The following is a 72,089-nucleotide window of genomic DNA, read 5'->3' as shown; positions in this document are numbered from 1 at the left end:
ATTTGTTGTTATGTGGCCTTTCTTCAGATGCTTAAATCTTCCCCAATTGTCCTTACCTTCCCGGTGTCACAGGATTTCTCATATTCCGAGGTTGGTCTCCCCACAGAAGTTCCAATCTCATCTAGGAAGACTCAATCTAACACAGGGGAAATGAAAGAGAAAAATAATCTTTTATTGCACCATCATTTCTAGTGAGGGCTCTGGCAAAGCGGCACCTTCTGTTGCACACCAAATATTGGACAGCTCGGGGGGGTGTGTGTGTGTGTGTGTGTGTGTGTGTAATCACAAGTGGAACTAAATCCAAAGGAAAATTAAAACTATCAGGATGTCCCTATCCACCTGTTTAAAATAATGGGCACTATTAAAATGTGCCATGTTTTCAAAGGAAGATTCCCCTTCACATCTGCTTTTAAAAATATTTCTATTAGGAAGGCCTATATTTTGTACCCTTGGGGGAGAGGAGAGCTATATGACAAAAACCTCTAAAACCTCAAATCCTGTGAACCTGTAATAGGTTCACAGCAGAGTGTCATTATACAAAACCTCACTCTTATGGTGATTCATAAAATGAATTAATTTTGATAAGAAAATAAAAAATTCTCACTTTAAGTTTAGGCCCTCCTATATCTTCTTTAATCTCCTTGCTTCATGCACTAAAACTGTTGGAGGTTTACTGTTAACTCATGTTCCTTTTAGACACAGAGAGGTAATCTAGTGCTGGCACATTCTGCTGCTTGTTAAACCCAATTCAACAAGCTAGGATCAGGGGATTGAGGATGAGCTTCAAGGAATCCACTGGCTATGCTACTGAGCTGGTCACTGTTCCTTGTGTGATTAAAAAGCTACACTAAGGAAAACAGGTATAATTTAAAGATAACTTACAACTTTCATAGTTAAAGGGCTAATGCCCTGCTTCAGCAAAGCTATTTGGGCACATAAATAATTCCACGTAAGTCAATCAAACTACTCAGGTACTTAAAGTTAAGCATGTGCTTAAGTGATATGTTGAATCAGGGCCTAAACACATAACCAAGACTAAACTCAACCATGTAGTGTTTTTTATAGCATTCTCTACAACAGCACTGATCTCTGATTTGAGCAGAATAATTGTCTCACTTTTCCCTTGCGCTTGCTCTGTCCATTTGATTTGTTGTCTATTTGTTATACTTAGACTTCAGGGCAGGGACTGTTTATGTGTTTGTATGGTGCCTATCACAATGGGACTGGGATCTCCAGGTATTACCCTTATATAAAGACTGATACTTCTTAAAACTCTAGACTGAGGAATCTTGGCTGAACAAGGAATATGGTTTGTGAGAATCATGTTCCTAGAGGAATTATTGTTGTGACATGGCAGTCTATATGATTTTATAAAAATATCCTAATGAATGAATATAATGTAACTGGAATATGCTTCATGCAAAAGGTCTCTTGTAAGTTATCATTACAAACCTTATAACCTACTAAGTGTGTTCATCCTATTTCTATAAATGTATCACTCTTGTATCTAAAACTAGAAATATGAAATATAACTCTGAGGGCCTATTGTAATTATGCAAAGTGTGGGCTATTAATAGTGGTTTGGAATCTTGATGGCTCCCATCAACCAGGATAATTGACTATGGATGGCTCTGTTTGCAAGCAAGCCTTCCTGTGAGTCAGGCTGGGAGGAATGAAGGCCTGGGGTCTTACAGTGATGTGATCATGTCACCTGAACTGGAATCCATCTTTAACCTGGTGCTTTTCCAGTGAGGAGGGGTGGGAACCCAGAGGGACAAAGGATTCCCACCTTATGCAAAAGATATATAAGTGGATGGAACAGAACAAAGGGGCAGCCCTCATGAGGAATCCCCTAGCTACCACCTGCGCTGGAACAAGAGCTATACCAGGGGAAAGGACTGTGCCCAGACTAGGAAGGTGTCCAGTCTGAGAAAAAAAATTACTGAAACATCTCTAAGGGTTAGATTTTACCTGTATTCAGTTGTAATACTGTATTAGGTTTAGATTTGTGTGTTTTATTTTATTTTACTTGGTAATTCACTTTGTTCTGTCTGTCACTACTTGGAACCACTTAAATCCTACTTTCTGTATTTAATAAAATCACTTTTTACTTATTAATTAACACAGAGTATGTATTAATACCGGGAGAGGGGGGCGGCGCAAACAGCTGTCCCTATCTCTCTATCAGTGTTATAGAGGGCGAACAATTTATGAGTTTACCCTGTATAAGCTTTAGACAGGATAAAACAGATTTATTTGGGTTTAGATCCCACTGGGAGTTGGGCATCCGAGTGTTAAAAACAAGAACACTTCTGCAAGCTGCTTTCAGCTAAGTCTGCAGCTTTGGGGTGAGTAATTCAGACCCTGGGTCTGTGTTGGAGCAGATGGGCGTGTCTGGCTCAGCAAGACAGGGTGCTGGGATCCCGAGCTGGCAGGGAAAGTAGGGGCAGAGGTAGTTTTGACACATCAGGTGGCAGCTCCCAAGGGGGATTCTGTGATCCAACCCGTCACAATTGTACTCTCAGTTTCTGCAAGCAGATGCTGCTGAAATCAAATGGATCCCATCCCTGTGAGTTCAGAAGTCGGAATGGGGAATGCAGCACTATTCTCTTCCTCCCCACAGCTTCCTGGAATCGTGCTGTGGGAGTTACATGACAACTAGAATCTACAAACTTCACATGTTCTCCCATTGGAAGAAACAAGAGTTCAGCCTCCCAAACCCACAGATTCAATAATCTCTGCAGAAGAATGGGCTAACTGTATGCAATCTCTGTACCTCTTCTTGGGCTCCTGGTCCTTCTGTACTCCCTCTAAGCCCCCTGTCAGCACAGCTCCGACAGGAATCCATCAGCCACTGCACTCAGTGAATCTCAAAGGGGGATCATAATGCAGAGGGGAAATGTGAACAAGGAAATGCTGATTAGGGGCTATAACCAAACAAATCAATGGCAAAGCTCCCAGTGACTTCAATGGGGCAAGATCAGTCATCAGTGGCCAGTTTGTCTTGTTATGGCATAATGCAGCCATGGCTAGTCCCACCTCATTCCTCCTAACCTTTGCCAAGTTATCTAGACAAAATATTTGTACCAAACAGTTACTTCCTTTTGAGCCCAATAAAAATATCCTGGACACAGTCATTCCTTTATTGGTGCTTCAGCTACAGCAACTACAGTGGGCTGTCTTACTAAAAGAAATAAAGAGCGAGGTGAGAGCAGTGAGCCAATGTGCAGTACATGCCATTCACTGACCTCTACAGCTGATCTTATTACAGGGTGGGCTATGAGAGAGAGAATGCCACAGTGCTTCCCAGCTGAACCTCTTCATCATGCACAAATCTTTGTGCCTAGAGACAGAGTCATTTTCATTATTTATTGCATATGTGTAGTGGCAAGTGGTCCCAACTGGGAATTGGGACCCCAAGGTGCTGGGCACTCTGCACACGTCTGACAAAAAGATGGCCCTTGCTCCAAAGAGTATTGGGACACCTTCCCGAGCCAAGAACGCTGACTTCCCAAATTCATTCTCCTGTGTATAGTTACAGGGGGTAAACTTCACATTCAGTAAAATGCCTTTTATAGCATTTGAATTGTGAACATACCCTCCATTGCTAGAGTCCATTCTGGTTAGCAGTCCTACTGCCTCCTGTCCTGTGCATCAGGGAAAAGTTCCTTTCCTCCCTGTTTATAGATGCTCAAGGAAAGTCACTAGCCAGGGGAAGGCATTACAAGAGACTTACTCCCGCTGTATGTAGAAACAGCACACTGATGTAGTAAAACTATTTTAACTCCTAAACATGCCTGTGAAGGCTAAAAGGAGTAGGTTGGGAATGGGTTGTCAGCCAAACTGTGCAATCACCCATAGTAATGGCCTTGACTGAAAGCAATGCTATTAATGTAAGTTCATTCTGTTACAGAATATAAATAGATATGTGCATATGCTAACACAGCTAAAGCGTTTAGCAACTTGGTGGAGGGAGGAACATAAGATTTCTTCATTTTTTATGTTCTTAGAGTTCTCAAACCAATGGTTAGAAGTTTCAGTTGCAGTTACTTGGTTTTCCTAAACACCAGTATTAGAGATTATTTAAAAAGCCATTCATTTTAAACAAGAAGACTCCCACTGCAGCTGTGACACAAAGGAAAATATGCCTCTGAAAAGCTTATTGTGTAAATACTTGCAGTTCTGGCCAATGATTGCAATAAGAACATACTGTATTGTCCATAATTACATCCATATTAGGAGAAAAAAATTAGCCATGCTTTTCTGTTTCTTGCCAAAACTACTTCCTGAGGAATATTTATTTTGACTAATGCTAGGGTAAAAAATTTAACAAATCTGGCCTCATTTAAAGCTTCTGATTTTTCTTTTATGTTTGCGGGAAAGTAACAAAGCAAAACCAAAGAATGATATAAAGCCATTGCCAGGTTTTAGGGGGAGTTTTAAGTTCCTCCCCCTTGGCATAGACCAAGAATTCATAAACGCAGAAGGAGGTAAGCTTACAGTTTTAAGAGGTTTGCTTTTTTTCCCCCCTTCTACTGCAGCACTGTTCTGTGGTTTGACACAATGCCAGCATCCTATCTCCTCAATTACCAACTGCTGTTTAGCTCTGGGTATTTGGAAATACGTTCTTGTTGCTACAGCAATCTCAATATAAAAATCTGTTTTCTTATCCTCCCTCCCTTTTTGTTCTCTCTTTTTAATGCAGCCTAAAATGAAAAACAAATTACTTTTACCTGAAAAGGAAACAAGTCATAACTAGACATCCTTATGACAGAGGCACATGTCTACTAACAAACTGTGGTGGTTGATTGCATCCCGAATTGCTGCAATGTCTTAAAATCTTTGTCATCAAGTTTCACTATGCATTAGAGTGAGAGGCTTATACTGAGCTATGAGTGTTTGTAAGAATCACCATGTTGGCAGATTACGGTTCAGGCTTAGTTCTAGCAGTCACCTTCACTGGACACTTAGCTCTGCCTGAAGCTTTCCTTCCTGAAATATGATCTTGGAAAAAAACAACAACTCACAAACCCTTATTCTGTCAAATGTGAAATCAGGGATCTAAAATGTTTGTATTGGTTTTTACCAGTCATATGTCTGCATAATTGTAGTAGTGTTTGTAATCTGGCCTGTAACTGCAGAGTGGTAGAATAGTTTGGGATTATAGTTTGGTAAAATGATGAGGGAGAATTAATCAAAACTTGGGAGTTGAGTTTGTACAAGAAACAGGCCCATTACATCACAGTACAGGAAGCAGGTGTTCAAATGCCCACACTTAGATGAGTTATTTTCTATTTTCTGATAATGAAGTCCACCCTCACTACAACATACCTCATTATATGTATCACTTCCTTCATCTAAATGCAGTAGTGTTATGATTCTCTCCCTCTCTTTATCCCCCTCTGGCAAAGAATTTGAACAGCTCGTGGTTAGGGTGACATTCAGAAAAAGATGTAGGTTAGAGAAAAGTATTCAAACTGCTTTTTTTTTAATAGCGTGATTTAACTGTTTCTTTGGGGGAATGAAACTGCCTTTCACTCAGGTCAGAGCATTCAAAGTAAGGCAGAGCCAACTGGTTGGGTTAAAATACAAACCACCTCCTTCCTCAATATTTGTCCCAATACCTATCAACTAGTTCAGAAGTCTTGAAAACATGTGTTTATGGGTGCCCCTCCTCACTCTCAGAAAGAAGATATTGAGCCATCAGATGCCTCATGGAATTATAGGGCTGGGAGGGACCTTGAGAGGTCATCAAATCCAGCCTCCTCTGCTGAGGCAGGGCCAAGTAAACCTAGACCATCCCTGACAGGTGTTTGTCTGATCTGTTCTGAAAAACCTCCAGTGGTGGGGATTCCACAACCTCCCTTGGAAGCCTTTTCTAGAGCTTAACTGCCACTTTGGTCACAATTTTCCCCCTTAATATCTAACCTAAATCTCCCTTAGACTCATAGACTTTAAGGTCAGAAGGGACCATTGTGATCATCTAGTCTGACCGCCTGCACTTTACAGGCTACAGAACCTCACCCACTCACTGCTGTAATACTCCTCTAACCTCTGGCTGAGTTATTGAGGTTCTCAAAATCTGATTTAAAGGATTCAACTTATAGAGAATCCACCATTTACACTAGTTTAAATCTGTAAGTGACTCATGCCCCATGCTGCAGACGAAGGTGAACACCACTGATAACTACTCTTTGAGTATGGTCTTTCAATCAGTTGTGAACCCACCTTGTAGTAGATTCTTTTAGACTGTATTTCTCTAGTCTGCTTGTGAGAATGTCATGTGAGACTATGTCAAAATCAAGCTATACACATGAACTGCTCTGGAGAATAAATTCTTGAGTGCCTTTTAATTCTGAAGTGGCAGAGGAGCTGAACCCAACATGGGATTACTAGATTCTGCTGTGCCTGCTCCCCTGGCCCAGTGCAGAAGAAAAGGCTAGTCGGCCTGCTGAAGATGAAGATTTCTCAGCTATCCATGTGGAGCGCAAATATTGTCATTCCAAAGGGTAAGAGGCTGCCCACATCCTCAGATGAAAACAGAATAAACAGAGTGAAAATCATTCTGCTGCGGAAGTGGAGGCTATGTGAGGGTCAAAGAGGGTTTCAGGGCCTGATGGCAGAATGGTGAGAGGAGAGGAGCTCTCAATGTTCTGGATAATTTGGATAAGCTTCAGGTAGATATGGAAACCTTGCCTGAATCAAACCCAGACTTAGCTCTCTGACATTGGCCCATCACTAACTGTTGAGTCTTAAACCTGACTGGGGGAGAGGAGCTTTGTGTTCCGTTGGGGGTTGAGTTTTACTGGCTGGCAAGGTGTAATCTTCTATTTCATTTTATTTTTGCTCTTGTAATTTACAGCAGAGGCACATAAATCCAAATAAAGAAAGACATACGTGTTAGAATGCACAAGCTCTGATCAGAAGGACCGGTTATATTATTGTCTGCAGCCATTTTCAGCTCAGGCAAAAGCCTCTAACGTGGATTCACTGCCTTCTTCCTCATGCTGCGTGGGCTCAACCAGAATCTTACCACTCTTGGCCAATGTTCCTTGCTTGGCAAGGTTGTGACACTATTTTCCAAGTTTACAACACTTTATTGGTTTTACCACCTGTGAAGGAGCCTGGTCTGTTTGGAATGAAAATATTGTCTCTAGATTACACCAATTTTCAGAAAAGATTATTTGCTTTAGGGACATGCAAACATAAACACATACCCCCTAACAAATAAACACAAGCTCAACAGTACAGGATGATCCATAGCCTGACCAGTATTGATACTAACCTTATAACAGCAACACCTGAAATCTCCAGAAGAATTAACTCTCCAAATGATTGATCTTTTGATTAAAACAGTGGACTGGAACTCAGGAGATCTGAGGTCAGTTTCTAGTTCTTCCACAGGCTTCCTGCGTGACCTTCAGCAAGTTGTTTACTGTGTCCTAATTCTCCATCTGTAAAATGGGTATAATACTTCCCTACCTCACTGGGGTGTTGGAAGGATAAATGCATCAATATTGCAGTATTTAGACACTACAGTGATGGGGGATGTATGCGTAGACAGACAGACCCTTCTTGCAACACCTCTTACTCTTATAACACAAATTAATACAGGATTTCCAATTTTCTGTCAACCTACTCCTCCCAAGATGAAATGAAACAATGTGTTAATTAACTCATTGGACTGTTTTTTCCTCTTAATTCACCTCTTTTGCTTGGATGAGTTCCCTCTTCCTTCTCAATTTTTTTCTTCAATATCTGTCTGCCACTACCATTTATTTCTCTCTATTTCCTTATTGTCTCTCTCTGCTTCTTATTCCCCTCCTGTCTTTTCTCCTTCCTAAATATAAATGCTAGGTGGGTGTCACTTTCTTTCTCAACCAACCTAGCATGAAGGAACCAGAGATCTTTCTTTTTGTCTGGTGTCAGTTGGCTCCACCTGCAATAAACAGAAATGATGTTGGCATGCTTGGGTTCACTGTACTACAATAATAGCCAGTCTGCTGAGGCAACAGGGCAGTGATGTCATTCAGCATGGCTGTACATATGTTCTCTGAATATTCCAAATACCAGACCTAAACTTGGGCCACACTGCAGCAGCTTCTTTGGAAGTTCTGTATCTAAGAGTCAGAAAATATGTTTGGCTTTGAACGCCACCAAACTAAAATGTGTTGGAAAAGCTCAGTTAGAAGACGATAAAAGGCAGCTGGTATATTGCTCTCTTCTGGTTTCATACCTTTGGTAAGTGTAACCCAATATGGGGACTTTTGGCCATGGCATCGCATTTTATTTACATATTTATTTATTATAAATGTCTTCATTTGAATGCCCGTGATTTCTTAAGCAAGGATAAAAATTACCTCAAGCCACTTCAGCTGTTCTTTTCCTGCTTACCATATCTTACAAGAGACACCAATATAGCAAAGTCTGCCCAGATGGAATTCCACCCTCTCAATAACTGTTCAAACCCATTGCTGACTCTTCAGTGCTGATCCAAGGATGATGGTATGTGTGGAAAGTGGGGGATGGGGAGAAACCACATGTCTGCTCATCTATGTTCCAAGACTGAGTGGAATTTTGTAGAGAGCATGTAAACAGTCATTTCATCGTTAATGAGCTGCCATGATGCTTGCCTCAAGAGCTTCATTCATCCTAGTTGCTTGCCAAATAAATAAATGCCAAATAAAATGCATGCAAGGATACTTTAACTAGCATTTGATGGACTATCGGGGTTGAAAATGACCCCCCTCCAACACACTTGAAGATCACAGAGAACATCATTGCTACATTTTGAGATCCCAAATTCCAAGGCAACATGCTTCACTTTGGAGGGAATAAGGTGAGAGTCACTTAGAACACAGGCAGAATCTGTTAGATTAGGTTGCCAATTGTATGTCAGAAAAGATTGATGGGAAAAATATTCCCACCTACTCCTATTAAGGAGCATCAGAGGAGTGTGCACTTCTTAGTCGTTGTTTTCCTCTCAATTTTTCTTTGTTACAAATTCTAATTCTTTCAAAGAATTCCTTCGCAGACACCATGTTCTTCTGACCCTCTATAACTGCAGCTTTGCACTCGTCCCCAGATTTTTGTCTGATAAGGATTGGAGTGACAGAGAACGGGCAATTCCTACATCTTGATGGCAAAGTGATACCCTTCCTGCTTATATGTGTGACCCGATGGCTGGTATTCAACACACCTAATATGAATTATTTTAGTTTCCCATTTTCCAGTATTAATGTTGAGTGTTTTGGGTAGACACTGGTCCAATCTCCCCACCCCCGATCCAAACATCTTCACATTTTAATCATTCAACCCCCAAATTTGCAAATAAATGATTTCTTTTTGTAGTAGCTTGAATAAAATTCCTGAATCCAAACACCTGGACATGTCAGGGTGTTCAAAATCTGGACCCATCTCCATGTTCAGACTTTGACTTGGCCCATCTCTCATTTTTAGTGCTGCCAAGTACAAGTGTGTAAGCTGTTTGACTCATGCTGTAAATTTACTCCAAATTAACTTGTGTCCTTAAACCAGCAGTGGTTTCCTTAAGCATTCTCTCTGTCTGCAGTGTCCACAGATGCTTTGTGGGAGCTTTTTCTGCCCTGTCTCTGTATCTGTGAATTTTATTAGCCTTCTGTTTATCATTTGGAACCCTGGTACACTGGAGAATGTCACGGGGGCAACTCACATGGTATGTTTCCTGTGCCCCTGCTTGGCACAGCCAATTCTATGTAATCAGGAGAGACAACAGCAGGAACAGTTTTCACTTGGTTTCTCAGACACACAATGATTTAGTTGAACTTTCTGATCCGGCTGGAAAGAGAAAAAATACAAACAAGTACTTCTTCTACCCCCTGCATTAGGCTTTGGCAGATAGTGGCCAAGAGCATAATTACCTTCTCTAATGCTCAAAGATGGCCTGTGGGGCTCACCAAGCCAATACCCAGAGAGCTCCAGATTTGTGCAGTGTCCATTAAGTAGCAGAATAATCAGAGGTATTTTTGTTGTGGAGGCAGTGTGGTACAATGGTAGGGTACTAGACTGGGAATTAGGAGAGCTGCATACATTTTCCTGGCTCTGACTCTGCCCTGCTGTGTGACCTTGGACAAGTCACTTAGCATCTCTGTGCCTTTGTTTCTGATGCTACCTTTGGTCTGGCTTGGCTACTTAGATTACAAATCCTTTGGGATCGGGAATATTTCCTACTACATGTCTGTACAGTGCCTAGCACAAGTGGCAGAGTTGGCATCTACGTACTCCTGTAATACAACTAATAAAACAGTGATTGCGTTACATTTTGAAGAGTAGGTTTGCAAGTGTATTGATGTGATATTTACATAAACAAAGAAACCAGCAATTGTTCAGTCCCCCATTTTGCTGCTCAGGTCTGGCTGTTGAGGCCTGTGATATCTGTGGCTATAGGTCACCACGTTTTGTTGCCCATCCTCTGACCAGACACATTTCTGACTGTCCCTAGGGAGATAACCAGGCTGGAAAATAAAGCTGTGCAGAGGAGTGCTTTTGGCTACTAATTTGACTCCTCTTGGATTGAGATGTCAGCATGGTTTGCTCATTTGCAGTAAGTCGGGTTGACCTTATCCCTCACAACCTCAGTAGTAGTGGAAGCAGCTGCTCTGAGGGTTGATGGAAAGAGGATGCATCATGGGAGTAGGAGGAACTCCAATTCTCAACAGCTGCAAACCCTCAGAGTGAGGTGAGGGAGAACAGGAGCCTCTAGTCTCACTCAAAAGTGGCAGCTCCATTCAGAAATGAGAAGGAAATTAGATTCTTTGGAAAGAGAAGGGAAGCTACAGTACAAAGAAAAAGGAGGCACTTTGAGGGAAATTGAAGGAGAAAGGTGGAAGTAAAAGAGGAAAACCAAGAGTTTCAGGCAAAAAGAAATGGCATCTTCAGGAAAGAGAGAAGCAAAGACTCCAAAGGGATGCGGAATACCGAGAAAGTGATGAAGGGAGGTCTGAGCAGAGAAATTACTAAATGCAGGGAAGCATAAAGAGGGCATAGTGATGAATGAGGATACCAGGAGCAAAGAGAAGGGAGAAAGAAATAACAGTTATGGGAGTGATTGAAGGGAACTTAGCATCAGAGAGAGCAAGTGGGATGGAATATCATGGTTACGTGGGAATGAGTTCTGTGCGTTACTGAGCATGCCTATTGTGTGTTGTGTGCATTTACTTGACTGTGAATATTTAATAACTTGCTTTTATAAAGCACCAGCTTCCAGTACTTGGTATTATTTGTTTTAGAGTTATATATGCTGTAACTAGAGAGTAACCCTTTCCTGATCTTTGCCTGATTTATTTATGATTTATTTGATATCATTTAAAAACTCTTGGCATTGAATGTGAAAGCACAGCTGTCCAGGCCAGTGCAACAGGCTGAAGAAGCAATAGGCAGTGTTTTCGTAGCTCTACTTGTAAGTACAACGCTGATTTTCAAAGCAGCTGTGTCCATGAGAACCACGAGAGCCTTTACAAATGATGCAAACACAGAGGAAGGCTAGCTCAAAAAAAAATGCAGGCACACTGTTCAAAAATCTATGCAGGTAGGGCTAACATTGTACCATCTAAGCAGTCATGACCTAGCTATAATAACCAAGAAACACTGGATTAAATCTTCAACAAGCATAAAACGGACCTATGTCATTTGACCCAGCTGATTCTCTGGTCTATTGTGTGTAGCATTCCATGCTAACATTCCCCACTCCCACTCTGGGAAGCAGTTCTTCCTAGAATAGCATGTGAGTATGGTAACATCCCTATGTTTCCTTTGGGCACTGCTTGACAGCAGGTATTTTCCAATTCAGTTCTAAAAATGCCAAATGCCCCTGTACCGTTTCTAACAATGTGTGAGTGTATTGTGTCAAAATATAGTGAATACAGAGATTTACAACTTGCCCATTCTGCTGGTAACCTTTTATTATAATGGCACATCATTACTAAATTACAATGGAATTTCTGTAGCAGTACATAGGACGTTCACATTAATATCAAATGAATTCATTATGATCGATATTGTTATGAATACTAAACGATTTCATAAGGCTAAGATACTCTTAATGATATGTTTAATTAATGCTGTTATAATGGAAGTCTCATGAGATTGTATATGACAGCCACATGGATATCAAATAAATTAATAATGATTAGTGCAATGACAATGAATACAAAATAATTCATAGTGATCAAGCACCTAAAGAGTTACCAGCAATAAATTGCAAGTCATTATTACTTTGTTGCAGCAACATTTATCATAGTGGGTTGTTTTTTTTAATGCAGAATTAATAGGAATTATACTTGGCACAATTTAATGTTTCTTTAGGAAACTGTTGCTGACTCGCCCACGTGATCACCCCGTGGTAAGAAAATAAGACAAAGATATATACCAGTGGAAGTGGTCAAAAGCAATCCCTCCCATCTCTATCATTGTTCTGACGAAGTGAACTGGAACATCATCAAAGAACAACAGCACAATGTCCAATTGCAATCATCCGCAACCCAATCCTGCAAAGCACTTAAGTATGTTTCACTTTAAGCACCTGCTTAAGATCCATTGATTTCAATGGGCACTGAAGCTCATGCTGGATCCTGAGTACTTTCTAGACCCAGTGATGTCAATTGGAGTAATGGGTGGGGTCAGCTGCCCTCGGGACAGGATTCAAGAATAGCAGCACTTCAATGGGACAGCACTGATGAACTTCTTCTGTGGGCAATAGTCCCAGGTAGCCAGGATGGTCAGTCCATTACAGACAATCATTCGTCTGGTGCAAGCCAGAGGACAAGTCTGTGGTTATCCTGTAATCTGATACCCCTTTCAAAGGGAGGTTGGGTCAGTGACAGTATATTCAAAACAAGTCTGAAGGCATAAGCGAGGTGGGATTGGCTTCCTTTAACATGATCTCTAGCCAAGAAATCTCAAGGTTACTTGCTTCTTTTTAGGCCCCTGTACATAGGAGCCTGTCAAGTCAATGAAGCAGTTGTACGCTTACCACATGATTTATTTGCCTTTCGGCTTCCTCTCCTATGTTTGCCATTGTAATGTTCAATAAAATCGATGTGTAATATATTCACCACATCTCAAGTGCATATGCAGGGCTTTAGGGCAAACAGCATAAGACTTTCACTCTAAAGTTGATTGAAGTCATTCAGGTGGGTCTAGCAAAAAAATCACTCATGATGATCTTTAATGGATACTGGAAGAAATGTGATCTAAGATCTTAATTGAAATGCCAGGAATAGTTGAGCATAGGCGATCTTCAAATCCACTGACCTGCCAGCTAAACAATAATAAATTATGTTTATAGTAAAAATATTATTCTAGTGACATAAACAAACCATGTAAAATTAAAGTTGAAAGCATCACTTTAAAGGATTTACATGATTTATTGTAGTGAACATTTACTACAACGATTATTTAAGACAGCTTCATAGATATGCTTTGTGCTTTAGATGAATAGCATGAAAGACTAGAAATCAGATTCTGATCTCTGTTATGTAATATAAATTTGGAATAACTGATTTGACTTGCTGTGCACCAGTGTAACTAACTCCATGGATTCTGGATATATAGCCAAGTGAAGGTTGTAAATCTCCTAACTTGCATGCTTCAATTTACAACCTTAATGCAGACATTTGTATTGGACATAAATATTGCTCTACAAGTACGTGGACCACAGCTGGGTGAGGGATCCTTTTTTAAACAGCTGCCCCACACAAGAGGCAGCTGCATTGTGGCAGTGGGTGAAGCCAGCCCATGTGCATACAGATAGGATCTATAGGCAGGAATGCAGTCCTGCACATCATTTCTCAGAGGGGCAAGCTCTCCAGGATGGGGATGAGACAAAAGAGCCAGTCAGACTGATCCCATCCTGCCCCAAGAGCTGTGCCGACACACTTTTTTCCTGGATGCTGCCCTGTTACAAACACAGCACAGGACCCAAAACAAGCTCAGAAATACTTGGGCCCCTGACACTTCAGCCTATCCTCTCCCCACTCACTCACTCCCTCTGCAGCGCCTTATGTTCCTAAAGGTAATTTCTTCATTACATGAAAATCTCCCACTCCACATCCTCTTGAATGGTATCTGGGGGAGAAGTCCACCCAATCTCCTCCTCTTCCTCTCTTGGCTGGTCCACTTGGGTATGGAGTGACCAGATGACCCACTTCCTGTACCATGAGAGCAGTAGATGGGTAGTGGAACCCCAAACCACATTTGTCAAAGAATAATAAACTCAAGATGAAAAGTACCTGTACTGGGCCATCTAATCTGTTCTGTTACAGCACCTACCATCCTTTCCTGGCTCTCTGAGGGAAGCTGAGCTCAGTCTTACTTATGACGTAACAGCCATCTCTCAGCCTCACTAATGAGCTGGTAACATATGGGCTAATTAGTGACCTCAGATGGATATGTGGTTGTGAAGCAGTGAAAGCTGGGAGAGGGAATTTGGGGAGTTTCCCTCTGGGAGCAGGCTGAGGAAGTTAGGTTAAGGCACTTGCTGGAAATGGGGTAGGCTACTGTAGGAGAGCTTAGAGTTACAGCCTGTAACAGGAGAAGGAGACTCCCCACCTCCACCCCGCAAGGCCGCAGAGTAGGGGAGGGGAATCCTGAAAGAGTACCTCCAAAAATCAGGGAGATTCCTAAGGAAAGCTGCTGGACTCCATAGGGAATGGCAGCAATAGGGGAATTCTTCTGAAGAAGAGGCAAGACAGCAAAGCTCTGCACGGACCAGGAGAAGGGGCTGAGAAGCAGATGAATTTAGTGGTGCCTGAGAGGGGCTGCTAGTTTGGACTTTCAGTTGGACCTTTTGTTACCCTGGAAGGGGACTGAACTGATGTGACTTGGCCAGAGGATTGAGCCATGGAAAACCCGGTAAGAGGCAGACGGCCCGCTGGGATATGGGACCACTTGCAGTATCAAACCTTGACACAAGGGGGTATTAAGGGAGGCTTCTACACTACCTTATACAGTAACTGCTCACTTAACATTGTAGTTATGTTCCCGAGAAATGCAACTTTAAGTGAAACAATGTTAAACAAATCCAATTTTCCCATAAGATTTAATGTAAATGTGGGGGGTTAGGTTCCAAGGACATTTTGGGGGAGCAGACAAAAGGCATTATATATTGCACAGTACTGTACAGTGGTGGGGAGGTGCCCCGGCTTACCCCACACAGGCACAGCCCGCTGCAGGCAATGAGGCAGGCAAGGACGCTAGGAAGCACCTTGCGCAGCAGCAGCTTCCTCCCAGAAGAACAGGTGCTGACTTTGCCGGGGGATGCTCCAGGCCCGCCTCTTCCCATCCCCATTCCACCTCCTCCCTGGAGCATGCCGCATCCCTGCTCCTCTCCCTCCCACCAGTGGTGGATTTAGAGTTAGTGGGGCCCTGTGCTCAGCTTCAGTTTTGGCTCCCCCCCCCATGAGAGGAGCATTTTCTCATATCTTCCCCCCTCTCCTGTTTTTCATTCTTTTTTTCTCCATTCTCCTCCTGGGGATCAGGGCTGGGGGTGCAGGTTAAGGTGCGGATGGGGTGCGGGGTCTTGGAGGGAATTTGGGTGTGGGAGGGCGCTCAGGGTGGGGGTGCGGAGTCTGGGAGGAAGTTAGGGTGCGAGAGGGTGCTTGAGGGAGTGTGGGGTCTGGGATGGAGTTAGGGTGTGGGAGGGCACTCAGGGTGGGGGTGCGAGGTCTGGGAGGGAGTTAGTGTGCGGGAGGGCACTCAGGGTGGGGTTGCGAGGTCTGGGGAGTTAGGGTGCGGGAGGGAGCTTGGGGAGGGAGTTAGGGTGTGGGAGGGCACTCAGGGTCGGGGTGCAGGAGGAGGCTCAGGGCTGGGGCAGGCAGGAGGTGCAGATCACTTACCTGAGGAAGCTCCTGTTTGGTGCAGGAGGTGTGCAGGTGGCACTGTGCAGTCCAGCACCGCCCCCGTGGCCACGATTCTGAGAGCTGCCCCCCCAGGCAGGGTCACCCAGAACACAGGGGCTGCAGGGGCTGCAGGGCCCTGGACTAAGGGGGCCCTGGGGTCCTGGCCTGCAGCTCTAAAGCCCCTTTCGGAATGCGGCCCTGCAAGCACGGGCCGGAGGACTCAGAAGGAGCAGGGACAGCTGCACAGCCAATGGCCGGAGAGAAGTGACACTTTCCCCTTCAATGCCGGCTAGGCCACATTCTGAAAGGAGCTTTAGAGCTGCAAGCCAGGGCCCCAAAGCCCCTGTGTTCCGGGTGGCCCTGCTGGGGTGGGGAGGCTTCCCCGCTCGCTCCCTCTCTCCCTCCCTCCCAGAAAGTCCTAAGCGCCACCAAATAGCTGTTTGGTGGTGGGGGAAGTGCTGGGAGGGAGAGAGGGGGACGAGGCGGAGAAGAGGACCTTGTGTAATGCTCCCTTGTAAAGTCAGCCAAATGACTTTTATAAGGGAGCATTGCACAACTTTAAATGAGTGTGTTCCCTAATAGAGCAGTGATGTAACTTTGAAACATTAAGCGGGGGGACATAAAGTGAGGAGTTACTGTACTTACTTGTACTCTGGAGTGCCCATGCTTTAAAAATGTCAGGAGTGTTTAGAGTTTCAAAAGCACTTTGCATCTAATTACAAATACTAGGGAAGTCCAGGGTGAACAGAGCTGCAGGAAAGGGTTTACCCTGGTCACTTGCCATTGGAGGATCTGTCTCGAGAGGGAGGAAAAGTGAATTGGTCACTCATTCCCTCAAAGACTTTTTGTACTGACTTAATCTGATGCTAGGAGGAGGTCGTGAGGATTTACCAATCCTCTCCTCTAAATAGTGAGTTCAGAGTGAGGAATGAAGATTCAGCATGGTCCCTATATCTCTTAGGTAATAAAAAAGGTAATAATTGGAGATATACCAATCTCCTAAAACTAGAAGGGACCTTGAAAGGTCATTGAGTCCAGCCCCCTCCTTCTTCAGGAGGATTTTTGCCCCAGATCCCCCCCCCCCTCTCCCTCAATTCAACAACTCACCTGTTTTTTTGCAGGCCAATGCTCAAACCACTGAGCTATCCCTCCCCCTCTTGAAAACCAGTTCACCCATCCCTGGGTAGTGACTCATTAATGCTGCGTGGAATGGAGCCTAAGAATGAGACCTAGTGTTAGGATTTTTGAATTCACCCAAGGCAATGAGCATTAGTTGTGTTTTTCATCCATAGGTTTTGACGTGCTTTCCACAGGAAGATTCTGTAGGCATAACTAGCTCCTTTTTATAGGGAAGGACACAGTTAAGTGACTTGCCCAAGGACCCATAGTGAATTAATGGCATGAGATGTGGGTTCTAATTCCATCTCCATCTAATTGAATATGAAGAAGTGAGGTTTTTTACCCACAAAATCTTATGCCCAAATAAATCTGTTAGTCTTTAAGGTGCCACCGGACTCCTTGTTGTTTTTGTGGATACAGACTAACACGGCTACCCCCTGATACTTGAGAGTAGTTACTCTTGCACCCAATGAAAAGAGCAGTGCTGCATTTGTGGGCCTCAGAAAGACATAAAAACTTGGGATTAGAAATAGAAAATGTCCTTCAAAGAAGTTTTGCCCATTTTCAAGTGCTTTCAGAAGGGAGGTTGCCCATTAACCATAATCAACGGTAAAAGAAAATATCACTAGCAACAATTATACTAGTAGAACCTTATTAACTCTTTTCAGAGTAGCAGCCGTGTTAGTCTGTATCTGCAAAAAGATATTAACTCTCAAACTAGATGGTTTTACCCCATTACTGAGCACAGATTTAATAGCTGAGTGGTGTAGGGAGGACTAAGATTACATTACTTTTACAATAGGTACTACTGTACATTTGCTAGTATAGTATAAAGCATGCATTCATTAAAATAAGTTGCACTTGTTAACATCCCCCTCCCAAAGTATTATAGAGTACTGTGGGCTCACTAAAAGGCTCTCTTCAGGCCTTTTAAATGTTAGCTCTTAGAATAGCTCATTAGTGGATTGCAGACTCTGTGCCAGAGAGTGAGGAATCTCAACAGCATGACAAGCCATAAGATTTTGTACAGATTTTGCCATTATTCTGATTGTGCAAAAATTACTTTTATTTGATTACAATTGTACCAGTTGGGGTGGTCATTTGTCCATTGGGGGGGTATGTACCTCAGACTGGGCCCGAAGGGGATAAACAGAGCCGTTAGGTTCTGTCTCACCCTACTACACCTGGAATAGGTATCAGTCCTAGAGGGAGAACTTAAAAGGGCTGAACCCGGCTCACGGGGGGGCTGACCAGGTAGGAGAGCAGATCTCTAGCACTCTTTCAACAAGAGAAGCCTGGCTGGTGTCAGGCTGCTGAGCTGGATTGCTGGCAGAGGGAACCTCCCTGAAGGAAGATAAGTCTGTGAAAGAGAGCACAAGGCAGTTGGGAATGAAAGCAGCAGGAAATGAGTCCATCCAAAGTTCTGCTCACTGGTGGAGGGGCCTGCCCGGAGCAGTAAGGCTCCTGCTGAGACAGAGACTGGCCTGTGAGGGGACGGTAAAGAGAGCTCGCTTCCCGCAGAACCAGCTGGACAGCAGGAAGTGCTCAGACACTCAGAGGGAGCCTGTGGAAGAAGGTTAAGGGGAGTGGAGTCTGTACACTAGGAGCCCAGGAAGAGGCTGAGGCAAAAGCCCAAGACAAGGCAAGGTAGCAAGTGGTCCAGAGAGGTAGCAAGGGGTCTGTGTAGTCAGGTCTTGACTGCCTAGTTGGGGTCCCTGGATCGGAACCGAGTGGAGAGGGAAGGCGTGGGTTCCCCTACAGCCCACAGAGGAAGGTGGTGTGGAACCCCTTGCCAAGGAGTAAGGACTAGTGAGCCTGGAGTCAGACTGAGGGTCCAATGTGAAATTGATGGACTATAACTTGTTGAACTCTTGGTACCCTGGAAAACGGGAGGACCCTGACCTAGCCAGAGGGCTGAGTTGCAAGAAGAAGCAGACCCTTGCAGGGACAGAATGGCTATCAGCAGGGAGAGCTAAAGGAGGGGAGCCTGTCTGCCATGCCTAGCTACCAGGGAATGTGCCAGCTGGTGAGTTGCGTGCTTAAGTTTCGCTTCTTGAATATTTATGAAGCATGGTTGTACAACACAGAAATTCTTTCTGTGATACAGTAAAAAACCGAGCATAATCATGTGAATTCACTAATTCACAATACTCACTAAAGCCCGTGAGATATTTGTCATTGTGCAAAATAGCAAGATCATACTGTTCGTAGTATTGCAGTAGTATAATAAATGATCAGTTGCATTCAGGGCCTGTTCCTTTACCATTTAAGTCAAAGATGTTTTTTTTCATGACGTCCGTGGCAGTATGATTTGGAGAAGAATAAATGTATTCTTGTTGTTCTGCATGCTAGAACAGCAGTCCATGAAAGACAAGCTTGTAAAGAAGCATGTAGTAAAAATACTTTAACAATCTACTATAAATTAAACATAAGACCTTAATGTAATAGTGAATATTTGTTAGCTGCAAACTTAGGTCTATATATGCCAAGTTGGCTTAGTAATTAACTCGCTCATCTTCTGAATTGCGTCTAAGGAAGATTGCTGGTGATGATCTGTGTCTAGTTAGCCTCTGTGGGCAGACTCCTTGCCTTTATATGTATGGTCATGAAAGAGAAGCAACATGTTCCTGGCCTAAGAAGGTTTTGCCCGTGGACACCCTATCAGTCAGAAATGGCATTTGCTTACTCACTGGATTTGATTTGCTGTCTCCCCCACCCCACCCCATCATATCTGATTATTTTAAGTAACATTAATTAATTCTTACAATTCCTCATTCCAGTTAAAGCTGCAGACATGACAAAGCCATGAATTCTCTATCTCAGGGGTAGGCAACCTATGGCACGCGTGCCGAAGGCGGCACCCGTGCTGATTTTCAGTGGCACACTCACTGCCCGGGTCCAAGGGGCTCTGCATTTTAATTTCATTTTAAATGAAGCTTCTTAAACATTTTAAAAACCTTATTTACTTTACATACAACAATAGTTCAGTTATATATTAAAGACTTACAGAAAGAGACCTTCTAAAAACATTAAAATGTATGACTGGCACACGAAACCTTAAATCAGAGTGAATAAATGAAGACTCGGCACACCACTGCTGAAAGGTTGCCGACCCCTGCTCTATCTGTATTGTCTTCTGGTTCATATAGAAATATGAATTAAGTTCCAATGGCAGAATTTCTATTACTGATGTCAAAGCCTGAAGAACACAATGTGTCTTTCAAATTCCAGATTTAGTTTACAGGGTTAATTATTGAGGTGTGCGTGGGGGGAGAATCCTTGTACTTGGAAGTTTTAAAAGGTGATCTGGAATCACTAAGGCAATCATTCTGGAACCCCACAATATCCTTTAAAGAGTCACTTTTCAGAGTATGCAATGGTTGTCCTAGTCCCTAGATAATGCCTATGCTAAGTCTAAGGACTATAAATTGCATGCTGAGGTTATTTAGTTATCAAACAAAAAACAGGAAACGTTCAGGGTAACTTCTGAAACTGTGTTTTAAGACACTTTCATATACCTCTGGTGGGCATTATCAGTTCTGTCTGGGCAGCAAATGAAAACCTGAATGAGACCATTTTTCATAAAGTATATAAATTCTAGCAGGACTTGTATATTAATAATACATAGTGTGAATACTAGCACATTTTTCAAATACTAAAAAGATTCCACATGAACAGTTAAATGAATTTCTTTGAATGTTATGGTGGAAAAGAATATCTTAGGCGTTGGACAGAAAATGTGGGGCCATCAATATGACTGAAGTCAAATGGCTATAGTATGTGTGTGTGTGTGTGTATATATATATATCTTAATGTATTAAGCAGATTTACGTATAACAAAGAAAATTAGTGTTTTGTAAACTTTGTTATATTTACAAACTTGTGTATTTTTTTTTTAAAAACAATTCACTAGTTTTAGATGCTAAGGGCTTGGATTAGAAGACATCTACACATTGGGGAATGGGATGGGGTGTATAAACCCTTCCTGGGGACAGTTTGTGGCCCTGCCCTATTGCATCTGCAGAGTCTGCTCTAGCTGGAGGAAGGGCTTAAAAGGAAGCCAGACAGCTCAGAATGTGGGCAGACAGGTCTGTCTTCCCATTCTATCCTAAAAATTCCTGAGTAAGGGTACAGAAGGAGACCTGGTTGCAGGGATGAAGTATACAAGTTGCAGCAAGCCCAGGCCCTAGATAAGGTGTCTGGTTTTGGACCGGAACACCCTGTCCAAAAGGCATTGCTGACTGGGCCGTTGAATGACCGGTTCACGCGGCGCCACAGTGGTGCTGGCAGGCTCCCTGGTAGATGTTGTGCCATGGACCGCGCAGCTCCTGGGTTGAGAAGCAGCTGGCATATCTGGCTCCTAGCCTTAAGGGCTGCTGTAGGGGGTGGGGGTCTGAGTGCTGCCCCACCCTCAGGCGCACCTCCCATTGGCTGGGTCAGGGTAGCGGCAGAACTAGCGCCACTCGAGTGCTCGCAGGTGGCTGTTGAGGAGTTGCGTGGTGTGCACCTCTCCCGCTGTTGCCTGGCCCTATTCGCCTTGCATAGCTGGGCTTGAGCTCTGGTGCATGCCCTGCAGCAAACTGTGGTCTGTTGCCCCATCACCGGCACCCAGGAGTTGGAGGTATGTGTATCCCCATCTCCGAGTGCTGGGAATGGGGCTGCACCCCCATCATTGCATCCCTCCCCATCCCACCCCCCCACATCCCCATCATTGCATCCCTCCCCATCCCACCTGCCCTGCACCTCCATCCCCCGCACTACATTCCTCCCCCATCCCATCCTCCCACACCTACCCATCCCAGCCCTGTACCCCTTACAGAGCTTTCCTACCCATCCTCTCAGCCTCCCAGAGCCACCACCCCCATGTCCCTCACCCCCCACAGCCCTGAACCCCATTCACCTCCATACACTACTGCACCCATTGTGTCCCTATACACCCCTGTGCTCCCCACATCCTCATGCACCTGTAGCCTTCTGCATCCCCATCCACCCCACATACCTCCACCCACAATCCCTCCTCTTTCCTTCACTGCCCTCTCTCACGCCCACCCTGCTTTCATCATTGGCCTCTTTCCCTCACCATCCTCTCTCCTCCACTCCCACCCCATCTTTCTCCTCTAGCCCACCCTCCTCCCTTCGTGCTAGGTGATTTAGGCAGCCCCTGGAAAAGTATGTGAAAAAGGGTCTCTGTGTAAGTGTTTGCATGCATTCATTGTATGTGTGTAAGATACTGGGTGTGTTTGTGTAGGGAGGTGCGTGTATTGCCGCATGTGTGTATACCTGTGTGAATACAATTTGCAGCTTAACTTTCGCTTTTATTCCTTTTGCTGGCTTGTGCACAAAAAAATTGATGACCTAAAATGCGTATATTCATTTCATAACAAGTTTTTAAAAGAGAAGGGAACTCTAAAAGAAATGTATTTCTTAAAAAGTGAATGTTGTTGACTAGTAATTGAAGAAGAGCCAATGTATCATACATTTCTTCCCACCTCTGGCTAGCTACATTATAAACTATTTGTTGCAGACTCTTTCTTTTTATGTGTATGTCCAGCACTTACCACTCTGGAGCCCTGATCTTAGTTGGAGTTTCTAAGCACTAAACAACAATTGTAATAATAAATAAGTGGAAGTATATGTGTTAGTGCATGGTAGGTGTATGTATCTGCACGTAGGTGTGGGAGTCAGTTTCTACAGATTTAATTATATGGGTATCTGGACAGGTGTGCATTTCTGTGGCTGTGCTCTATGGATTTGAATTTGGGCTTCAGGAGTGGCCTGTAATGGACCCATTTCAGCTGTGATAATGTGTGATCCTAATTCCACACATAAAATTATAATAACTTAAGTGAACAAAAAACATGGAGATGGTTACGAAAAATGGGAAGAGGGGAGAGAAAGAATCATGAAAACCTTTCTGAAATTTCTTTTTTTTTAAATTACCCATTTTGACTATTTTGCTGCCAACTCTTCCGTCCTGTAACTAATAAAACCTGAACTTAGCATAATACATTTGTCAAAACAATATATATGCCTGTTTGGGCCTTGCAGTGAAAATGAGCATGTGAGCAAGGCTTGGGGAGAGCAAGCGACGGAGGGAGGAGGGGCTGGAATGAGCAGGGGCGGGGCCTTAGGAAGGGGTGGGGCAGTGGGTGGGGCAAGGGTGTTTGGTTTTCTGGAATTAGAAAACTGGCAACCCTAGCCCTGGAGGGGGCACTAGCCTTTCACTAGGCCGGAGGAACCCTATACTCAATATTCTTCAGGATTGTTTGTGAGATTTTGACCATCCCCTGGACTGGGAGGGTAAGTGGTAGGAAGTGGTCCAGGGAGGCAGTCCTGAAGCACTCCTGGGTGCTTGATATCACTGCCTCTTGTAAAACCTTCAGTTGGAAAACAGTGGAGAGGGAGGGCATCCAAGCCCTGTGAAAAGGGCACAACCCTTCCGCCCTGGAGATAAGAGGGATAGAGATATTGTAAACCCTGAGGCAGAGGTGGGCAGAAGACTTTCTTTTGTGAGGACTTAATATATTTTTGGACCATTATTCCAGAACTGGTTGGACTCAGTTGGTGACCTGGATGGAGGGCTAAAGTTCTATCTGCTAGGAGAGGGACTGCCACACTGCTGAAGTGAATGCTGTAGATGCGGGAGGGCTAGAGCCCAGTGACCTAACCACTAGGCATCATTAGTGGTAAGTGGTGCCTTGTCACAGGAGAAGAAGGTAGAAGGAAACAAATGTGACAGATGCTAGTCGTGTTGCTTGATGTTCACTGGAAGGCACTCAAATCCCACAGTGAGGGGCACAATATAAGAATTTGAATAGAGTAGAAGAAAGTATGAGAATCATAAATTAGAGGTGGCAGAAACCTCTGAGATCATCTAGTCAGTTTTCCTATATTTCCTGCAGAATATTTTTTATCTAGTATCAGAGGGGTAGCTGTGTTAGTCTGGTTCTGTAGAAGCAGCAAAGAATCCTGTGGCACCTTATAGACTAACAGACGTTTTGCAGCATGGGTTTTCGTGGGTGAATACCCACTTCTTCAGATGTGCACCCATGAAAGCTCATGCTGCAAAACGTCTGTTAGTCTATAAGGTGCCACAGGACTCTTTGCATTTTTTATCTAGTTGTTTTACACAACTAGGTTTCCTATACTTTGCTAAGGAGACTATTTCATAGCCCAGTAGACCTGGCTGTTGGAAGAATTTTCTTAATTTTTTTTGTTTTACTTCAAATTTTCCCTTTTAAAATTTCATTGCATTGCTTATAGTTATAGTGCCACATACTACACCTCCATTCCTGGGGTCAGATTATCACCTCCCATAGTAAAAACTGCAAGAGGAGTACTGGGGAGAGGAAATGGCCACAAAGATTCCCCACACCTCATCTTGTCAGCGTTTTTAAAAAAACATGATAATCTGTTGCATGCAGTGTTGTAGCTGTGTCATTCCCAGGATATTAGAGAGACAAGGTAGTGAGGTAATATCTTTTACTGGACCAACTTCTGTGGGTGAGCAAGACAAGCTTTCAAGCTACAGAGATCTCTTCCTCAGGTCTAGGAAAGATACTCAGAGAGTAACAGCTAAATACAAGATCGAACAGATAGCTTAGCATAAGTAGTTAGCACATATTCCATCTATTTGACCCTATATTTAGCTGTGAGTACCTTTCCTGGACCTGAGGAAGAGCTCTCTGTAGCTTGAAAGCTTGTCTTGCTCACCCACAGAAGTTGGTCCAATAAAAGATATTACTTCACCCACCATGTCTCTAGGATGACAGCTCTAGGATCTATACATGAGGTCTGCATAGGTATCTGGCTCTAATTCAGCACCTTAAAGTGATATCAGTGCAATAATCAGATACCCAAGGCACACATTCACTGGTACAGTGGCCACTCATATTTAAGTGTGGAATAAAAACCTAGACATAGATCCCTTGAAAAGAAGATGTGACCGACGTACTTTTCAAATTAATTATCTTTTAAAGTAACTGAAAGCAAGTAAGCTATAAACATGTTTCCTTAAACAATCACAGAAGTATCACAGCATATAATAACCATCTTTATTACTGTATATGCATGCATGTTGATTGCATTGTATTTATGCCTTTATATTGCAAAATCAATGAGATGAACACATTCTACAAAAGGAGAACTTTTGTGTGCTTTCATAGAATTTAAAACACTGTGCGTGTAAGAAAGTTATACAAACATTACAGACATGAAAAGAGCTAACCTTTTAAATGGCCAAGTTAAATAAGCTACTCTTAGGGCTAATATACCTTACCTGTTAACACTCCCATGGAATATGTTTGTTTTAAATACGCTAATTTACCCATGTTACATATCAACATCTGTACCTGTAACTTTATGGCAAACCCTATATTATCTGTTAATGCAAACCCTATATTATCTGTTGAAAAGCTATCCTGGAGTTAAAGGGCCTCAAAAGATTCAGTCATATGCAATTTAGTGAGATCATGTCTGCCACAAAAAGTGTGCTTTTAAATGTGCATTTTCTGTGTGGGAAATGGAATCTGAGAGGCAGGTGGAAAGCCTACTTTTGTAGTAATGGAGCTAAAATCTTGCCATATAGATGTTTGGTTCATGTGATTTTTTTCAGAAGCAATTTAAATCCACAAACCAAGGGAAAAATCTAAAACTGGTTTGTTGAATTGATTTCACTTCAAGATTAACTTTAAATGCAATGCATTTTTTCGGGTAGAGTATTCATGTATGTATTTACTTGAAAAAGAAAATTTAGGGAATGGTTCTAAATTTCATTTAGGATTTGTTGGTGTACACTAAAAAACCTGATTGTGAAGGGGCAGCTTTCGGAATGCATTGGAAGAGCTTAAATAGAGGGATGGTGTTTTGTTCTGTTTGCAAACTCAAAGTTTCTGTAAATAAAAGATTTTAAAGACACACTTTATAACCTTCTTGTAGCAGTTGTGCATATTCTAAAGTTAGGCTCGAAACCAAAGTCAGTAATGTAACTTTTCTAAATGTATTTAGGCTTTGGGAAAAAACACCTTCTGGTCCAAACTCTCTCATAGCATACCTCCATTGACTTCAGCAGTGAGGAATTTGGCCTGTTGGTTGTGACCAGTGATGACCAGGCTGTAAATCTGACTTGCATAGTAATGCAGAGCACTAATGACTAGGCTATTTGAACCTCTGATACACCAAAAATTTAAACCCTGATATTTAGAATCCAGCTCAGGTCTCCTACATTGCAGGGGCAGCTCTGGGAACCAGCAAAGCAAGCTCCTGCTTGGGGCAGCCCATTTGCAGGGATCGAGCCTGGGAGCTGAGAACCAACAGGGGGCTCTGGGAGCTGTAGTTCCTTGGTTAGCTCCCTGCCTATAGAGCCAGCCCTGGAGCAGGGAAAGAACTACATTTCCCAGCATTCCCTTGGCCACTACCAACTGGAAAGGAAGGAGGGGGACCTCATGCCGCAGCGTGCTGAGAGTGGAGAGTGGTAGGGAGACCACATTTTAACATTAAAAAAACAGGTCACCATCCACTCCCTCCGACTGCCCCCCCCCGGAAACCCCAACCCATCCAACCCCCGCTGCTCCTTGTCCCCTGATCACCCCCTCCCGGGACCCCTGCCCCTAACTGCCCCCCAGGACCCCACCCCCTACCTAAGCGCCACTGCTCCTTGTCCCTAATTGCCCCCTCCTGGGACCCCTGCCCCTTGGGACCCCAGACCCTATCTAAGCCTCCCTTCTCCTTGTCCCCAATTGCCCCTTCCTGGGACCCCACCAACTTCCCCAGGACCCCACCCCTACCTGTCCCCTGACAAACTCCTGGGACTCTCCTGCCTATCCAACTGCTGCCTGTCCCCTGACTGCCCCCTGAATCCCTGACCCATCTAACCCCCTTCTCCCTGCCCCTGACTGCCCCCCCAACCTCCACCCCATCCAACCCCCCCTGCTCCCTGCCCTCCCAGAACCCTCTACCCCTTCTCCAACCCCCCAGCCCCCTTATCGGGCCACTCAGACCAGCTTGTCTGGCTCCGCGCAGCTCCAGACACGCTGCTGCATACATGCTGCCGTGCTCCCCCGCGGAGCCCACAGCCCCCCATCCCCCCACACACACACCCAGCACCTGCCTTCCAGATTTGAACACCTCAAAATTCAGGAGTGCTCAAGCTCAGTTTGGGCAGCTGTTACTTCATTTCTCCCAAATCAAATATACTGATCCACTGTAACTTGCTGTAGAAAAAGTAGGATAAAATTGAGCAAGAAATGCTTCCCAGTGGTTATTAGGACTGGAATTGCTATTTTCAACAGCCATTGCCTTTTTGTTTGTTTGTTTGTTTGTTTAAAAGGAAGACAGTGATATTGCATTGGCAAATTCCCCATAAAAAGAAAGAGTGGAACAAAAGAATAATAAAGGCACCTCAACTTTTCCTCATTTATGGAGGACAGTCTTATAATATGCATCCAGATATCCTCCAATCACACAAGCTGAAAATTGTTCCACTTTACTGCAGCTCTGTAACCATATTGGAACCAATCCTGTCTGTGTTCTGTACACATCCAAAATTCCTGCTGAATGACCCACCCTGGGAGCGAGTTACCAGTGACCCAGGGCTGCGGCAGAAGGAGGGTGCAGGTGTGGGGGGAGAGCCCAGGGCTGGCGCAGCAGTGGGGTGGGAGGAGGGCACTGGTGGGGGGGAAAAGGGGAAAGCCCAGTGCTGGGGCAGCAGGGGGTGTGGGTGTGTGTGGGGGAGAGTGGAGGGGAGCCCAGGGCTGGGACGGGGGGCAGCCAAAATTTTTTTTGCTTGGGGCGGCAAAAAACCTAGAGTCGTCCCAGCTATATTGTAACAAGCATCAAATGCCAGACTTAAAAACTAACCTTTTACATTTAACATTAGACTAAGTACTTTGGGGCAGGGATTAGTCTTTACATTATGTGAGCACAGTGCCTAGAAAAATGGGATCCTTACTGGGGCCTCTGTGCTATCTCAGGACAAGTAATAAACATAAAGAGCAATTAGGCTGTGGCACAATAACAAAACCCAAAGTCTTCATACTGAAGGTTGACCCTCCACTTTTTATGCATTCTGCATTTGAATTGTGGCAGCACGTGGAAACACCATTGATTTCAATTAAGTCTTCAAAGAAGCTACAGATTTAGAGAGATTATGCCCTGTGCGTTATGGCTACACTTTATATACTCCTGTGCAGCCACGTTAGACGGGCCTCCATAATGGTTCTGGGTACAGGGACATAGGTCAGGAGCAGGGCTGTGCTACAGACATCTTGCTCTTCCAAGCACCAGCAACTAGAGAAAATGCCACTGTTGCCTTTTACACCTGTATGGTTAGAGCTCTGACATGAGATGAGGGAGACCCAGGTTCAAGACCTTACTCTGTCTGATAGAGAGCAGGGATTTGAACTTTGGTTTCCCGTAGAGCTGTGAAAATATCTACTTGAATCTTCCAGATCTCCCATGCACCTTGGAATGGATTCCTAGGGCCACAGATTTCTCCAGGTACTAGCTTGGAGAAACCTCTGCAGAGCACTCCACTGCCACACCAGAGTCTGGCAAACAGGTACCTTCTGCATCCCGTGAGGTTCTCTGGTGTCCAGAGCAATTATACCTTTCAGCTTCATCAGATGGTGCTGTAGAACAACTTTCATTTTGACATGTTGGAAATGTAACCTCAGGTAATAGTTTACAATTGTAATATTTTTCATATTGGTGTATTTGTTAATCTAAAACTGTATCTGTGCCTGTTTAAAAATGAAAAAAAAAAAAGCATTTTACATGCAATGTAAAGGTGGAAAAATACAGCAGCCACCAAAGAAGAGGACTAGAGAGAGTTTGATCAGCCAACCAGAATAATTTGATGAGTACCCTTCATTTACATTCCAAAAGCACAAATATCCATAACTTGGGGCTGAGGGAGAACAAAAAGTGCAAATGAAACAAATTCTTTAGAACCTGGAAGTTGAAACAACATGGCTTGTGCTGTGTTTTGATTTAGCTTCAAAGTGTGGAGTGAGTCCTTTGCTAAAATTTGGAGACTAGAATTAGAAATATGTGCATGTCACAAGCCTGGCCTAAAGCACAGATGGTATATTCCAAGGTAAAGGACTATTTTGACATTTGACTATTTTACCATAATTAAAGTTCAAGGATGAAAACCTGGCTCTGGTTAAGTCGACGGCAAAACTCTCATTGACTTCAGTGGGGCCAGGATTTTACCCCAGTTTTGTAGTGTGGATGACAAGAAGTTAAATTCTAAAGCAAACCATAGAAATAAGTTGCAGGGCCTTTCTTCAGAAAGGCTCCTACAAGTCTTTACAGTCTATAGTCACCTTGAGCGCCGACTCAGATTTGCATGGATCTCCTGGACATTTCCTCATGGATAGAAGTCAGTCACCACAGCAGCGCTGTCCCCCTCCATGGACTTGCCTTCACTGAGGCTGGGGACTCTCAGAGAGTGTGACCTAATGGACAAGATGAGGAGGGATGTGCACTGCTCCACGGACTGTGCATAAAAAAGTCAGTTTGGGAATGGGCAGTTTAGGGTCAACAGCCAGTGGTGGAGGCCTGGGCAGTAAGGTTCCAAAGGGGAAAAGGGGAGGGATTCTGATGCAGGTGGTTACGTGAAGAGCCGGGATAGCCACACCAAATTTTCATCAGCTGATATCCAGAATATTCAGTATGTTTTTAAATATGATTTTGTCAACCTATGATAGCTGCAGTGACTGTTTAATTCCTTTAATTTTATTTAATTACACCATTTTGTGGACAGATGAATTTAAAAAACCAACAACCCTTTTTTTCAAATGGAAACTGGCTTTTGGGGGGCTCTGAAGGTATAAAGAATTCCTAGATATGTAAGTCTCAAATGCCAAATTGTTGCTTTTTTTTTAGGTCAGTGTAAACCAAGTTGAGGCCTTGTATGCCAAGTTGCAATCTGAAGAAAAAGTTTACAACTGAGATATAAACCCTTGAACATAAACAAGATCTATAATTAAAATGACACTCTTAACTCTAGCATTATGATTGTATGGTTCTTAAACACAAACCCTCTGCTTTCCTATTACATAGTCTATTATTGGTTCCTGTTGTATGTCCTAATTAACAACCTATCTTGAGCAGGCCCTTGTCATACTTTCCAAAATATCAGGGTAACTTTGGAGTTCCCATGGGAGGGGCTTGTGAAACAGTAATGGGCAGTCAAATGCTAATTTTCAACATGCTAAAGAGCTGCGGAGGAGTGTTTAAGGAGCTGTATTTCATGCTGCAGTTTGGTAATGTACACATCTTTCCAGTGTGGGAAGTAGTTCATATTCATATACTCCTAATGGATTCCTGTAAAGATTTGTCAGTCTACCAAAACTACCATTTAAATTCATAATTGTAGGAAGACCTGAAACTTGAGAGGCAGAAGTGTGGATGGCTACTGGAGGGGCCTACTATGAGGCCAAATCCATCCCTGGTGTAACTCCACAGCTGAATTTCACCTATATTTGAATTCCACTAAATTCATCTCTGTAAGAAAAAATGGAGAATATTTTTCTTAACTTTAATTATGTACAAGACCCTAGCTAGTCCTATGGAAGGCATGAACCGGATCTTACAAATTGCCGCATGTACTGACCACATGACATGTCATGACTTAGGATTTCACTGGCATGTGAGAACTGAGCTAGGATGCCATGGGCACTGGGGCAGGGGTGGCTGAATAAGAAGAGGCAACAGAGGTTCAGAAAAATGGGAACAGGTAGGAAGGCAACTGGGGATCTGGAGTTAATTGAATGACAGTGGGTCTGAGCCATGGATCATGACAGACACCACCGGGTCAATGGTTTCATGGTACGTAGTTGGAAACTAGCTTTCAGCCCTGGAAATGGTCTCTCCAGGATCTCAGGGCAGTGCACTGGTAAAATACTCCATTACCACTGCCTATCTTGTACCTATCCTCTGGCTCAAGAATGGAGCAATTGCTTCCAATTCAATATATTTCATAAGCACTAATATTTACTTATGTTTTTTAACAGAGGGAGAAAAACTCCACCCATCTTCATATAATGCTACGATTTACAATAACTCATTCTACAAAGTTCATCACTCTCTCTCTAGCTATTTATAATATGTTAGGATACTTGAATAGTATGTGCTTACCACTGTCCATACATCTAGAATCCTTTTCATTTGCTTATCATGAACATTCATGGGAAAGAATTATTTTTTGTTTAGTGTTTGCAAGACTGTGGAATGAGGGAGTGATGCAGACACCTGTGTGTGTATGGATTCTAATGAGTATTTGCACCAGAAATCTCTCAGATGCTCATGAGAATGCATTGGTGTCACAAATGACTTACTCCACTCCTCCTCCCGCTTATTAAAGTTTTGGTTATCCAGTCAGGCAGCAGAAACTGTTATCATGTGACTTAGGAGACTAATGGGAACAGCAAATTATGCATGGTGAATACTCCAGCAATGGTGCAGTGACAGGTTTGAGAGCAACCCACAGTCTGAAATATGTTTGCATAAAGCATTTGCTGAATCACTTTGGTAACAAATGACTTAATAAAACAAACCTGTTCATAGATAACAAGCTAAAAGAAAAAGTACTGAAACAGTAATAAATTATTTGCTGTAAATAGTTTGCCATGTTTTAATGACTCTCCACCCTACAAAAGTCTGGGGAGTTTAAAAATGAGACTGTTATGAATAACCCGTTGATAGATTTGTTTGTCACAGACAGTTCAGAGCAAGGAAAAGGGTCACATTCCAGTAAGAAGTTTTGGTGGAAAGTTTCAGATTTCCCAGATCTGCATTTCTGGCTCTGTGCTGAAAGAGCTTAAAATCAGTTTCACGCTTGTCCAGCAATGTCTCAGGAAAGGCTAATATGAAAATTAGGCTGTTTAGAGCAATGGGTTTACTTGCACACACCCTTTGGAAAATCTTACAGATTTAGCCTCTGTCTCTAATGCCTTAAGGGATACCAAGGGTTCACTAAACAATTAGTCAGTTGTTGTGCCCTGAAGGTGATTCAGTCAATGATTTTATGCTACTTTTTGTGTGTGGTCTCTATCCTTTCCAGTGTTAGACGGAGGCACTTATTTCATTCAAAATAGTATTTGTGCAAAATATGACATTGAATTCTCGCTTATGCTCCTGCCAGCAAACCCAGGGGATTTCAGTCTGCTGGATTCCCAGTTGGTTTTTGTTATTATTATTTTGATGTAGCATTGCTAATGGGTTGTGAAATTTCTTGTGCTAAGTATTCAGCGTCTTTACCGCATTCCTGCATTTGGCAGTTGTGGGAGAGGGTTACTACAGAACTGTGTGGTGGCATCTGGATGGTTTCCTTTTCATTGCCCCTGCAGGGATTATAAATCTTTACTTGTCATTTTCAAAGGCTTAACAAAGGAATTAAGGGGTCCCTTAGCGTTGGAGAAGGAAGGCAGTTCAGCCACTGGGCTTACATACTTAGGACTTTGAGAGGATTTTGTCCCCATGGAGTTGAGACAGCCAAAATTGAAGCTAAAGCAGACTAAAATGAAGTAGGCTATGCAGACAGAGAAAATTACCTTAAGGGGTACACAGGCATTATTAAAAATTGGAATACAGTATGTGATAGTTGCATATAAATGATCTGGAAGGGGGCAGAAAGGAGAGTCTTGGGGAAAACCAATTTAATGTGATGGTCACTGTTATTACCAAGATGTTAATGACACATCCCATAGCTCTGTTCTCTAATCATATTTTGGAATGAATTATGTCTTTGCAATGGAGAGTTACTGGAATCTCGGTTGTATGTTGTAGACTTTTCCCTAATCACAAATTCTAGACTAAAGAGCCATGCCAACTTAAATTATTACACATAAAAAACTATGTTAAAAGGACATTATTAAGCTTGTAAAGTCAAGCAGTCAGAAACTAGGAAATACCAGAATTAAGGTGGCCTGTGCAACCTTGATTCAGTCCCCACATGTGCATGCATTAGGCTATAGCGGATCACATGATCACACCCTTTTTTTTTCTCTGGTGGACCCCTGGCTCCTTCAGTGCACTGAATGGATGGTGCTTGCTTAATGAGCAACTATTCAATATTTTGTTTTCTAATAATTGTTCAGAGTGTGGCTCCATGACTTATTGACTTATACACACTCTGCCCTGAAGACAGAATTATCACTATACTTATGGGCTTTTCTATGATTCTTTTTCTGAGTGCTTCAGAAATATTAATTTATCTTCACAATACCCATGTGAGAAGAATAGATATTAACTTTATTATACAGGTAGGGAGCAGAGGCATAGAGAGATTAGAGTAAAAATTCACAAATTTTGGGTGCCAATTCACATTGGGCCTGATTTTTCAGAGTACTTAGCATTACACTAGCACTTGATGTATTCATATACAGCTCCCATTAACTTCACTTGCAGCTGTGAGTGCTCAGTACTTGTAGAAGTTAAACACCAAGGTCCCAAGTTGGGCACCTGGAAAATGAGGAACACACAATTAGTGACCTGCCTGTGAAATGTCTGGTTTAAGTAATTTGCCTAGCGCTACACAGGAACTCTGTGGCAGAAGCAAGGATGGAATCCAATACTCCAGGGCATCATTCAATTGTCTTAGGTATAGGACTATCCTTTCCTCCCCGTCTTCATTCACTACACATCTTCCAATGGAGCATAATGGCATGCACCTTCCTCCACCACCTCCGAGGACACTAATACAACTAGCCGGTCTTTTATCTCCTCCCAAGAGGTCTCCCCCGAGACCGCTCTGAACTGCCGGTCTTCTACGAGGACTTCCTCAGGACCTGGAAGCTTGTCTCTGCAACCAGGTTTGCAGCAGCCACCAAGGGGAAGGACCTCCTCGCAGAGACCCTGCTACATAACCCTCACCTACGTGTGCAGGTGGTGGAATCTCCCTTGGTGTGCTGGAAGGTGGTCCTGGCTGGGACCACCAGAGTTGGAGACCACCTAGACTACAGCCAGAGGGATTGGGTGGATCCCGTGGTGCTCAGACAGTGTGTGGGATTGTTCACCCATGTGTCCCCCATCGTGTGCTCCAGGGGGTGAGGGCAGCCTTGCCTCCTGTTTCTCTTATTTTCCTTGAGCAGGTCCCGTGCAAGGGTGCTCCCTGCCCACCACTCACACCTGGCCCTCTCGAACTTGATATTGGGCTCATGCCCCGCAAGCCTCCCTGAGCTGCCCCCAACATGCAGCCTAAGTTGGCTGAATGACATCCAGTTGGTCTGTCCCCAAACCATGCCCAGGAAACATCTGTGTGCACTCATGCTTCATGACATCCACTTTCTTACCCTCATGTCCTGTCCCAGCACTGAGGGTGGGAACTGCTGCCACCCAAGGAGGGCAAGGAACCCCCTGGGACAGCCTGTATTCCGCTCTGGTCCTTGCACACTCCATTTGTGGCCCCACAAAGTTGCAGGACCTCCTCATGAACCTCCTCTGGCCACTGGCCAAGACAGCCATCCACCATACCTGGAGGAGGAAGATGGATGTTGTGAGGGCTATATCCGGTCCCTTATCCGATAATACCTGCGGGCAGAGTTCCTCTGGGCAGCGCTGGCTGACTTCTTAGATGCCTTTGAGGAGCAGTGAGCACTTGGGGATTCTCTGCTCGATGTCCCCCTATGGATCCCTGATCTCACTGCTGCTCCTGTGTGTGTGTGTGTGTGTGTGTGTGTGTGTGTTTTTCTTCCCCCTTCATTGTCTCAAGAAGTCAGTTGAAGCCTGGACTTAGCAGCTTCAGTTTTGGGCAGACCTAGACCCACCCTCACTAGTACTATTAATAGTACACATGTTCCAACTTATGCAACAAATGAAGCAGGCATCTTACATGCAAGGTTTCTTCACTACATAACCCCAATTATCATCATAACAGAACTATCCCATACAATAAAGGATGCACAGGTCCTGTGGGAAAAAAAATTGCAATCTTGAAATTAGAAACTGTATCATAATGCATATACACTAGGGTGTGAGGGGGAATTAAGGTTGCAAAAGTCATCTTAATTCTGGCATTTCCTAACTTTTGGGTACTTGACTTTACAACCTTAATGTTCTTTTAACATAGGAAACTAGACACAAAAAATAATTGCATCATGTGGCATCGTACTGATACTCACATGAGCCATCACCAGGGTTGGAACTTTTAGATCCCCTTCACTGACTTGTGCCAGGTGAGCTAATGGAGTAACTGATAGCAGTAGTAGGTTGTCATCCTCTCTGTGGACCATCAGTGGAGGGGATGAAATACATTTTTGCCAGTTTCACATGTATTTGCTGACTGCAGAGGGATGGTGAGATTCAGAACTTGGGTTCCATTCCAGGCTCTGGAGTGGAGTATGCTCTGGTGAATATAAACTCTTGTGCTCATTTTCCCCTCAAGCTTGACCACATTTGCCCTGTTCCCTCCTAGCTGTCTGTCCCAGTCCTCTTTTCCCACCTTGGGTTCCTTGTCCTAGTCCCATTCTCATTCTCCTCATCTAGCCTGTTCCAGTCTCTGATCCTTAGCTTCTAGTCCCAGTCCCAGTCTCCTTGCTCAGCCAGTCCTAGTCTCACCCCTCCAGACTCCCTAGCAGACCATCCCCCAGGCTCCTTGTCACAGTCCCCCTACCTACCCAGTCTAAATCTCCCTCTCTGAATTCTCAGTTCTTCTTCCCCCTCCTCCTGCTAGCCTTCAGTCCCTGTCTTCCAACCCCCACCCTCTGCTCCTTGTCCTTATCTACTCCCCCTGAGCCAGAGCTGTTATTGCAGGGAAAGTCCTGCTCCACCCCATGCTGGAGCATGTCCAATATGGAGGGAATCCTCCTGTCATTCCCAGTTTCTCTCACCGCCCCCACCCCACTTGCACCAGACTCCTTGTCCCAATCTATTCCTTTCCCTCCCTGCCTGCTCCGGCTCTTGTCCCCTTTGCATTGAAGTTAAAGAGTTTCCTCTTCCAAGCTGTCTGAGCGCTAGTGGGGAAGGAAGAGTGTTATTGAGAACATAGCAGAGACAGTTTCCTTTCTCTTATGGTGCCACAGTCAGGAGCAGCCATTACTCGGGGAGTCTGGCTTGGATCCTCTAACCCAGGGCTGGAGCATGCTCAGTTGCTCTGTGTGGATGACTTCATGCATTGTCTGGTCAGCAGTAGGAGCCATGAGAGGCTGGAGCATACTTAGGGCTTGTATTCATGTATAGCACTACAGTAGTGTAGCTGCACCGCTGTACTGCTTTAGATAAGACACTACTACACTGATGGGAGACCTTCTCCTGTTGGCATAGTTAATCCACTTCACCAAGAGGTAATAGCTATATCAGCTGGAGAAGCTCTCCTGTTGACATAGCGCTCTCTACATGGGGCGGTTAGGTTGGTATATCTGTATTTTTCACACCCCTCAGCAAGGTAGTTATACCAATATAGGTCTGTAATGTAGACCTGGCCTCAGTGAGGATAGAATCTTTGAGGATTTTAACTGCTAAACTCTAGGAAATCTCGAAACATGGGCAAACTGATTTTTTTTTCCCCCAGGGGCTACGAACTTGGCCAAATTTGTGTGTCTTTTCATGAGAGGAGGGCAAAAGGGCACCCTGCTTCCCCTACCAATTTTGAAATCCCTTCTCCACAACATGTTGTTGCTAAAGCTTCTCAATGGAAAAAGTCACTGGAATTTTTTAACGTGGGCAAAACAATGCATTTTTGTCCTAATCTTGTCTTCAGTAATGGCTGAACCATTTTGGCTGAAATTTTCCAAAATATAACTCAATCTGAGATAGATACCCACCATGGAAAATTTCATCCCAATGTTTAAATCTCAGCTAAATTGTAAGCAATTAACACTAGGGTCTTAGAATGGGAGTTGTAAGCAATTAACAGCAGGGTCTTGGGCAACCTTAATATTGGTTGGGGCTACCAGCCCTGCCTGTAGAGGGACTAGGGCCTATTGTGCTAGGCTCCATACAATCTTATCAGAAGACAGCTAGATCCTACCCTGAATCTAAAAGCTCACTTTCAAATTTTCAGTATTTTAACCCAAAAAGCCCCTTGAACTCTTGACTTTTTTTGTCGTTCATTTCTGTATGTCTGCTTGTTATCATGAGGCATATACAGAGACAAACATTTTCCTTTGTAGGCAGCCAACTGCTCTTCTCTGCTTTCCCTCAGTAATGTTGCGGTTTGGAACAGAAGTGAGTCCTGTGTCACACACACACTGGATCATGGCATCAACTAGATGAATCTGGCAAGAGAAGAGTGAAGGAGAAAAGTTCTATTTCTACATGGATACCATGTTAAGCAATTATGAAGGACAATGATGTATAGAAAAACACATGACAGGTAAATGATAAAATATTCTTTAAAATTTGCCAGATAATTGGTTATTTCAAGTAATTAAACACTGCACTTTCCTTGCTTGAGTTGGGTACTTCTATTGAATTACTTGCATCTACAGCCTGCTCCCAGTGGAGCCATTGTCTTCAGTAGATGGAAGTTCAGGCCCCATACTAACAGATCCTTTCATAATGGTTGCCTCTCTAAGTCTCATTCTTCGGAAACAAACTTCTTACAAGTATCAGAGGAGTAGCCGTGTTAGTCCGGATCTGTAAAAAGCAGCAAAGAGTCCTGTGGCACCTTATAGACTAACAGACGTATTGGAGCATAAGCTTTTGTGCGTCTGACGAAGTGGGTATTCACCCATAAAAGCTTATGCTCCAATATGTCTGTTAGTCTGTAAGGTACCACAGGACTCTTTATTGCTCTTTACAAACTTCTTACAGAGATCTTGTGATTTTTTTTCCAAAGGCTTTGGTGGATCACATTCTTAGGTACCTATCTTTCTCCACTCATTGGTTAGGGAGCCTAGGTGCCTAATTCAGGTTTTGTGAAACACGGTGTTGTTTCTGTGATTTTGGAGGTGCCTCAAAGTTAGGCATTGCAATGCTCAGCAACACAATTCTCAAGTCCCTTTTGTGGAGCGGAGCCTCAGAGACTACAGTGATGAACCCCATATAAAGTACCTTGATGGAAGAAGAGGAGTTCCTCCATGATACTGTTGTGAGGTTAAGAAAAGCAAAAACAAATCCTTGATCATTATTTCTGTATTATATAGATTTTCAATAATTATTGCACCCCCTTTTCTAAATCCGCTGCTACTTCTTCAATGTTGAAATCCTGAACTCATTAAAATCAGCTTTTTCAAAGGGACTGGAATTTGGCCCTAACAGAATAGACAGCCATGCATCCCTTCTCCAATGGCTTAGCTCAAAAGTGAAACAAAGCCTTTCCACAAAAAATGGGTAGTGGGAAACTACCCAATAAATCCAGCAGGTGTAAGAAGGAGGAATGTTAGATAAGAAAAAACAAAAAGGATCAGCTAAATTTTGTATAATATTTATGAGAACCATAAAATCCCTTTGTGGAGCACAAGGGGCTCTGGAGGATCGTTATTCTCCTAGGTTAATCCCTGTCCAAGGCTTTCTGACCCTTTCCAGGATTGCCATGGCAATGAGTGCCTCTCCCAGAGGGCAATAACTCAACACTCAGTAGGTGAGAGCACAGAACTGATAAACATAAATTTTGCAGCAGTTTGTCAGAGAAATAACAACTTCAGCAGATATATAATTAATAGTCTGTCCTACAAGTGTCCGAGCTTCCCAAGCTGCACTTCAAGTCCAAATACACATCAGTGATTTTCAGCGGATGAAAAATACACATGGAAGATAAAGCCTTATTGAAACCAAATCAGACCCCCAAAAGTCGTCAAGGAGCTCAACATATTGTAGTTCCCTCGGTTCAGTCAGGTCAAATACTAGGAAGCCAACCTTCAGAAAATTCTGATGAAATGTCTCTTGGAGTCATTTGCAAATGCAAAAATAAGGAAAGACTAGAAAAGGAAAACTCCTTGACAGACACTCCCAATTTATTTTTTAGTTCCACAGCAAAATTGTATAAAAACTCTGTGCTCCTGAGGATTATTTTTCAGTCATAAAGTAGTCACAATTTTTTTTTTTACACCTAGGTCAGAGCTTTTCAAATTTATGTTGTAAATTTTAACACATAAGGTTAATAAATCAGGACTCTGTGGTAACAAATTATCAGACATAGTTATACATCAAAAAGATAAATCAGAACTTAATGATCAGGAAAGAAGATATTTTCTGATCAGACAGCTAGAGAACTAATTAACGTTAGGATTTGTAAACCAACCAATGAGGTACAGCTGTGTTCTTAGCGAGGAAGCATAAATCTGACAGCAGAGTTAACATTAATCAATTTGAACTTTTTGTTTAATGTTTATAAATCAGTACATTAAATTAGATTTGAGGGGGTCTATAAATTAACACACTAAATTAGAAGTGTGTGGTTTCTGATGTCTAAATAAACACTTACAAGTTTTGCATAGAACCAAACAGATTTGCATTTCTAAATCAGATGAAGATTTATAAAAATCACAGTTGTAAATAATGTTGAAATAAACACGTTGGCATGTTTGAAAAAGTCCATTTCAGTAGTACGGAGCAAGGCTGTGGATTTGAAATCAGTCTCATCTTCAGCACGCAAGGGAAATATATCAAAGACTGGGGAAGCATCAACAGATTCTCCCTACTTAAAAAATAAAAATATTAGCTATTCACACAAATGTTACTTTTTAGTCTCATCTACTTTCTTGAAATGCATGTGCTGGATATACATAACTGAGGGCTTGGGGTGAAGCTTTAGTGCCCCCCACCAAGTGTTTCTTTTATTTATTAATGCAGACCCTAAATTTAGAACAAAAGCTCATTTATCTCATTCTATTGAAAGTGGGAAAATATAGTCAAGCTTCAAAACTACTCAACCATTTTATTTTTAACTCTAGTGCTGACTTCTTTCTTCCCACCCTTCCTGTCCCCCAAAAGTTGTCTATTTCCATGAGTTTGCAGCAGGTAATATTATGGTATCTGAATTAAAATAACTCCATGAAGTTCATAATAGAGGTTGCATCTGAAAAATCAGATTCTTGCCCAGGAACCCCTCAAGTAGGGTCACCAGATAGCAAGTGTGAAAAATCAGGACACATTTTTTCTGGGAGGAGGGGGCATTATAATTGCCTGTATAATTCAAAACCACTAATACTGGGACGTCTAGTCACCTGACCCCAGAGCGAACGCTGTCTGATATTCTTCTGCCTTCTCAGGTACCCTCCTGTGATTCTTACCCCTTCTCCCCCTGGCCACCTATACAAACAAATAAAAGACGGACACATCTGGTGCCGGGAGGCAGCAGGTTACATGACCTATTTATGTAAGAAACCTGCTGCACAGCATATGGGCTTTGAGAGCCCTCCTCACCTTCTGGCTGTGTGTGAATTTAATGTGTTTTTTACTGTGAAATGACCTACAGAACCTCATCACAGAAGTACCATAGAATTAAATTTAAGGCAAAAGAAAAGGGCAAAGCAATTCCAACAGGTGAGCACCATACAGGCAACCCTAAATTTCAAAGAGCTTTACTAAACAACTAGCGATGCCTTAAGTACTAAACAACCAGCGATGCCTTAAGTATTATCTTCATTTAACAGAGAGAGGAGGCTAAAGCACAGAGATGCTAAGGTCAAAACTTTCTAAGGGAGCCACAGTGTCTCAAATTGGGCACCAAAATATTGAGGCACCCAAAATCAGTGGCCCCTTTTGAAATTAGGCTGTGATTTGACCAAGGCTGGAGAGTGTATCAGGATTAAAATTCAGTAGTTCCTGCCTTGTGGTCCTGTACTCAAACCCCATTTCCCCATTAAGGCCTCAGTCCTGCAAATACCTGTGCACGTGTTGAACTTCAAGTACTTGAATAATCCCACTGAAGTGAGGTGCTGTCCCAGAGAAAATACTACCAGTGGTATAAAAGGCACAAAGGGCAGCAAGGTGTTAGATCTATTTGGATATAGAAACAGGTACTGTTGGCGGACATGGAAATCTAGAGACAGAACATTGTCCTACCATACAAGGAATCCAAGTGCAGCAGCTGAATTCCTGAGCTGGAACCAGTGAGGCATGTAACGCTCAGGCCCTATGGGCAGAACAAACCTTGGTTAGGCAAGTAGCAACCTGAGACTTCCAGTTTCTGCTAAACTCAGATTTTGTTACCTCGTCCTCCCCATCCATTCATCTCTGTTCCATTGGTCTGTTTTGTCCACTTGTTCCATCCAACACCCAGACTGTATAAATTCTCTGGGGGCAGAGACTGTTGTCTGTTTCTGTACAGCATCTAGCACAGGGGTCGGCAACCTTTCAGAAGTGGTGTGCCGAGTCTTTATTTATTCACTCTAATTTAAGGTTTCGCGTGCCAGTAATACATTTTAACGTTTTTAGAAGGTCTCTTTCTATAAGTCTATATAACTAAACTGTTGTATGTAAAGTAAATAAAACTTTTATAATGTTTAAGACACTTCATTTAAAATTAAATTAAAATGCAGAGCCCTCCGGACTGGTGGCCAGGACCCGGGCAGTGTGAGTGCCACTGATAATCAGCTCGCGTGCTGCCTTCGGCACATGTGCCATAGGTTGCCTACCCCTGATCTAGCATAATGAAGCCTGGTCCTTAATTGACGTCCCTAGATGCTACAGTACTAACACTAACTTTAAAAAGAATATTACTCTCTAATGACTTCCTGTGATGGATGAAGGTGTTCGCATCAACACAATTAGCAGAGGACAAATTGGCATAATACACAGAGATTTTGGGGAAAGGGAATACTGGAAAAAACTATGGGTAGCCACCAAAATACTGTTTTAAAGTATATTTAATACAAGCCACTCTTACTGGTTTTTTAAAAAGTTAATTTTGGAAACAAACATTAAAAGTTTATGTGCTATGTAGGTTTTTTTTGTAAAATAAATAAATAAAATTTTAATAACTTAAAACAGAAAATAAATATCTAGAAGAGGTGTAAGATACTTAGCTTTTTTCATGATAGTTAATTCACACTGTGAAATAATTCAGTTGTACCACAGATGGGATTTTTTTCTCCTCACTGTCCAAGGGGTTAACCTGTTCCCATTGACATAAATGATCGTTCTCATGGGAGCTGGATTGGGCCCTTAATTTGGAGGTCTCTGGGCACCCATGTATGAGGGAATATATTTACATTTATATAACCAGCACACATGGATAATCATGCTCTCCATATTAAGGTGGCAGGAGACATCCCATCTACAACTCTGTTAACCTCGCTTCACCGAGAAAGCCATGCATTCCTAATTTGGCAAGATGATGGAAACATTACTAATCTATATTTCTCGCTGAGTGAGGTGACAATGCATACAGTGATGAGAGATTGTTTGAGTATTTTATTGGTGCTGTTAAATCGGCAATGGTGTCAGCATCTGAGCATTTATGAAGCTTCTCTAATACAGGCAATCCAAATGAAAATTCAGCTTTTGGAAAGATACTCTGTCTCCTTTTTGGCCCATGCATGGCGGGGGCTGATGGGTCTATAGTGGAGAGGGAGAATTAGGAAATTAAACATCCACAGCTGTCACTACACTATTTAACATTTCAAACAAAAAATGAGAACAAAGATTCCTGCTTCTAGCAATCTGCTAACTGGTTGCAAGATCTGCATTTGGGTATTTACTACCTGAAGTGACAGCTGTCATGAAAGACACTGTTTTATGTGCTGGTGATGGACTTGTAACTCTTTCTTTTCCAGTAAGGGAGTTGCAAAATATACTGATACCAATTAGAAATAACTAATCAATAGTGGAGTAATCAATACACTTCAACTCATTTAGGGCCAGACTCTTCCCCTTACAAATATTCACCAGTACTTAATCAACAAATAGTCCCATTTCAATCAATGTAATTAAGGTATTATTTGCTGCGAATAATGCTGGAAAAATCTGGTCTTTACTATATTGCTGTACTGGGCTACAGTGAAGATGTACTAGTAAGCTACTCTAATATCACATGGAATATGTTTAATTATGAATGTAAAGTGATTTTCTGCCTCTCTCTCTCTTTTTTTAAGGTGTCTGAAATAAAGAAGGAGCTGTGGCCACAGAGGGTAAATATTAATCTCCACCAAAGGCAGAAGTCCATATCATGCCATTCATTTTTAAGCCGATTTCCCCATTTATGTCAGTGTCCTGCTTAAAAATCAATGGCACAGTACAGCCTGGTATTGTCAGTGTATCAAGGTAGCCAAATCACCAGTGGGTGTGGTTCTGTGTCCCTTTGATTTTTTCCCCTCAGTTTGTAATGCAGTGCACAGCACTGGGCTGCACAGTGTCACAGCACATTAAATCACTTCACATCTGACATGATGCAACTTGACATAACATGTATGGAGGGTTGAAAGAATGCTATCTTTATGACTGTGGGCATTCAACACCCAACCTAAGAAGCCTAGGCAGCCAGATGGAGATTCGGGGAGTTAGTGAATAGAGGTTTGTTTGTTTTGTTTTTTTAAGGCAGATTACATTCTGGCATATTTCCTATAGAGGAAAAATCCCTCTTTTCAAAGGCCAATAGTCACATAAGTTTTCATTTATTTTATATTTTAAGTAATACAGGGACTCTTAAAATCCAAATTTTAGGCCCTTAAATATATTTTGCATCATATGCAAGTAAACAATCCTGTGAAAAGCCTGAATAAAGCCTCTGGGCCCTAATCTCAGAAACCAACTATAAGTCTAGAACGAGGGCCAGCTCTACCATTTTTGCCACCCCAAGCAAAACAAAAAAAAACCTGCTCAGACTGCCGCCGCCCGAACTGCCAAAGCAAGGTTAACAAAAAAAAAAAAGCCACCCGGACTGTGCTTCCTCAAGAATGGACGGAATGCCACCCCAGGCACGTGCTTGCTCCAGTGATGCCTGGAACCAGCCCTCTCTAGCACCAAACTTATTTTGATATTTAGCTGAAGGAAAAACCTGAATCTGAAATTTGAGGGTTTAAAATGCAGATCTGAATCCAAACTCTCCCAAATTTTGGAGTTCATGGATTTGATGTTCAGATATGACCCATTAAAGAGAGATTTGTGCTGCAAATCTAGATCCAAACCTAGATCTGGGGCTGTGGTTTGGATAGATGGCATTGGTATGGCTCCTCTGTATCTCTCTCCACTGTTCATGGATTTCTCTGGGGTTTAGGTGAGAGATAGGTGTCCAGACACCTAGAGAGAGACAGCAGTGCACATGCCAAGAAGCAGAAACATAGGCACCTAGGGAACTTTTACTGCAACATTTTAGGCTCTGAGTGAATTTAGGCACCTACAGGCTAGGCGGCTGCCGAGTGGGTTTTCTGGATCATAGTGGTGCCTAAAAATGGGATTTGGGCACCTAAATCTGTGGTTGGATACCTAAATTCCTTTGTAACTCTGAGCCTATCTGCCTGTCGCATGACTCAGCAGGGTATTTAAGGAAAGGATGTATCCTATTTTAGGGGGCTGAAAGAGGCAAGGGAAATGCTGAAGGTAAAGAAATTTGGAGTAGATATAAGGTGTACATTTTTAACAGTGAGAACAGTTAACCAATGGATTCTCCTTCATTGACAATTTTTAAATTGAGATTGGCTGTTTTTCTAAAAGATATGCTGAAAGAATTATATGAGGGAAGTTTTATGGCCTGTGTTGTACAGGAGGTCAGATTAGATGATCACAATGGTCCCGTCTGGCCTTGGAATCTATGAAGTCTCCATGGATGGCTTTTAGTGTTGATCAGGGCAATTGCCTTGGTCTTCCTCATGAGTTTTGTGCTTTGAACCATAAGTCATGTCCTGAGGTAAGGTCTTGACATAGAATTGGGCAGAGCGCTCATTCTTTTCTAATTTAAGGAGAGAGTCCAAAACACTTTACAGGTAACGATTTAATTTTTAACCCAGCAGTGCATACACACAGTTCCCATTATTCCTATCAATGGAATACCTTACATGTGAAAACTATTATTATTACCTGCTGTTGTGGTATCCATTTGCCTAAGCCTTGATAGTAGTCCCCTCTGGAGTTCTTTATCATCTTCTTGAGTCTTGACAATCCTGAATAATTCTGTCTTATTTGCAAACAACTCATTATTCAAACTCTCTCCCTCCCCCATCCTATCTCACAAAAGACTATATTACATAACATCGGCCCTGGCACCTTAGCTTGGAGAAGCTCCATTGTTAACTCTACGCCATGTTGAAAATTGGCCAGTTATTCCTATATAGCTTCCACTAATATCATGCTGAGAACTAAGTCAGAGCAAAAAGTAGTACCCACTCAATCCCAGACACTATTTCCTGGAGAAGCTGGGTTTGTCTTGAAATGTTCCACTCCAAGTATGGACCCAGCCTACCCTATTTTGTTTGTGAGGTCAGAAGAGATCACACTCTAAAGCAGGGGTTCCCAAACTTGATTCGCGGCTTGTTCAGGGTAAGCCCCTGGCGGGCTGCGAGACACTTTGTTTATTTGAATGTCCGCAGGTACAGCTGCTCCGAGCTCCCAGTGGCCATGATTCACCGTTCCCGGCCAACGGGAGCTCCAGGAAGCAGTGGCCCGGCCAGCGCCGCTTCCCGCCTGCACCAGGAAAGGTGAACCGCGGCCACTGGGAGCTGCGAGCAGCGGTACCTGTGGACGCTCAGGTAAACAAAGCTTCTCGCGGCCTGCCAGGGGCTTACCCCTGACCAAGCCCAGAATCAAGTTTGTGAACCCCTGCTCTAAAGTGATGAGCAGATGTTGAATCTGAGTCCTCCCTCACCTATACCAAACCCACGAAAAAAATGCAGAAATTGGGCTTCTTTTTGGCTTAATTGGCTTGTGAGTTGCTTGTTGGCTAGTTTTTGGCTTGTAGCTTGTTGCTTCTTTTTTTATTTATTTTTATTGGCTCCCGGCAAGCAGGGGCAACGGAGGGCAAGCAGGGGTAAGAGGGGAGAGAGTCAGGGGTGCACAGCGGGCCCACCAGTCCCAGACTGCATGCCGGGGGGATTTAGTCACATAGAGCGTTGGGGTTCTTAGGGATTGGCTTGTTTTGGCCTTGTTTTGAAATGGGATTAGCTTGATTTTTGGCTTATTGTGAACGTCAGGGGGCTTATTTACCATGTGAAAATTGGCAGCTGTGAGCTATACCAGTTTGATATCACTGTTCCTCCATTGACTGCCATGGAATAATGTCTAACTTACACCATTGTAAGTGAGGAGAGAATCAGGTCACATGTTTTGAGTAGGATGTTGCAGTCCAGAATTTCCACTGGGGAGTTCTCACATTTGCAAAATACTTACTTTTGTGTGGCCTTAAAGGCTCAAATGTCTCTTTCTCTCTAGTGATCAGCACAAATGACAAAAGCTGCATTGAATGAAGGACAGTTTACCAGGTAAAGAGATGAGAAGCTCACTTACATGAACAAATTATCCACTACAACTATACTTGTGAAGACATTTTAAAGAAGAGATAATTGGGGTTCAGTGTGAATTAGTTATACGTTGGTGCAGTTTTTTTTATGATGAAAATCAAAACTCTCACAGGAAAAATGTTAGAATACTATTGTATCAAGTCATAATAATGCACATGTACAGTATTCCTAGTTCCTTTTATCATGCAAACTAGTCCAATTTGAAAGCTGATATATATTGGTTTAATATGAGATATAGGCATAGAGTTATTTTTGTTCTTTTTATAGCTAGATATATTTATGATATAAAGACATTTATGCATTCATGAGCTCATTAATTTACCAATGATTAATTGGAAGAAGAAGATGTTTCTCATTTCATATCTTCATGAATACCTCCTGGTTACTCATCTACTGAGAAGAATGGAATTGCATTATATTCTACAAAATCTTGAGTAACTTATTATATTCTGACACCATACAGCTAGTACTGTCTTGCTGAAACTGTTGCTACCATGTATTCTGCAAATCTGCATTTCTGTAAGTTGCAGCTCTGAGACAACCTTTATAAATAGCAACAGTAAGGCCACAGTAAGAACACCACTTTTAACATATTAGTCCTGTTCCTGTCCTCATTGGTGGAGATCTCACAGTTACAGGAAATAGCAGTGGAAACAACCCTATCTTTTATTTGTTTATCTAAGGCCTGATTTTTCAGAGCTACTGAGTTTCCAGAACTTCCATTAAAACTACTAGGAGATACTGAACACCTCTGAGAGTTAGGCCCTTGATGGCTACAAGTTTTTTTTGTTTTTTTTGGGGGGGGAGGGAGAGGGGCATTAAAAAGGAAGAGGGAAGAAATGAAGACAGTCTCCAATATATCAAGTCCCCCCCCTCCCTTTTTTTTTTTAGCTTCCTGCCATCTATCTCTAGATGAGAAGGCACACTGATAGCAGGTGAAATATAGTTCTTATAAAATTTGTAACAGGGAAGACAGGAGATGCAATAGCTTTTAGACTACACATTAACGTAACTTAGAAACAAAATGAACAGCACATTACTGAAACAGTACAAGGAAATAAAATGCAAATCCTTAACCCCCTGGATAATTAGTATGTCACCTAGCTCTTCACTCTTTGTAAATGTTGCATTAAATAGATACATGGAATTCTGTTTAACCTTTAGATGACTGCCAACATTTCTCTCCATTTGTATTTGCTTTGGACAGATTTCTGCCTTGGAAAAACTTACCATGCAGCTAATATCATTCTCTGCTCAGAGCCATCCTTATCCATATGCAAAGTACACAGTTGCATAGGGCACCAGGAAATTTGTGGCACCAAATTTCCCCAAATTTCTTGGTGCCCTGTGCAGCTGCGTGCTGCTCCAGCAGCCAGCCCGATCCTCCGGCCAGCTGAGCCGCCCAGGAAAGCTGCCCCTGCCCCTGCTCTGCCTTTTCCCCATGGCCCCTACCCCTACTCCACCGCAGCCCTGCCCGCACTCCATCTCTTCCCCAGAGCAATGTCTCGGGGGACTGCAGCAGGGGTTGGGTGCACCCTACACTCACCGGGCGGTGGGAAGTGGAACAACCCGGCCCCAGCCCGCTCCGCTCTGCCAGCTCCCAGCCATGTCGCCGGTGAGTGCTGGGGGGCAGTTCTCCCCTGCCCCCCAAGGCTGGGAGCCAGGGGAGCAGAGTGGAGTGGGCTGGGGCTAGGTCACTCCTCTTCCTGCCACCCTGTGAGTGCAGGGTCGGGCCCGCCCTGCACTCACTGGGCAGCAGTAAGTGGAGCAACCCAGCCCCAATCCGCTCTGCTGGCTTGTGCTGGGGTGCAGTTCCTCTCTGCATCCCAAGCCTGCTCCTGCCCCCCTGTGGAGGCCTGGCGGCCAGCCCCACCCGATGCAGAGCTCTGGGGATCCCCCCACCCCTTGGAGGCCTGGGGCCACACCAGGGTGGGTGTAAGGATGTTTCGCGCCCTAGGCAAAACTTCCACCTTGCGTCCATCCCCCCCCGAGCCCTGTGGCAGCCCTCCACCATAAGGCGCCCCCTCCGGGCAGCTCCCACCCCTCTGCCCTGAGGCGCCCCGTGGCAGCTCCGCATCCCCCGCCTTGAGGCACCCCGCAGCAGCTCCCCCCTCCTCCCTGAGGCGCTCCCCCCCGCGGCAGCTCCCCCCAGCCTGGGGAGCCGTGCGGCAGCTCCCCGCCCCAGCTCACCTCTGCTCCGCCTCCTCCCCGAGCATGCTGTTGCCGCTCCACTTCTCCCGCCTCCCAGACTTGCAGCGCCAATCAGCTGTTTGGCACCACAAGCCTGGGAGGGGAGAGAAGCAGAGCGGGGCAGCGTACTTAGGGGAGAAGGCGGAGCAGAGGTGAGCTGGGGCAGGGAGCAGTTCCCCCGCGTGCCGCGCCCCACCTTACTTGCTGCAGGCGGCCCTCCCCGCGCCCCCCTGCCCCAGTTCCCTCCACCTAAATGTCGATGACAATCGGGTTGGCCGAAGATCCAGCCGCTGCAGTTGCCGCTGAAGGACCCGAAATGCCGCCCCCCAAATGCTAGCACCCTAGGCGACTGCCTAGGTCGCCTAATGGGTTTCACCGGCCCTGGGCCACACACACACACCCCACAGAGGAGCTGCATAGGGCACCAAAATGTCTAGGGACGGCCGTGTCTCTGCTGTTTGTAGTTTTCTGCAATTATTTTAAATTGAGTGACTCTAACCTGGTGTTCGCACCTGAGAGATTTGATTTCAAACTCTGTTTAATGGTACCTTAATCTAAAAAAAAAAAAAAAAAACCGAAGAAACACAAGCAATCAACTGATAATTGTAAAGGTAGCAGAGCATGTCCCACTTTGTGAATTGGGAAAAATCAGTCATTAATTGTCAGCAAACAACCAATTTACCTAGGGAGCTGATCCTGATTCACTAAGCATTTTGTAAACATTCTATTGATTTTTTTAAACTGTTGAGTATGGTTTATAATCTCAATAACCTATGTGGAAACCAATGATTACATCAGTTAACAACTAGTTTATGAGAACATTAACTTTTGCCTCAAGCAGTTAATAGAAAAACTATAATGTAGTTTTTGCCTTTAAACAAAAAATGACTTTGGTGGTTGATAATGAGCAATTCTGAGATGATGATTCCTTGAGCGTTTTTCAGAAGTCTTTGGAGGGGAGAGTCTATAAGCTATGGGCTTTATTGCGCCTCCTCTTTTCTGTAATGCTTTAATCAGCCAACTGCATTGGAGATGAAACTGGGGCTATTTTAGGCTCCAATTCAGGAAAGTATTTAGCTGTGAATTTAAATCCTATTGAAGTTGCAGATGCCTAAAGTTAAGCATGTACTGAAGTGCTTTGCTGGATAGGAATGGACTGCCCTCTTCTACTGTGTATAGGTTCTTACACTGGACTCATCCGAGTGCCTTCCAGTTGGGCATTCAAAAACATGACTATACATCTGTCACTCATCTGTCACTTCTTGTTTGTTCTTTTTTTTTCTCCCCCGGGGGAAGAAATGTGCACAGTGGAGGGTCTTTTTGTTTTTTAATATACCTGTTGCTATTTGTGTGTTACAGAAGGCAAGGTCAAAGAAATGTGACCTTGCACTTGGAGTGGAAAGTGGTGAAGTTAGTGATGGTCCTTCATTCCTGGGAGAGTTCATTCCACCATCTCAGACTACCCCTGGAGAAAGTTTTGAACTGAAGCTTCAGCTCTTGAGTTGACCACACGTCTGAGGATTATTTTCTTGCATGTTGACTGGGGAAATTAGACCTATATTCTTCAATTTTCCCTAAAGCACAATAGACTACTGACTAACTTATTCTGTTTTAGATGCAAGCAATTTGGTCTCCTATTCAATTCCAAGATCTAGTCAGAAGTTTTAAGGGAGTTATTGTTAGCTGAAAAAGAAGATGTAGATGTTAAAAGTGACATGATACTGCACTTCTGAAAAGTATTTTGAGTGCACCCTCACTGGGAGATGTTGCACTCATCTGGTCATGTTCTGATTTCTGCTCTGTGGCAGGATTTGTTGGTTCCATTTTCTTGCCTTGTTTTTCTTTTTTTAATAAGTGCCTCCCTTGTCAACATCTTTAGTATGCAAGTTCAGTGAAATGGTCAAGTTAGTTATTGATGGTTGCAGCTAATGCATTATTATCAATCTTGTTATGGTAAGTAAATGTCAATATTTTTTTAATCCTGTTACCAAAGAAGCCATTTGTGCTGTGTCAACTATTGAACTGAAATCTAATCCATTTCCACAGAGTTCTGAAATATGGCAGAATAACCTTATTACATTTTCAGTTTAATTTATTTGTCTATGAGTTTCTTCACTTAAGGACATATTCATTAGTCTCGACAAACTTTGACAACACATGTTCAGCCAGGCATTATAGAATCTATAGCCAAATCTCTAATATCTATTTTATTTAAGAAGAAGTCCAAGCTGCAAAACTCACACACACACACACATATATATATATATATACATATATATATATATATATATATATGAATACTTTAAAGTCTGGATACTTTCAGACTGTTAGGTTTGAAACACTTCAGTGTAAAACAAGGGTTCACTTTCAAAATGTGGATCTCAATATGGGTTTTGATCTAAGTTTTTTGACTGAACCTCTGTAATTTCATTTTTTTAGTTTGATTTTTTTGCTCTCTCTTATGTGTAGGATCCTCTTAAGAGCTCAAAAATTATACCATCTACAGTGATGGTTAGCAATTATGAAATGGAAATGTATCTTTTTTCCCCCAAAAAAATCTTTGATTATGGAGACCAAGTCATCATACTGTAGCTTTTTTCTTTGACATCCCCATTTGGGCACTATCAGAAGGAACTGTGAAAACAAAATGGCTTGGCTTGGAATAAGTTTAATTAACTTGTCCTCCTTCTGCTTACTTGGCATCACCATAGAATAGAACCCGGAAGGACCTATACAAATGGTGGCTGTTTTTTATTTTGTAACCTCATTGATATTTTGGTAGACTTTTTTAAAATGTTTGGTATCAGAGGGGTAGCCGTGTTAGTCTGGATCTGTAAAAGCATCAAAGAGTCCTGTGGCACCTTATAGACTAACAGACGTATTGGAGCATGAGCTTTCGTGCATCCATCCGATAAAGTGGGTATTCATCCACGAAAGCTCATGCTCCAATATGTCTGTTAGTCTATAAGATGCCACAGGACTCTTTGCTGCTTTTAAATGTTTGGAGTCCAAATAACAAAGTCCAAATAAGTTTCAAGGCAGATAGAATTTTTGGCTCTGAATTAATAGATAGCCATTCAACTTGGATGAAGGATAAATTGTTTATTATGACATCTCAGAGTCTGCATTTGGGTGAACTTGATGAAGCTATTAATTACTTTCTGTACTTAGTGTTAATAACACTGTCACTATAAGCTTTGCTATTAAAAATGTAAATAGGATACTTAAGCTGCATTAGTACTTAAAAGTTTAAATGAAACAAGGCTCATCACATTCATAGTTTCAATGACCTCTAAAGGACAAATGAGAGTGGAAAATGACAAAAATCATAGATTTGATGCAAAAACAGTTAATTGTTATTGTGTATTAAAGTTTCACACACAAATAACTTTTTTCCAAGTACTAATTTTGTGTTATTTTCCATGTTGGTGTATTTCAGATGGGAATGTAAATATATTCAGCAAACAAATACATTTAAGCAGTTTATATTAATGACTAGTCTTTTCTATCCTGGTTAAATTTAAGATGAAGGCAATGCAAATGAAAATAGGAGAGAAGGTGACACGTGGGAGCAGAAGAGGTTAGAAGGAACAGAATAGAGGAAACAAGTCAAATTCATATGTCTAAATCTTTAAGCACAGTCTATTATTTGATCAAAGACACATTTGGTTTCAGTTGATATATTATTAGTCTTCATATTGATATAGCTAAATTTTTAAAAATATTGTTTATTTTATAAAATCCCAGACTTTCAAGGTTTATGTAACTTGTCTTTAAAAACAAACACAATAGCAACAACAATGTAGTTTGAAATTTGGCCCCAGTCCAGCAATGAGCGCGGCAGGGGTGGACTCCTACACCCTTTGACTTCCGCAGGACTATTCCTGGGTTCAGAGGTCTGCCTGTGCATAGCTCATTTTAGGATAAAGGTTTAAAATAGGAAGAAAAGATTTTGGGGATTTTTTTTTCTTTACAAACAAACAATCCCCAGATCCACCTCTAATTCAAAAGCTCCTGTTCCATTTTCAGACTCAAATCTTGCCATCCAAGAAATGAGAACATTTGGGTAATTTGAATACACTTAATTAGTCTGTAATGGACACTAATGCATCTGGGTAATTCAAAATGCTGTAACAAATCTGTGGCCTAACACAACACTGTCATTATTCTGCTTACTGTATCTCCTTGGAACATCACTGTGGGCTAGATTAGAACAATCTGCCCTAAGTGGCTGCATGTAGGTGCAGGGCAGGGTCTGAATTGTGATTGAGTCACTGTCTGGTCCCTGCTTCCCCCGTTGTGTCATGAGGGGAGTAAATTTTTCAGGCCCTGTTCTTGGCACAAGTTACTTCCTCCTTCATGCAAGCTCAGCTGCACCAGCCAGGATGTTCTGGGGCAGGGAATAGAACCAAGTTTCTACTCATTCTCCACTCCCACCCACCTGCTTCCCTGTCCATCTGTAGGTGGGGAAGTAAGCAGCTCTGATGAAAGTGTTGTCCTACTCACAATATTAGTAGCAAGTGCTGGGGCATCAAGGGTTTCTTTCTTCCCCTTAGATTCCCTGCATGAGCAAGGGTCACAATCCAGCCCAGTGGCCGCCAGAATAGACTTCCTATTCTACTGCTTCAAAAGCTTGGGTCTCTACACCTTCACCTGATGGAGAAGCTCTGTTAGCAATATAGAGTGGTGGCACACAGTTGAGAAGTTCTTGAAGTTGTGGGCAGTGGTGCCCATACTCACAAGCTAGTAAATTACAGTGTTCTTTAGGAAGCAGCAGTTAATGCATAGCAATAACTGCATTTGCACTTCAACAAGCATCTTCTTTGCACTATGCTTCTGATTATTGATGCAACAGTACTGAGTAAGGAATCGAATGGCAGTGTTGCTAGGCCACAACTGCACACACTCTTTCCCCTATACATGATGGTTATAACAGTGGAGTTAGCAGTTCAATATTGGATCTCTTCTTTTTTTATTCATGCTCAGTAATAAAGTGCTAACTACTAACATTGCACGTCTAATGGCTGTCCAAAGCTGATACGAAAACACACCCAAGCCTCTCCATGTCAGAGCACCTGTAGCAAAAGTTTAACCCACTGGTATGTGTGTGTTTTACCAGTCCACTTCTGTGCCCAATCCTCAAAGGACATTAATCTGTTACAGCCCCAGCTATGGGAGCGTTGACTTTTTAGTAGCCCTTGCACCAGATAAATCCTTAGTGCTCAAGTGCTTTAGCTCACCTGATATGTTGGTACATAACCAACAGTTCAGTCAGAAAATAAATTGAAGCCCCTGGTCAAAGTCTTCTACCTAATAATTATGCACAGCGATGTCTGCATTAAATATTTTATTTGGAAAGCATCAGTTAGCGAAGATCTCTAGGGATCTCTACAGCATGAATCAAAAGAGAGAGAGAGAGGTGCTGAAAAATGGGACCCACAAAAACCAGCACACTAGGTGGTGATTTATATAAATATAGAGTCATGGGAATGGGGTCTCCCATGGGGGTGCCCTAACCATCAAGCTATAGAGTTAGTCTCTTGCTCTCTCTCTGGCCCAATGACTCTCTACTTATTTATATAAAGTAGAACAGTTTCAACAGGATAGACTGAGGGAGCCTCACTCCAGAATATCCCATAGCCCAGTTGCCAGGGCATTCACCTAAGAGGTTGGAGACCTTTCTTCGACTCCTTTCTTCCCATCAGGCAGGGGAGCGATTGTACCTGGGTCTCCTACATCCCAGGTGAATGCTTTAACCTCTGGGTTAAAAGTGACCACTGCTTGCTCCTCTAGCCAGATTTTGAATGGGATCTGATGCAGTAAGTGAACTCTGGATTGGGCCCTGCAGGGAAATAGGCATTTGCCTGCCTGTCGCTCAGTTTGTGGATCAAACTGGAGCTGAGGTGTCAGATAGGCATTTGGACACCTGAAGTGAGGCAGCAGTGCACATGCCCAAAGACAGAAGCTTATGCACCTAGGAAACTGTTACAGCAAAAATTTAGGTACTCTGTGAGTTCTGGTGCATACAGGGTTAGGTGGAAGCTGAACAGGGGTTTTCTGGATCATAAAACCCCCAGTTCAGCTGCACCTAACTCTGTAGGAGCCTAAATTCTGTAGTTGCCTAGGTTTGTGCATGCCCACAGGCAGAAAGTCAACTAAGTCCTGATACCACCAAACAGCTTGCCATGCCTAAACTCTGGCAAGATTCACAAACTAAGCATTCCCCTACCTATCTTGCCCAATCTGGTAGCTGTGCTCAAAGCACACCTATCTGCACAAAAGACACTCCGTAGTTTTAGGTTTATAGAACTCCTTAGGGGGTGTGGTGGAGGGACAGATAGAGGTTTGAATCCCTACTCTGCCTGATTTGGAGCAGAGACTCCAATCCAGGTCTCCTACCTCTCACTTGAGTGCCCTAACCATTGGGCTATTAGATACCCGGGGCAGAGCTCTCTCAATCTGTCATGTTTAAAGCTGTTACACTTTGTATGAAATACTTAAGTAAACATTGGCTGAGAGAGCAATGCTATAAGCTGGTGGTTTGGGCACTTATCTGGGAGGTGGGACACCTAGGTTCAAGTGCTTGCTCCAAATCGGGCAATGTGGGGATTCAAACCTCAGTCTCCCACATCCTAGGTGAGTGTTCTCGCTATTGGGTATAGATGTGATAGATTTCAAGGCTAGCAGGGATCACTGTGTTCATCTACTCTGACCTCCTGTGTAACAAAGGCCATAGAACTTCCCAAAAATATTTCCAAGAGCATCTCTTTTTGGAAAACATCCAGTCTTCATTTGAAAATTGCCAGTGACAGAGAATCCACCACAACCCTTGGTAAGTTGTCCCAAAGGTTAGTTACAGTCACCATTAAAATTTACACCTCATTTCTGGTCTGAATGTGTCCAGTTTCAACTTCTACCCATTGGATCATATTATACCTTTCTCTATTAGACTGAAGAGCTCATTATCAAATATTTGTTTCTCATGTAGGCAGTTATAGACTGTAATCAACTCACCCCTTAACTTCTCTTTGTTAAACTAAATAGATTAAGCTCTTTGAGTCTATCACTATAAGGCAGGTTTTCTAATCCTTTAATCATTCTCCTGACTCTTCTCTGAACCCTCTCCAAGTTATCAACATAATTTTTGAATTGTGAGCATCAGAACTGTACCCAATATTCCATCAGTGGTTGTATCAGTGCCAAATATAGAAGTAAAATAACCTCCCTACTCCTATTTGAGATTTGCTGGTTTATATATTCAAGGATCTCATAAGTTCGTTTCACCACAACCTCACACAGGGAGCTCATGTTCAGTTGATTATCCACCCGACAACCACCAAATCTCTTTTGGAGTCACTGCTTCCCAGGATAGAGTCCCCCATTGTGTGACTATGGCCTATGTTCTTTGTTCCTAAAGGTGTACATTTACATTTAGTGGTTTTAAAATGCATATTTTTTGCTTGTACTCAGCTTACCAAGTGATCCAGATTGCTCTGAATTAGTGACCTGCCCTCTTTATTATTTACCACTCTCCCAATCTTTGTGTCATCTGCAAACTTTATAAGTGAGGATTATATATTTTCTTCCAGCTCATTGATTAGAAATGTTAAATAGCATAGGGTCAAGAGCTGATCCGATCCCTGAATAGAAACACACCCACTCTATGACAATTCTCCATTTACAATAACATTTTGAGACCTATCAGTTAGCCACCTTTTAATCCATTTAATGTGTGCCATGTTAATTTTGTGTCATTCTAGTTTTTTAATCAGAATGTTGTGCAGTATCAAATTTAATGCCTTACAGAAGGCTAAACATATTATATCAACATTATTACCTTTAGTAACCAAACTTGTAATCTCATAAAAATATCAAATTATTTTGACAGGATCTATTTTCCATATACTGATGTTGATTTGTATTAATTACATTACTCTGCTTTAATTCTTCATTAATGGAGTTCCATTTCTCCTGCTCCATTATCTTGCCTGGGATCGACGTCAGACTGATAGGCCTGTAATTACCTGGGTCATCCCAGGTAACTATAGGGTGGCACTGATGTCAGCTCATCAGGTTTTCTTGAATAACCAACTGACTTGGCTTAGGCACCTCCCTCCAGCCCAGAGTTGGATGCCTTCCTCCCTTTGGAGGGGTTGGGGCTTAGGACACACGTCCCTCTCCTCACCATTGCCTACCGGCTCACTCAGGAAGCTCCCCACTTAATATGCTGGCTTTTGTAAATCCCTTTATTAGGCACCTAATTCTCCCATACAGTCTATAGGGAAGCTGGGTGCCTAACTCAGGGTTGTGAATTCCACTAGCCAGCAAGGAGTTGCAATGCCTAAGTCTACCTTGTGAATCTAGCCCCATCAAACTAAAGCTCATCATTGAAGATATAATGTAATGTAAGATATAGCTAGCCTATATATAAAAATTCAAAGGGTTGCTTTAGTGGCTCAGAGATTAGCGTCTAAATTGAAATAAGAGATCTGGGTCTTGATGCTCCATTTCCATGGATTCTTAGGACATTAATAATACTTCAGGATCTGCATGCTCAGCCTCTCTGAAAGAAAGTGCCCTATGTTGCTCTGCTGTGACTGTTCTGAGGTTTATAGGAAGTGTTACAATGCAATCCTAGTAGATCCAGCAGGATACAGCGGACTTCAGAAGTGAGGAAAATGGAAATATACCTGGGTAAAACAACATTTAAAATAATTTAAAGCTGTGACACAAAACAACACAAACCACTGGATATTTAGGCTGTGTCTTCACTGGAAACACTGCAGCAGCATAGCTGTAGCGCTTCAGTGTAGACACCAGCTATGCTGATGGGAGAGGTTCTCCCGTCACTGTAGATAATCCACCTCCCTGGGAGGCAGTAGCTAGGTCGATGGAAGCATTCTTCTGTCAGTCTAGTGCTGTCTACATTGGGGGATAGATTGGCTTATTTTAATTGCCCAGGAGTGTGAATTCTTCATACTTTTGAGTGATGTAGCTGGGTCAACCTAATTTTTTAGTATAGATCTGGTCTTAGAGTTAAAACCTTCAGCACTTAAGCACATCTCAGCACCCCTACAGTTATGTTCTTGGTGTGCAAAGTTGTGCTTAGGTGTTGATGGTCCAGATTTAACTATGCGTTTCCTTCATTCTTATTTTATGTCATCCTTTTAATGTCCTTTTTTTGCTCAGTGTATAATAAGTCAACATCAACCATCTGTTGTACATTAACAATTTTAATCTTAATGCATCTAGTGATGCCTGGCTAAATGGCCTTTTGGACTTGGTTGCCAATATCAACAGGATGAGTCTCATAATTGACAAGGGTACATAATTGATTGTCACAAATGGAAATGCACCAATTATGGTGTACAGTGAGAAAAGCGCCTTTAGAGGCTGAGGCTTTTGAGCTGTACAAATGTAAATTTTCTTGAATTTAAAGGATGCAATTAGATCCTTAAAACAATATCAAAGAGTAGCTGAAGGAGGAGAATAAAAGCCAAATGAGGAAAATCAAATCAGAGCTGTAGACTGGCAATAAAGTGTTGGCAAATTAGCACTTTTCCAGCCCCAGTTCTCAGCTGCAGCATTGACAGAGTGCAATGAACAATGCAAGAGCCTCAAGTGGAGGCAGGTGCATCCAGTAATGTGTGCTGTCATCATCCAAGTGTAGTGACAGGACTCTTGCATCAGCTGATAGTTGAGGATGAAATACTGTAAAATAAAGTCTTCTTAGCATTGAGCATTACTCCTAAACTCAAGGCTTATCTTATTCCACAAGGTCAAGCTGAGGGGAAGGATTTCTCCTTCTGGTCTAACTTGAAACACTTGGAAAAAGAGTGTGTAATTCTGTCACAATTTCAATGGAAACTGGTCAAACTCTCTCACAGCCAGCACCTTCTTGAAATAACTGCCTTGTTTTGGTTAACTTCATAAAGGAAAAGTGAAAAAAAGAGAAGGGAAAGACCTCTTCCATGTTCTGGGAGAGCAGGCTCATATGCACCTTTTGGTCCAGTCACAGCCCACTCAAGAAAGAAGTGCAAATGGCAATTTCATATGGAAAAAGCAGAAATGTTTCACCCCCCACCCCCCGCTCTTTATCTGTAATGCCATTAATAAAGCTAGAGCAGTACTACCCATTCCATCCAGGAAACATTCAAAAACTATTATGATAGAACCTTGCAGAATGTATTATTTCAGACAAATTACAGCATTTGAGGGAAGCTACCTGCCATTGCCTTGAGGCAACCTGAAATTTCCCCTCACATGGCACCACAGCATCCTCACAGCAAAATGCAAACACAGCAAATTGCAACAGAGGAGAGAAAAACAAAGATGCCAGGGGGGCATGCATTCTGCAGCTGGGAATAGGATATAGACGATTGCTATCTTTTTCATGAATGATGGATCAGTAAATTGGAATAGTGAAATAATACAAAGGTATGTCTTGGGCTACACATGCAGAAAACTGTAAGCTGAATCTTGGCATATTCTGGAAACCTTGGAAACCATTTTTTTTGGCATTCTTAGAGTCAGGATACATCTCACCACCTTGTTGTAATAGACCCAAATATACACTAATACTAGGAATATAATAAATAATAATAATTAATAGAAATATGCATCTAGAGCTGTGTAAATACAGCCAAGAACTATTTGTGAATATTCTCTATTTTAGGTTTTATATAACACTCATCACTAAAGTTTCTAAGCACTTGGGTTAATTAGATCTGTAGGATAAGGTCCTTAATGAACTTCATGAGTCTTCTACTCTTTTTCCTTCCTAGCTGTACAGGAGGAGGCTTTGTTTTGGGTATACATAGAAATTTGTACTCTTCTCCATCGCCCCATTAATTTAATTATGGTGGGAAAGTTGTTTTTTTTAAGAGGGACCTGAAGTGCACCCTGAATGTAATTACAGATTAGCCTGATTTTCTCTGAAAATTCATTCCTCATCCAAAATCTTCAACTGAAAATGATTTCTCTTCAGCAATTGTATGTTTTGTCCCGGGCTCTTTGGGCTGTGTTGTCCCAGAGGACTGTACCTGCCTTTGTAAGATATGGCTAGAGATGTAGCAACTTTGTGCTGATTCACTGATGGCCTTAAAAATAAGGACTAAGGCCCAAATCCTCAAAGGTATTTAGGTGCCTAACTCACTTTGCTTTCAATGAGAGTTAGGTACTTAAATACCTTGGCAGATCTGGGTTGAAGGCCTTAAACTGGCAATAGAAATGGGCTGGGAGACAGTGGAGCAATGAGAGCACAGCAGTAAGGTTGCAGCAGCCTATCCCATTGAGACTGCAAATGTCTACTTCATAGATGAGCTGCTGCCACCTCTGCGTTACTCTGGATGTTTTCTTTCATCTCCAGTGTGCTAGATGACAGTTGTCTCTGATGCTACTTGGTCATCAAGGTGAAATGCCAAGCCTAATAAGATGCTAAAGCTTTCCACAACTTTGACAATGCATTCCACGGAGGGGAAGAGAGTGACATAGCTAGTTCTTCAGAAATGTTCCCTTGTCCAACCAGTATCACGTCTGTCTTGCTAAGACTGGTTTCTATTCTATATAGCTTCTTATATCACGTTTGTCATCTGCTTTTCAGGGGCTGATTTTTCTAGATGTTGTGACTTCTTGCCAATACAGCCTGTCAGTTTCCTTTGCTGGTATTTGCAGCTCTGTTGATTTGTTTGTTGGCATACATCAGATGAGCATGTATTTATTCAAAAGAATGTTCATAGGAAGAAAGAATGTTCAGTACAGGCATCACTATTTATGATACAAGTATTCCCACTGAAAATGCCTTCACAAACAGTCTTACAAGCTCTACCTTATCTGTGGATAATTTTGTGAATGGGAGGGGAAAAAAAGTACTCCTCCACTATAGAAATCATAAGTCATCCAATCAGAGAACAGCTTATATGACCAACCACTTGAAGTGAATCATAGGCTAAAATTTATTCATACAAAGTAGTTGATGAATAGTTTCAACTAATGAGCAAATTAAGATTACAACCTGTTTTGGATAACTTGTGAACAGAAAGAACTACTGTATTTGTTGGATACATTATTTGCAATGAACAATTCCACCAGTTCTGTCCTGGTCAACCGAAGAAGTGCTTTTTGACAGGCTGAAGACAACTTGGGCACATTGTCCAAATTTCTTTCTGGTGCATTGGAAGCAAAGCAAATTCTGGAATGTTTACTGAAGAGAGTGGCTTTTCTGTGAGTTTATTTTTATTCCTTTTCTTACTCAGTTGTGTTGAAAGATCCTATAATTATCTTTTAGTGGTGATTTACTTGTGGAAGATTGATTAGCACAATCACTCAATGTAAAGCAATTTTCATCACCAAAAATTAGATGGTTTCTTTTCCCACTTGATTAGCAGTTCTTTGCAGGTTACATGGTCAATGTAGTTCTATAAATATTGCTTGCTAAAGTGTGTGTTAAAAGACAAATCCATACCTAAATATAGTAATCATTAAATATATATGTGCAATAACTCTGTGTGTGTGTGTGTGTGTGTGTGTGTGTGTGTGTGTGTGTGTGTGTGTGTGTGTTATAAAGAAATAAAGTGAAGATCTTGAATTGTGGATTAGGCTTCATATGATTTGGAACTGAGGATAAAGTGTCTTTCTTTCTCTCTTTCTATACATATTATCTTTCTACTTGATCTTATCATCCAGCCCCAGAATAATCAGAAAAGAACACTTCGCTATGAACAGAAACTAATTTACACCTGACAATACAACCAGTTTAATATGTTTTAACTCAGGAATTGTCTCTTAGATTGGTGTTTTATTTGGAATATTTGTAGATATGGCTGACCTTACATGCACTGGTGCCCTAGCTGCAGAAACCATTTGGCACCCCCAACCTACTAACTGCCCTCAAAGTTAAAAGAAAACCATAGCTGTCTGTATCTCAATATGTTTCAAGTCACATGGTAAGTACAATTCATAGATCATTTTTTATACTATAAAAACAATAAATAAATATCCGTGCAAAAACTTTTTTTAAAGAATGTTAAGTTTGGTCAGGTAACGACACATTAGAAAATACCCAAGTTAAATGTACAACCTTAACTCTGCTTCTTTGTGAATTTGCATTATCATACAGTCTTTAATTGTTATCTCCCATATAACACCATATAAGTACAAAGGTAGCATAGCTGCATTCACAGGCACATTAGAGCTTTCCTTAAGTGGAATTCAGGGACTAGCTAACTTGTTTATTAATTTAGATGGACCAGACAAATTTCATTATCACTCTGTTATACTTGTATGGTATGTTCTTTTAAGTAGTATACAATATACTTTTCATATAGACATGACTAGCAGAATAGGTCCCTGGTCCCTGAATGGGATCTCTGGGTGCTATTATAATGGAAATAATAATGTAATTAAAGACAGTGTGCCAATACATATGTTCAAATACAGAGTTCAGGTTGTGCTGGCAACCTTAGACTTTTGTATTTCCAGATTTTCAAGAGATTATTTTAGCATGGCTTTTTGTATGGAATTTCCTATGCTTTAAAAAAAATAGATGTTATGGGTAGACACCAGAACATACATTGTCAAGAGTGCACTGAATGAGGCAAACTTCCTTCTGTCTCTCCCCTTAAGTTGCCCTCCCACTTTTCTTCTTCAGACTCTGAAGCACCTAATTCTACTCTGTGTTGGGGTGGAGAGGGATTGCACTCAGATACTCTTCTTCATTGCAGGGGTTGGTTCAAGTGAAAAGTATCCCTTGTGTCTCACAGAAAAGGGAATGTTCATGATCTGGAAGACATGTCCTCCGGAAGTGCAACACACTGATAGCCTCATTGCATCATAGAGGGTGACAGCATTGATGGGTGGATTCCACAGGTTAAAGAATCTTTTGAGGGGGAAAAAAGGAAACCTTTAAAAAAATGGCAGGTCAGCAGCTTGAGCAGTGATAAAGTAGTGTACATGAAGGCAAGGAGGCCAAAGGAAGTGTTGCATTAGCTAAAAGTATGGCCTGTGACAAGCTATAAATCTGACTAAGAAGGCAAGAGGGAGAAAAGATTATCTATAGACTCACCAAGGCAAGAGAGAAAATAATGAGGGATGTGAACAAGTTAACTTACATTAGAAATGAACATGGTATATTACAAATGAATGGAGATTCAATCAAAGTGTGGAGTGACTGTTTTGAAAAAGTGATGAATTAGGAGAAGCTAAGTGAGGAACTTAGAAAATGTCAGCCAAACCAGGCGGAATAGATCGTTTATTGGAGGAAGAGGTTGCAGAAGCTTCTAGGAAAATGACAAAGGAGAAAGCATCTGGGGCCAGATGAAGTACTAGTGGATGCTCTAAAGTCATTGGGAAGGGAAGGCATCAAGGATCTTTCAAGTCTGTTCAATGATATTCTTAAGAAAAGGAAAATGCTGGATGAATGGCGTAAAAACTTTGTGTTGCCTATCTTTGAACAGAAAGGAGATACTACACTGTGTGCTAATTATCACCCAATTAAGCTGACATCACATGCTATGAAAATATGGGAGAAGATTATTGAAAAGTGTCTGCATGGAATAGTTGAAATTTGGAAGGGTCAGTATTGGATCATGCCAGGAAGGAACACAATTGATGCTGTATGTGGTTAAGCACTGGAATAAATTGCTAAGGGAGGTTGTGGAATCTCCATCATTGGAGGTTTTTAAGAGCAGGTTAGACAAACGCTTATCAAGGATGGTCTAGATACTATTTAGTCCTGCCATGAGCGCAGGGGACTGGACTAGATGACCTCTCAAGGTCCCTTCTAGTCCTATAATTCTATGATCAATATTTGTGCTATGAATTCTCGTGGAGATGTTCAAAGAAAAGGGACAGCAACTTGGCATGGTCTCTTGGTACATGATCATACATCTTTTCCAGGTCCACAAAGAACTAGTTTAGTGGTGTTTGTATTCGAGAGGGGTGCCACAAGGATATGTCCATCTCATCCAGGGTATGCATGATGGAATGACTACAGTAGTCAAAATTCAATGGGGCTACAGTAGGGAAAGTAAAACGTAAAAGTTGGCCTACATCAGAGGGGCAATGGTGAGCCTCTTTTTGTTTGCTGTTTTCATAGATGTAACAAGTGAGAATCTACGAAGGGAACTGCCTTGCAACATGCTGTTCGCTGCTGACTAGTGATATGTGCAGAAGATTTTGAGACCCTGCAAGCCAATTTTGAATAGTGGCAAAATAGTTCTGAGCAGGCTGGACTTAGTGGATGTTGGTAAGACTGAGGCTATCATAACTGAGGGAGGAGGACTCACCATAAAGAATATTACAGGCAAAGAGCTTAGGTATTTTTTCATTCTTCTAGGATCAATGGTTGATGATGATGATGCTGCCCTCCTGAGTGATGCCTGGTATTGTACTAAAGCGGTGTGGTGCAAATGGTGGGAACTAACCCCAGTTCTCTGTGACAAAACAATGCTGATAGTGTTAAAAGGTAGAGTTATAAAACTGTAATTTGACCTATCCTAATGTCCAGAACACAGACTTGGCCAGCCACTAGAAAATAAATCAATATGCTTTCCAAATGACAATGGTGAGATGGCCAAATGGCTGGACACTCTTTGACAGAAGACAAAGTGAGGTTGTAAGAGGCCTAATGAGGGTTGCTCTCATTGAAGACAAGTTGAGGGAGGCTTGGCTACGTTGTTACGGGCATATCCAGTGGAGACTTGAGAGTTATATTGGTAGATGGTTCTTGCACTGATTGTGGATGGAAGATGACCGAAAGGGAGACCAAAGACTCAGTACATGGACTGAATATCAGCAGCCTTCATAAAGATCAATCTGCGTGACAGCCTTGTGTGCAATCAGGAGTTTTGGAAGAAGGCTATAAAAGTCACCAGTCCTGAATAGGAAAGTGGAAGAAAGAAGTTATATTCAAGTAGGGCTATACTCACACACATACATATATGGCCCTACTTGAATCATGGGGTGCTCTTCAAATAATTGTGGCTGAGTTGCGGACAAGAATGGAAAATCGCAGAGAAGTAATAATGGACCTTTATTAATAGCAGTAATTTGGAAAAGCCACAGTAAACCTATTTGTTTAAGAAAAAAATGCTGGAATGATATAAACCCTCAAGTGTTATGTTATGCTTGCTAAATTTTTTGATAACCAGACATTTTGCTGCAACTATATTACATTCATTTTAAAAAATAAAGTGACAAGTACAATATAAAATTCAGAAGACTAAAAGTCTTAACACAACTGCTATAGAAATCAAGTTCAGTCACTTTAGCTTTTTACATTTTACAGGCATTTAATGTTGGTGTCATACTAATTGCATACTCAAAATGTACGCAAAATTGTGCAAAGTAAGCAAATTAAAATAAAAATTGCAGTGGAAACCTAATATTGCAGGATCCGCAATATCGAAAATGAAGTAGGGCCCTAATAATATCCCTAATTTCAGTGAATCCATAAGTGCTGCTATTAGCTATTATTTCTTTGTGTTAGTCATGATCACATAATTATATTATATTTTGACATTGCTTTTAATATCTTTCACAAGATATAACCGTACTTTCATAGAGTTCAGGAGAACCTCAGTAATTTGCACTAATGTCTGAGATGAAATTTATATTACCAGACTACTGTAAATGAACCAATGAAAGAAAATGGATGTTATAACAGAATACAACCTCACAAAAGATACATTATTCAATTATTTATCAGAAATGTGATTACTAAATTTAAAACAATTGAAAAAATAAACTAAATTGTAAAAATAAGGTATATGCATAGTTATATATATTCACACACACACACAATGTGATGAATTTTCAAAAGGAAGATCTCTTATTTTGAAAGCACAATTGCTACCTGAAAAAACTGTACATTTACTTGGATTGCAAGTGCAACTCTGAATTGTTGCACCTGTAACTGCCTGATTGTGCATGCATATCAGGTAGTTAGAGGCACAAGCATTTAGATTTGCAGGCAAGAATGAGGCTGTAAGTTTTATGGGCACAAAACAGGCTTGTGGCCTTTTGAAAATTTACCACACACTGTCAATATGTCACTAACAATGTTATGGCAAAATCATCTTTCCAGCATGCATTTACTATTCATGTCATTCATATTCTTTAACTTCTGACATAGTCTTCAATCGATTATAGTGGAGCTTAACCTAACAATAAGAATAGGATCCCTTAGTGAGTCTGGACTACTCAATTTCTTCTTTTATTTTAAAAAAAGTTTTTAGTTTTTATTTACAATAGTACTGACAGCCTCCTAGCAAACACCCTGTAGTATTGTTTGTAAAAGAACTGAAGTTTTAGTAATAGAAATCTTCACTATAGCACTTTTCCTGTTAAATTTATGCTAAGAAAAGGGGTGAGTCCATATATAAGAATTATCAGATTTCTGCATGAGCAAAATGAGAACTGGCGAGTTTCTATTAAATTGTATGTTTTGCAGTTACACTATATTTCAGTCAAACGATAATTAAGAGAGTTCACTGTTCTGTCAAGCTTTGTGTTACTTACAAAATCTTTGATTAGTGGGTTGCACTAATCTTAGATCTTGCAGTCCAATCTCCTGTGTGAAGCATGATCTTCCTATACACTAAGCCAACTAGGAATGTATCTAACTTAGTTCTGAACATCTCTAATGAGGGTGACTCAGCTCCTTCAGTAGACAGTTTTATTTTTCCATTCTCTAATTACTTTTTCTGCTAAGAAATGGTTTCTTATATCTAACTTGAATCTTTCCATTTCTAATTTCAGGCCATTACTCCTGATTTTACTCCTGTAAAAGACAGAAAAATAGCCACTTCCTTAATCTTCTATTTAGAAGTAAAAAAAACTATAAGATTTTCAAAGGTGATTAGTAACTTTGGGTGCCCAACTTAAGACACCTTAAAAGGCCCTGATATTCAGAGGGTGAATGCTCCACAGTTTCTGAAAATCAGGTCCCTTCACTGTGTCACATGACAGACACTCAAATATTGATGCCTGTGCCCCCAAATCATCAGTCACTGTAGACAATCTTGGCTGTAACCTCACTAAGACTACATCTACACTAGGGGTGTGATTCCCAGCACACACACACTCCTGCTACCTCTCACCAAGCTAGGACACTAAAAATAATAGTGCAGCCATGGTAGCACAGGCAGCAGTGAGCAGTGGCCTGGCCTAGCTGCCTCAAGTACGAACATGCCTGGCCACTGTGGGTAGGTTCTTGGGGCAGCTAGGCCATGCCGTTGTCCATGCTACTGTGGCTACATTATTATTTTTCAGGTGCTAACTCAATGAGAGCTATTGAGAATATGTTTATGCAAGCTGGGAAACACATCCCGACCTCCAAGTGTAGACATAGCCTTACAAGACCAACTAGCTAACCAGAGCCTAAAGCTTTGGATGAGAAACAAGTTCAGCACTGCTGTTCTCAATGGCCTCAACGGAAGATCGGCAAGGGTTACATTTGGTCTTCAACAGGGCTGAGTGAATTCTTCCAAAACAGGTGTGGGGTTTTTTTCAAATATTCATTCAAATTTAAATAAAATCATCTATTTTCTTCTAACAAACATACTAATGAACTAGTTTCACTAACAACAAAACTTGTGTAAAAAGTGATCATTTCAGCTTGAATGCTACCTAAGAACACATTTCACAAAAGCAGGAATCTCACATTGCATAACTAACCATCAGTTCAAATGCTGAACTGCAAATTTGAATATGCAATGTGAAGTGTGTGCTGCATATGATTAGTTGCAGCAGACCTCCAGTCAGGGAACAATAACTGTCTGTCTGACTTGATCATGGGGTGAGTTCAGAGAGTTTGTTGCAAAAGTTTGAACGATTGGTAGAGCATTAACGTTTGTTTGCTGAAGAACTTGGCAAATAGTTCTGAATGAGTACATATGAAAATTTAACAATAAATTAGTTGATTATACTGGTGACAGGATAAGATCCTGCCCCTGTCTTCTGCCCTGTCTACAAAGACTAGTCAGAGACCTTCCGTTGTTAAACACCGCGGTGTAGTATATTTGCCTTGCTCTTCCCACCACCTTTACTGATCCAAGATCCATATCATTTACAGCATCCAATGCTCCTCAGCCCTCCACCAAGGAGCAGAAAGGGAAGAGTCTCTCCAATCAGAGATCCTCCTTGGTTCTGGCATTGCTAGCCTGCCTCTCCCATTAGCACTTCCTTCCTGTGCTGTCCTCTAACCTCTGTGTTGATGTGCTAATTAGCTCCTTTGTCCTCCCCAGACCATTCTAATCTGCTAATTAGGCACAGTCAGGTCCATGGGAGGGAGGAAATTAATTGGTGTTTAAGTGATTAGCTGATGGTTCCCAGCTCTTGGTGCAGTTCACCCCTCTCCCCTACACCTGCCCCTTTTGTGGTGTGAGGGAGACCCTGGTGCATATCTATCCCAAGTGCACCAGGTTGCAGCCCCTTTTCCAGCTCCTCCAGAACCTTCTCCTTAGGTTAGGGTGACCAGATGTCCTTATTTTATAGGGACAGTCCCAATTATGGGGTCTTTTTCTTATATAGTCTCCTATTACTCCCCACCTCTGTCCCGATTTTTCACACTTGCTGACTGGTCACCCTACCTTAGGTTCTGGCTGAACTTTTCCCTCCCGTGCCTGATGATTACCCTCTACATGAACATTCATCTTCATCTGGGGCAAGGTGGTCATCTATTCCACCAGGAGGATGCTGGATGGGGAGCTCTGCAACTGTGGGTACTATTTTCATTCCTCCCTTCAATCACATGTCCAGGCAGAGTTCTGCTGGGCTGCATCCACTGGCTCCTTACATGCCTTTGAGGAGCAATGGGCACTACCCAAGGTTCTCTGCTTGGTGTCCCCTTCTGGCTCCCTGATTTTGAACCTGTAACCCTCACTCCTGGCCCTCTTTTTCATTTGTTGACCCTGAATTATTTGAGCCCTGTGTTCAGTAGCTCCTCCCCTTAGGCTGGGGGAAGAACCTTCAGATATGGGTGGGCTTCTGTCACAATACTCCACCCAGCTTTTCTCCTCAGCCTCAGAATCATGTTACACTACAACATGCTCATTTGTATCAATTGGTTTTAGAATGTATGGATAAATCACAACAGCTTTTCCACCAACTGTCTGGCCTCTCAAATCATGGGAACTTTTTGCTGCTTTACGTGATGTCACATAGATTTTAAATTAACTGCATTCCACTCTGTTAATGTAGCAGAGAAGAAAATGCCTCCTTTGGTCTGTGAATAAGTGTTGTTCAGAAGAAAATAGAAACGCTTGAAGTAGACATCAAAACTGTAAGCAATAATAGCTAAGCCACCTGAGCTAGGGTTGAGAGTTTAAAAGCTCTTTCTAGTGTTCAGATAAAGGACAATTCTTTGTTATATAGCAAGATTGAAATTCCAGCAAATAATAAAAGTTGCAACCTAAGAATACTGGGATTTACTGAAAGAACAGGAAATGGATACTCTTTTGAAAAAAATTCCATTATTTTTGGATAGTCTCTTGAATTTTATACAATAGCTTCCTTTAAAAGTGGTGAAAGTACTACATAGTCCCATTATGAGGGTAGGTTGTGTGACTCTTGAGCTGTTTCAGTGACACTGATGTGATTGTGTAAGTGCTCACCAGTCTGTATAGTATAGTTCTATACTAGGACTAAGGTTAAGCTGTTTGTGTGGTCCTCAAAAAAAGTATTCTAATAATTCCCCATTTAAGGCACAGCAGTTGTCTTCAGTGACATACAATTGCCCCCTTATTGGATCCAGTTCACAGTCTTCAAATAAGTAGGTATGATAGCAACCCACTGCTACTGCCACTCACAGGGACTAGAGATGGGTGGATTTTTTTTTGGCAGATTCAGGTAGTCCAAAATACTCCATGAATTCGTATCAACTTTGGTAGTATTCTCCCCAACAAGCACCCTGGTGGTTAGGATGCTCTCATGGGAAGAGGCAGACCCAGGTTCAAGTCCCTTCTTTAGATCAGGGACTTTAACCCAGCTCTCCCACATCCTAGGTGAGTGCCCAGACTACAGGGTGTTCGAGGATGGGTGTCTCTTTGTCTTTCCTGTTGAAGCTGGTCCACTTTGAATAAATAAATTAAATATTTATTGGAGCAGGGACTGGAACCTGGCTGCCTCCTCCTCTTCTGTGAGTGGCCTAGACACCAGATCACAGAGTCATTTTTCACTCACACACTCTCTCTGGCCTAATGAATATTTAAATACTTAATACAAAATGGAACAGTTTCAACAGGAGAAACTGAGAGCCCCCCACTATAGCCTGGGGGTTAGGGTACTTACCCAGAATGTACAAGAACTAGGTTCAAATCCCTGTTTCAGAGTGGGGATCTGAATCCAGCTGTCTCATCTCTCAGCTGAGTCCCCTAACCACCAGCCAATTGGCAGTAACAGCATTCCCATGTGCTTTGACTGTAAATCTAGCCTGAACTATCATTTGCTTCAAAAAAATGGAAATGAAATGTTTTGGGTCAAGCATAATTTTTCCCTTGACCCAGGAGGAAATGTTTCCCAACTCTTTGATTTGCCAAAAATTCCCAAAAGATTCAGTTTTGAGATGGCCTGAAATGAGAGTTTCCCCCCCAGAATTGTCAGCATACCAAAAACAGCTATTCACACACAGAGCTCAAACAGGGACACTGAGATTCCAATAAATAAGTTCACTCATTTTTCATTATTCTCACATTTCGGTCTGCCTAAGCTATTTGGTTTACTTGCCTTTCCATGTTCCAAATTAACAGATCAAGTAATATTTGTATTCAAACAAACAGTTTTGCACTGTAGACACATTCCTGTATCTTCTAATTTATTTATCCTGAACTGTATCAAGGTTAATACAGTTATGTTAAATTCTATTGCCTGTGGATGTAATTATGAAAAAATTAACTCCAGACATGCACTGTTTAACAGGAGCCTACAGCAGGTGCTGCAGCTGGATACATGTTGCCATATTAGAGCTGTCCCACTCAGGTGTAGCCATTAATCTTTACCAGACTAAAAATGAAACATACACTTGATGCTGCAACACAGCAGGGCTCCCTGAAGGGGGAAAGGATGGAAATATTAATAATATTATTTAGCTTTATAGCACTACATGAGTGCATGATGATTTACAAAGAAATACAGATGAAGTGAGTTCCTTACCAAAAAACTCCCTTGATATCCACTGCATTCCACAAGAAATAGGCAAGTGCTGGTGTGCTTTAAAAACATAACTCAACATAGTCCAACAGACTGCTGCTTTTGTAACCCACATACCACCTGGGTGTGGTGCTCTGTCCCAGGGCAGGGGGGTGGAAGAAAGAGAGTGTGAGTGTGAGTGTGTGTGTCACTTTTAGCTTATTCAGTAGAGGCCCATGCACTAAGCTCCAGAGGCCCAAGGTTCAATCCCACCCACTGACAACTGGAGTCTGTCAGTGTTACACTTTGTCTAAACTAATGTCTGTCTTCCTGGGAGAATAAGATCCCCTTCTTTAAAAGGATGAAAATCTTAGCCTTGTGACCCAGCTAATCATATCCTATTATTGAAGAAAGGCATATCAGGAACTATGTTATTGAGTGTAATTATTCAATACACATGTAGATAACAAACATGAGCTTCCTACAGGGGATAGTCAATGAAATGCCCAATTAACTGTGAGTTTATAGACATCTCTGTTAGAGAAACAGAATCAACAGCTGTCAAGGTTCCTCCCCCACTCTGAACTTTAGGGTACAGATGTGGGGACCTGCATGGACACTTCTAAGCTTAATTACTAGCTTAGATCTGGTAACACTGCCACCATCCAGAAATTTCAGTGTCTGGATCACTTTCTGTTCCCCCAAAACCTTCCCCTCCCTGGGCAGCCTTGAGAGGCTTTTTCACCAAGTTCCTGGTGAACACCGATCCAACCCCTTGGATCTTAACACAAGGAGAATTTAACCATCCCCCCTCCCTTCCCCCACCAATTCCTAGTGAGTCCAGATCCAATCCCCTTGGATCTTAACACAAAGAAAAAATCAATCAGGTTCTTAAAAAGAAAGCTTTTAATTAAAGAAAGAAAGGTAAAAATTATCTCTGTAAAATCAGGATGGAAAATACTTTACAGGGTAATCAGATTCATATAGCCCAGAGGAACCCCCTCTAGCCTTAGGTTCAAAGTTACAGCAAACAGAGGTAAAATCCTCTCAGCAAAAAGGAACATTTACAAGTTGAGAAAACAAAAATAAGACTAACACACCTTGCCTGGCTATTACTTACAAGTTTGAAACATGAGAGATTGATTCATAAAGGTTTGGAGAGTCTGGATTGATGTCTGGTCCCTCTTAGTCCTAAGAGCGAACAACCCCCAAACAAAGAGCACAAACAAAAGACTTCCCTCCACCAAGATTTGAAAGTATCTTGTCCCCTTATTGGTCCTCTGGTCAGGTGTCAGCCAGGTTTACTGAGCTTCTTAACCCTTTACAGGTAAAAGAGACATTAACCCTTAACTATCTGTTTATGACAACAGCTACCACTCAGGAACAGTGAGAATTTGTGGCCCTCTGTGGAGAAAACTTTGGGTCTACAAACCAACAAGGT

General features: G+C 42.2%; 2 long non-coding RNA genes across 3 annotated transcripts; one reads left to right on the top strand and one right to left on the bottom strand.

Annotated features, from left to right (window-relative positions):
- Positions 1–26,423: 26,423 nt before the first annotated feature.
- Positions 26,424–43,007, top strand: LOC120397251. 2 transcript variants are annotated; one of them, XR_005593737.1, is made up of 4 exons: positions 26,424–26,466; positions 28,442–28,666; positions 37,141–37,311; positions 42,977–43,007. It is a non-coding gene; the product is annotated as an uncharacterized LOC120397251 (long non-coding RNA). The 2 variants fall into 2 exon arrangements; XR_005593740.1 differs by lacking the exons at positions 37,141–37,311; positions 42,977–43,007 and adding an exon at positions 29,883–29,993.
- Positions 33,272–70,802, bottom strand: LOC120397326. Its single transcript, XR_005593744.1, has 3 exons — positions 70,673–70,802; positions 34,292–34,472; positions 33,272–33,461 (listed from the first exon to the last, which is right to left on the bottom strand). It is a non-coding gene; the product is annotated as an uncharacterized LOC120397326 (long non-coding RNA).
- Positions 70,803–72,089: the final 1,287 nt, after the last annotated feature.

The sequence above is a fragment of the Mauremys reevesii genome, linkage group 1 (genome assembly GCF_016161935.1).
Source record: "Mauremys reevesii isolate NIE-2019 linkage group 1, ASM1616193v1, whole genome shotgun sequence".
Classification (NCBI taxonomy): domain Eukaryota; kingdom Metazoa; phylum Chordata; order Testudines; family Geoemydidae; genus Mauremys; species Mauremys reevesii.
Note: the sequence above shows the minus strand (reverse complement) of the source record. Positions and strands in the feature narration are given on the sequence as shown.